Below are 72,089 nucleotides of genomic sequence, written 5' to 3'. Positions count from 1 at the left end.
AGAAGAATGCAGATTGATCCATGTTTATCACCCTGTAGAAAGCTTAAGTCCAAGTGGATCAACGACTTCCACATCATACCTGATACGCTCAAACTAATAGAAGAAAAACTAGGGAACCATCTGGAACACATGGGCACTGGAAAAACTTTCCTGAACAAAACACCAATGGCTTATGCTATAAGATCAAGAATGGACAAATGGGATCTCATAAAACGGCAAAGATTCTGTAAGGCAAAGGACACTGTGGTTAGGACAAATCGGCAACCAACAGATTGGGAAAAGATCTTTACCAATCCTACAACAGATAGAGGCCTTATATCCAAAATATACAAAGAACTCAAGAAGTTAGACCACAGGGAGACAAATAACCCTATTAAAAAATGGGGTTCAGAGCTAAACAAAGAATTCACAGCTGAGGAATGCCGAATGGCTGAGAAACACCTAAAGAAATGTTCAACATCTTTAGTCATAAGGGAAATGCAAATCAAAACAACCCTGAGATTTCACTTCACACCAGTGAGAATAGCTAAGATCAAAAACTCAGGTGACAGCAGATGCTGGCGAAGAAGTGGAGAAAGAGGAACACTCCTCCATTGTTGGTGGGATTGCAGACTGGTACAACCATTCTGGAAATCAATCTGGAGGTTCCTCAGAAAATTGGACATTGAACTGCCTGAGGATCCAGCTATACCTCTCTTGGGCATATACCCAAAAGATGCCCCAACATATAAAAAAGACACGTGCTCTACTATGTTCATTGCAGCCTTATTTATAGTACCCAGAAGCTGGAAAGAACCCAGATGCCCTTCAACAGAGGAATGGATACAGAAAATGTGGTACATCTACACAATGGAATATTACTCAGCTATCAAAAACAACGGCTTTATGAAATTCGTAGGCAAATGGTTGGAACTGGAAAATATCATCCTGAGTGAGCTAACCCAATCACAGAAAGACATACATGGTATGCAGTCACTGATAAGTGGCTATTAGCCCAAATGCTTGAATTACCCTAGATGCCTAGAACAAATGAAACTCAAGACGGATGATCAAAATGTGAATGCTTCACTCCTTCTTTAAATGAGGAAAAAGAATACCCTTGGCAGGGAAGGGAGAGGCAAAGATTAAAACAGAGACTGAAGGAACACCCATTCAGAGCCTGCCCCACATGTGGCCCATACATATACAGCCACCCAATTAGACAAGATGGATGAAGCAAAGAAGTGCAGACCGACAGGAGCCGGATGTAGATCGCTCCTGAGAGACACAGCCAGAATACAGCAAATACAGGTGAATGCCTGCAGCAAACCACTGAACTGAGAATAGAACCCCCGTTGAAGGAATCAGAGAAAGAACTGGAAGAGCTTGAAGGGGCTCGAGACCCCATATGTACAACAATGCCAAGCAACCAGAGCTTACAGGGACTAAGCCACTATCTAAAGACTATACATGGACTGACCCTGGACTCTGACCTCATAGGTAGCAATGAATATCCTAGTAAGAGCACCAGTGGAAGGGGAAGCCCTGGGTCCTGCTAAGACTGAACCCCCTGTGAACTAGACTGTTTGGGGGAGGGCGGCAATGGAGGGAGGGTTGGTAGGGGAACACCCATAAGGAAGGGGAGGGTGGAGGGGGATGTTTGCCCGGAAACCAAAGAATTATTATTAAGTATTAAATAAATAAAAAAATTGAAAAAAATGGGTCACAATGTATACCGACCTTTCCATGCTGCTATGCAAATGGAATATTTTGATAATGTGACAGGTTTATAACTATTTCATCTTAGCTTCTCAGTAGTCTGTACTTTATGCCTCTGAACAATAAATATGTTGCCCTATTATACACACAGAAAAAAAGAAAAGGAAGTTTCTTTAAAAATATTTCAAATTATAAAAGTATTCATTTTCTGTGTTAGGTGTGGGAAGGTTGTTTATTTGTTTTTGTTAATTTGTTTGTTTTAATTGAAAATTGAGAAATATTTACAAAACATCAAAATAAGTGTGAAATCCATCACAATAGAATCCTCTGCATTCCAGTAATTTTTCTACAAAGCAAAGTCCACTGAGAGGTCAACTATGTACAACAAACCTACTGCTTAATAATTGTCAGAGCTTTAAGTCTGTCTCATGTTCTCTACACTTAGATTTTTATAACTTTTGCATGAATGGGTGCAGATCTAATGTAATAGATCTAATAAGCTAGTATACGTGATTATGTCTCCTGCCCCCATGAGAAAGTACGTATTGTTTTGCTCTTTTGTTGTTGATGTTTGGGGAGCTATCTTTTTCATTATCCCCAATAGAAAATTAATCTAGTGATGAATTATTGAATAGAAACGAAAATTATGTATGATGATGATAAGTTCCCCAAAACAGAGTGTACACAAAGTTAAATCTGAAATGTGTGTTGGTAGACATGCACACATGCTCTTGACTCATGTAGCTCACAAGCATTCAACTCCAGATCAACTTAAGTGATTTGGGAAATTAACTTATTTCACATAGAAGCAATCCAATGGGGAATATATTTTTTCTTAGTCGCTTCTTTAAGTGATCTAATGGTGAAATGGGATGTAAACAAATACTGTTACCCTGCATTTTTGTTTATACTAACATTTTAATTCATGTTCAATCTCCATGTGCTCTTTCTCTATTTTGTTTCTCTGTGTCTGTGTTTTGCATGAATATATAGGCACACATGTGTATGTGGCATACATGTGAGTGCATGTGCATGTGCATGTGTATGTGTGTGTGTGTGTGTGTCTTATATGGTATTTGTAAACATAGGTAACATGTGTATATATAATTTGGATATACTGAAACTCACGTTTGATTTGTGGATCAACCATGTGACTGATCTACTCACAAATCTCTGAAATCCCATTATATCAAGTGAATAGAGAGAGAAGCTAATAGGCAGGTGGTATCTCCTATTCTACCCTTGTAAGGAGAAAGTATTTTTTGGCAAGAAAAGCCAAACTTCAGCAAAGACATACACACCCCAAAAAAACAGGTAAGGTTATGTCATTTGAAGAGAAAAGATATCAACTGGGAGAAAAATGAGTTTGACACATCTTCAATGCTTGAGAGACATGAGATTGAACTTCAGAAGATATAATGGGATGGGACCGAAAGAATCTCTAAGGAGCCAAAATAAGCTAAACACTGGAAATTCTCATTACATGAGAGCTCACGGATTGGTAAGTATGGTAAAAATAATGATAAGAACTTTGCAGACCATATTCAATATCCATATAAGGCTACAATTTGAACAAGGTGAAATGTAGTCACCACCACAGTGCTAACAACTACTTTATCAGTTACAGTGTGAAATACAGAGTTTAACTGTAGACAGAAGAGAAGGATGTTATCTGAAAACAGACAAGGCTGTGCTGGAACTGAACAGTTTTCCATGTAAGTAACCAAGCAAGAATACAGCAGCTGCCTGATGCAAAAGTGAGCAAAGAGGAATGAACTGCATAGATACTATGTGTACAGAAATACAGGCAATTTGGTAGAATTTTAAGATGTTGAGATGAAAGAATAGGAAGAAATTTCTATCAAGCAAGGCTCCATGTCTTGCTCTTACAATACCCACATTTAAGAGACCGATGGAGAGGAACTAGGAATTTCAGGTTAGCCTGGAATACATATCAAGACACCACCTCTTTTTTCTCTTTTTTTAAATATAAATCAATAGTCTGATTGATAGAATATCATGAACAATATTAAGAAAACAGTAATTTAAAGCCTACGCAATCATACTCTCTCTAAGAAAACATGTTCTATAAAGAGACTGGAGGGGTTGGGGATTTAGCTCAGTGGTAGAGCGCTTGCCTAGGAAGCACAAGGCCCTGGGTTCGGTCCCCAGCTCCAAAAAAAAAGAACCAAAAAAAAAAAAAGAGACTGGAACTATTAAGTTACAGATAACAGCTGCCATATTGAACGATGCATCATGAAGAATTATGGTGTTGTTTGGTTGATCCTTCTTCTCTTTCATGGCTCATTTTACACTTCTTAAGATTTGTTTCTGTCCACATCATTATTGTGCAGACATCTAGATGTTCACTGCCTTTAAATTTATGTATGTAAACCAGTAATTATTTATTTATCCAATGATTATTTGATTTTAATTCATCTTCAAAAATGATGAGTCTTGAGGAAATGATAACTTTATTGTGTGGGTTTGAATATTCATAATGGCAAACAGAGAAAAATCTGGGCCCAACACACACACACACACACACAAACACACACACACACACACACACACACACATACACACACACACACACATACACACACACACACACAGACACACACACAGGGTGGTTGGAGAGACTATACCTGTGGCATCAGGAAAGCATAGAGATGAGTGGGTGGATCAGTTTTTCTGTATAACATTGATAACTAGTTAATGATAAGAATGTGTAAAAATCGAGATACACTCAAGGTTTTCTTTTCCTTCGTTTGAATGATTGCTTATACAGCCTGTGAAACTGAACTTAAACCGAAGGTAAATCTTCCGCCTGAGCATCATCAGTCCAGGACTACATGTTTCCAAATTCTTTTGTAAATATTTGGACACTTGGCTCAATGCTTAGCACACTTTGAAAAATTCCCTGGTGTTAAGAGAGAAAGTATAAGATATGAAATTATGTGAGAAAAAAATCTTTTCTAAGCTTTGATTTTTGTAACTGCAGACTGACTTTGACTCTGAAGTAACTGAGGCTTTAAAATACTAAAAAATTAATATCTCTCATCTACAATAATCCTAAAAATTGCTTACTGTTCTGTGTTTCTGGAGATGAGTGTCAATTATGTCAATTGCTCTTTGTGGCAGGAGAAGGGCTTGACTGTCAAATGCTTTGCAAATGCCAAGTTCTCTGAGGTCCCTGGAGAATGCTTCCTTCTGTTCACCCACATTCTTCTCTCATTGCCTTAGCTATCTTTACCAGTCCATCTCTACACACCCCCATGTACTTCTTTCTGGTGAACTTATGTATCCTGGAAATTGGTTACATGGGCTTTGTCACACCTAAGGTGTGGAGAGCCTTGTACTTACGACTCTCTCAGGAGGGATGTACCACACAGATGTTTTTCTTCACACTTTTTGGTATAACTGAGTGATGCATATTGGCACCCATGCCTTTGCCCAGCGTATGGCCCAGCTTCACTATGCAACCCAAATGAGTCGTGGTCTGTGTGTCCATTTGGCAATTATTTCATGGAGAATGGGATGCCCTGTAGGTTTGGGACAAAACTACTTGAGGCCCAAATCTAATCACCCATCAGGAGTTGATAATCTCTTGGTCTATACAGCAGTGACATTCATGATGAACACCATCATCTAAAGCCTAAATAAACAAGAAGTCAAGGCTGCATTGAGAAAAACTCTGGGTCTGAAGAAAGTTGTGATAACAAATAGGTAATTGAGGATCACAAAGTGCTTTTTCAAAAAGGTGCATAGTCTGTGAAAGAAAGAAAACAAAACCAGTGTGCTCTTTCTGGCTGTCTTGAAACAAACTTTTAGAAACATAACTTTGTTTTAGAGTGTTCTCTACATTCACCACCATTCTTAATTGCAAACAGTGGTAAAGTACGATTACTATTAAATAAGTTTAGTAGATTAGTCCAGTACTTAAATATTTTGATCTGGGCAGAGTTTAAACCACATGCTAATGTCTCAGGGTCCTTGAAAGTTCTCTGTATCCTTTCTTAGCTATTTGGAGATCTTCCAAGAAATACTTCCAAGTGATCTCAGCTCATTTTGCTACAATTCCATACTCCTCAGTACATGTAAATTCATTTCACTGGACTGGAACTCCTAAGTAGTTCTCAGGGGAGTGAATTGTTAGACTCTGCTTTGTGTACCATTTGGTCAGTCCACATGTCAGATTTGGGCACCCAGCGCCTATGATTTTGGAACAGGAGTAATCATTCTTCCCTTTTATGATTTCTAACAGGGTGTTGGAAAAGAATTTCAGCCAGGTGATTCTCAAAATCAACATCATAGTTTCAGATAAACACAAACACACACACACACACACACACACAAACACATCTGCATGCATGCACACATTATAAAGGAAAATAAGTGAGTTTACAAGTGACAGAAGACTAATATAAAAGGTCAGCTAGTGTTAGAAAATTAGATACTGGTTGTTATTCCCCAATAAAATAAAATTAGAATCTTGGGTCTTTATGTGTATAATGAAAGAAAAATAGAATTCCATTTTGGTGTGCAGACAATATGGAAGATTTTAAAATATAAATTACAGTGATACTAAAACTAGAGTATTGTTTGAGTCATGAGTCACCCAAACATTAAGACATTGATTATATTTTCCTCAGAAGTCTTGTTTTGAGTCTACTTAGAGGTAGGAAGGACCATTAAGGCCAAAGTTTTGGAAAAAAAAATGACCGAGAAACTGAAAACAAAGCCTAAAATTTTGAAGAGACACACAGTCTTTTCATAGTATTTAAGTAATTCTTCTAAAACTTCTATTACTTTAAAAGGAAATCCAATAGAAAAATACATTAAAATATTTTTTAACTATCAAAGGAAAATAATTTAAAATAATTTCATTGCTCCCTAATGGGGCGATATTAAGATGCCAGGTGTCCACCTAGTGCTGAACTGAGACAAAAAATGCAGGAAACAATTTTTGGTATCTGCATCAAGTACATACAATGTCAACCTAAAAAAGAAAAAAAAACGCTAGGCAAATCCAAAATCAGAGACATTCTACCAAAGTAATTATTTCTCTTCAAAGGTCTGGTCATAGAAGATAAAAATAGTAATGAATTATCACAGAATAGAATAACGTACAGTATGTAATAATTGAATGTCAATGGATTTCTGGATTGGATATGGGCATAGAATATAGAAAGTGTACAGTAGTACAAACATTGCTTTTATGATTTGGTCAACCTACTGTGGTACTTGTAATATGTTTTTTTTCAATTATCTAATTTTTGAGAATTAGTTATTAGATGGACTATGTAATATAAAATTCAGGAGTGGGGTACGATACAAAAGAGTATTGTTTCCTATCAATTAAATCTGATATTTTTCTGTATATTTTGACTTCTGCTTATTTTTTGTATTTATTCATTTTATTAATTTCTTTATGTTTCAAATGCTGCCCTCCTTCCTATTTTCCCCCTCAGAGTCCCTTACCTCAACCCCCATCCCTTTCACATTTCTTCTTTTAAAAAGACAAAACAACAGTAACTAAGGCATGTTTACTCCCTGAATAGCCATTCATTTGAACATGTATTAGAAAGTCTACAACATTGATAGTGCAGATATCAGAAATAGTTCCTAAAATGATCTTCAAAAATTATATATTCTCCAGTTAACAGCTATCAGCTATCAGGTATCAGCTTGACAAAACTGGAAGAAATCCAGAACATGAATATCCTTGTTCATATATACATAGAGAAAAATGATCAGACAACAAGAAAAACAGATAGCAGCATTCCTGGATTCAACAGAAGAGGACCTCAGTTCCTGTAATATATTCTGCATGAGTTTAGAGACTCTATGAGCTAATACTTGAAAATAAACACCTACAATATCCAACAAAAACTAACCACAAACTGCAACCTTTATAAAAGTTAAACAAATATGTGGAAAGTATAATTTTTCAGCTATGTATGAGTATACTAAGGTATATTATATGTATATTAATAAAATTTAAATTTTATTACTGCAAATTTTTATTACAATTTTTTAAATAAATAGATTTAAAGTGACTCAGGTGATTGCTAACTTTTTCTGGCTTTGATTATTATGGATCAATACAATTTTTATTTGACTGTGATTATCACTTTGAATATTCACGTAAATCAAATGATTTCAACAAGGAACAGCTTAGTACTTTTTGTTGTACTTATGTAAGTGTATTACCTGCTTGTCTACATGTGAGACATATGCATGCCTTCTGCCCAGGAGGTTGAAGAGCATGTGAGATTCTGTGATGCTGAAATTACAGCCACCTGTAAGCTGTAACATGGGAGCTGGGGATTGGCCCTGGGTCCTCTGCAAGTACAGATAGTGCTATTAATCACCGAATCATTTCTTCATATTCAGCAAACGCCACTTTTTTTTGTAAATATAGTGCCTAAGCTGCCTGTCTTCTGCATAGACCACTGTTGTCTCAAATGTGATAATTTAATATTAAATTCACAGAATTGCTTCTTACCTTCATATATATATATATATATATATTCTCACACAGACAACACATTCACACACACACACACACACACACACACAACTGCATCCTTCCTTCAAGTAGACCTAGTTATTTATATAGTTATTTGTTTATTTATGCACTTTACATACTGCACTCTGCCCCCCTCTAGTTCACACTTCTCACAATCTTTCTCCCAGCCCTTTCTCCTCTAAAGAGTTTCAGACCCCACAGGGTTATTCTTTCATGATGCATGTCCAGTCTCTGTGATGCTAGTCACATCCTCTGCCACAGAGTCCAGACACATCAGTCTAGATGGATAGGGGTGGGGAGGTTGAGGTCATATACAGAAAGAGGCCTAGAGCTGGGGTAAGAATGTTGCCCATGAATCAATGGGTTTTTCCTTATTTGAGACTCACAGCCTCAGTGATATCCACCTGAAGAGCCCTCCTCCTGTAGCCAGAGAGCAACCAAAATGGAGTGATAGAGACACTAACTTTTGACCCAAAATGTATTCTGACCACAGGAAATGCAGGGTCCGTGCATAGAGCAGAGAGTGAGGAATGGTCATCCAATGGTTAGTACAGATTGAGAAGTCCCCCATGGATCAGCACCGATCCTTGACACTATTAATGACACTCTGCTATGCTTGCAGACAGGAGTCTAGTCTCAGAGACTCCACAAATCTGCTCACTCAGTCAGATGCAAAAACCCATTAGTCAAACCACAGTTGGAGCTTGGGGATTCTGATGGAAGAATAGAATGAAAAGGATTATGGCCTCTAAGGACATAGGCACTCCACAGTCTTTGTCTTCATGCGGATACCTAACAACTAGAAATGGAATTTCCCAAAACATATTGTCTGTTGATGGGATATCTGTTTCTTTAAAATTCATTTATTTACTTACTCACTTTACATCCAAAAATCGGTGCTCCGTCTTCATGGGATGGCAACACTCATTTTCGATGGCACCTGTAAAAAGACAAAGCTACACATTTGCTACCTATGTCCTGGGGGCTCAGGTTCTGTCCACTTTCACTCTCTGATTGGTGGTTCAGTCTTTGGCAGATCACAAGAATCACTGTGAGTTGACTCTATTGTTCTTCCTGTGGAGTCCCTCATATCATCTGGGCCTCAATTCTTCACCTGTTTTTCTTTGTTTTTTTTTTAAGATTTCCCAAGCTCCAGCTAGTGTTTGGTCATGAATCTTTACACTTGTTTCTCTCAGCTGTTGGGTGGAGTCACTCAAAGGACAGTTATGCTAGGAATCTGTCTACAATCACAATAGAGTGTCATTAATAGTGTCAGGGATCGGTGCTTGACCACGAGGTAGTTCTCAATCTATGCTAACCATTGGTTGGACGTTCCTTCCATGTCTGTTGTATCTATATTTGTCTCAGAAGATCTTGTAGGCTGTGTTCATTTTGGTTTGAACGTTTTGTGGGTGTGTTTTCTTCCATGTCACATCATTGGGAGTCATGCCTGGCTACAGAAATGGCAAATTAAGGTTCTGTATCTCTATTGCTAGAGTCACCCCAATAGACACCCTGGGGATTCGCCTTTTACCATTCTCTGGCAATTTCTAGAGATGTGCACCCCACACTTGTGATTTCCATTCCCTTTTCCCTGCAATCACTATACCTAATTCTTCCAAACTCACTATACTTAATTCCTCCTACATACTCCCTTCTCTACCTCCCCTTCTATTCAGTTTCCTCCCTCCCTCCATCCGCCTCAATATCTATTCTGCTGAATGCATTTTAAAGTCAATATTTAGGAAAAAACACTAAGTAAGTATAGGAAGTATTCCATAAGTACTTGTGGTGGAAGTTTAGGCAAGACATGAACATATTTAATTTTATAGAGGCCAAAATTACAACATATATTGTTAGAAGAGACACTGTCTACATTATATTCAACATGAAGGAAAAACCATTTATATATTCTTTTAAGTTATACAAGAGAATCTATTAAAAGTGTTACACACATCACACAACTTTATTACTTTGAAAACTCTCTTTATTGCAAATATTTACACAATGAAAAGTACAAAGGTTTAAACTCATGTGAGTATACTTTGTTGTAAAGTTAAAGTTTATATATACGGGTTGATGACAACAGCGATCTCAGATTCACAGGGGATAAATACATCAGGGAGTTCTCTATTACCTTACCTGTCTTCTTTCCTTTATTCCTGATGAAGACTCAACTCATCGGCAGCCCCTGCTGTGAGAGATAGTTCATAAAATGCCTAACGGTCTACAACCCAGAGTACATCGATAGAAAAGATAAAAGACAACATCTCCAAATAGTATATGCAATCGAAACTTTCTTGTAGTTTTAAAAAAAAAATTCAAAGAACAAACCACATCCGAGGTTATAACCACATATTGGAAACGGTAGCTGTAGGATGCATTCAGGGGATTTTAAACATCTGCACCTAAGATCGAAACTGCCTCCGTGAACATGAAGATTTATTCCTTTGGCAAGAAAGTCAGTTTGTCTCTTGACAGTCGTGCAGTCTGTCCTTCACTAGAGTGACGGCCATGCTCTATGAATGTGTACAGATAAACACATACCGGTTTTCACATCTTCAAATAATTTCAAGAAGAACCTGAAAGAGAATATATAATGTTCCAGAGAAAAAAATACAGGTATTTAAATTAGCCAGCATTAATATGTTGTTAAAATTTTCTGCCTACAATATTTTAATAATTTTGACTCTTCCTGCTATGAATGAAAAGATGGTTATGTAATGTCTACCAACCCCCAAAACCTGTAATATTGTGAAAACTGTCTTATTTCTCCATAACTTGGGTCTTTGGTCACCAACCTTCTCTTTGCCTATCTAAATTCTGTTCTTCAAATAGATCAGAAGACTATGTGAGGGTGTCACTATCATGTAGAAGACCAAGGAACTTTCTGTACTTGCATGTATTTGCTCTTGGGAACATGTAAATGAAACTTTCAGTTTCAAGAACTAAAACATGGCTGTCGAATGGGACACACATGGAAAATAATCTTCCTGCCATCAGTGAACATTAGCACACTGGTAACAGCACAGACAATAAAATAATGTAATAATCCTGGAATAGTAATAATAATAATAATAATGATGATAATAATAATAATAAAATGATGATTATTTTAATAATAATAATAATAATAATAGAATAATCAACTCAAGGGATCACAGACTAAGTAAAGTAAATATTGAGACATGTTTTTCAAGGGTTATTTTACCCATGAAAGCTATTTTCACTAGGACAGACTCCTCATACTTGAAAATCACTCAACCTGTCATGACTTCACAGAGAGATTTGAGAATCAGGGTGGTCTTTTCTTAGGACAGGAGAAAGATTTGCCAACTTTCCAAAAAGAAAAGCAAACCAGACAGTCTGTGTGAGGATGGTTAGCTTGTGCATGACTAACACACACACACACACATACACACACACACACACACACACACACACATAAACACACATATCCACACACACACAGACACACACACATACACACAGACACACCAAGAGAGACACAGACAGACAAACAGACAGATACACACACACAGATACACACACATACACACACATAAACACACATACATACACATACACACAGAGAGACATACTCACATACAAACACTCACACGCATAAAAATACACACAGAGAGACACAACACAGGAACACACATACACACACATAAACACACATACACACACATACACAGAGATAGACACACACAGATGCAAACACACACAAACACTCACACACATAAAAATACACACACAGACACACAGACAGACACATAGATACACAGACAGACACACAGATACACAGACACACACACAGACAAATAGACACACACACACACACACACACACACACACACACACAGACATCTCTGATGTATGCTTCTTAGAGTGTCCAGGTGCAAAAGGATGAAGTGGCCTCTGGAACTAGTCGGTCAACAGAATCTTGGTCTGCCTGCAAGTGAGTTGGGGGTTGCTCCAAGGTATTCAGTGTCACAGCTCTGTTAGAAGGTATTCAGGGACGCGCTGTGTGCATATATTTTACTCAGGTTGAACAAGGGCTACACAAACCTTGAAGAGCGGGAAGGGGTTTTCGGGTGGATTTACATCGATGGAGGCTTAAGGTACCAGAAGGGCTCATTTGCTTGAGCTTTTATAATCTTTTTATAATCTCTGTCCCAGCATCGGTCTGTTATTCAGGGATCTCCATTTGACCTTCTCAGAAACCGACTCCACTGAATGTGCCCCATCCCAAAACCTGAGGTTCCACTTGCTTGATTTCAAAAGATTGAAGGTTCGGACTCTGCGTTCTCTATCAGATTAAATACTCGGGAGGTTGTTCTCTAGACACCATGAACTAACAAGTGCATCCATTGAGTTTCTGCATTAACCTATATGTCCCCCAGTTCTGGCCGGTTCTCTCTGCACAGCTCTATCCCTCCTTCTTCCCCACCAACCTTCAGCTCCTGTCTCAGTCGTCAGCACTTCAATCACAGAATCTGTTACAGTTTTCCTTTCAGAGAGGTTGATGCTTTCCCTCTCACCGGCCTTCTCCTTTCCTTTGTCCTCTCTCCATTTGTGGATTGTAGATAGAATATGATTTGCCTCACACCTGATACCATCCATAGGTAAACACGCGCCATGTTTGTGTCTCTAGGTCTCAGCTCGCTCTCGGGCTGTTTTTTTTTTTTTTTTTTCTAGTTTCAACTATTTTCCATGAAGCTTCATGATAGCATGACCCCATCCCCATGAGGATATGCCCCACTCCCATGATGTCATGCCCCACCTACACGATGTCATGAGCCACACCCATGATGTCACGCCACCATCCCCGTGATGTCATGCCTGTGCCCCTTGCAAGAATGGTTGTATATATTCACCAGGTAACATTCTGAATGCTGCACTGTCACCACACTCCTCCAGGCTCCCACCATTTACAGTCCCTCTTTCTATCCTCTCCCCATCTTCTCTGAGAGAGTGGAGTGCCCTTCTGGGTGCACCCTCTCCCCTGGCACATCAAGTCTTTGCAGGGTTAGATTCATCATCTCCCACCAGGTCCTGAAAACGAAGCTCGAGTAGGAGAACAGGATCCAAAGACAGGCGACGGGTTTAGTGAACCCTCGTGAAGACCACTGTGCTCCTCTGCCTCTTTCAGTCCTTTCCTCAGCTCTTTGGTTAGACTCTCTGAGCTCTATCCGATCTTTGGCCGTGCACCTCTGCTTCTGTGTCAGTCGGCTGCTCGGTGGAGCCTTGCAGAGAACAATAATGCTATCCTCCCGTCTGCAAACATGTCAGTGTTTGAGGTTTGCCCGTAGGATAAGTCTCACATCCGGCTACTTATCCTTTGTCCATTCCCTCATTTCTCTTCCATCTCTGTACCTGTGTCTTTTATAGAGAGGGCAATTTCTGTGTCAAAATTTTGGGGGTGGCTTTGTGTCCTTATCCTTCCACTTTTGGTCCTCTGTGGCTATGGAAAGTGACCATTTCAGTATTTGTATCCCCACTGCTCCGAGTCTCAACTAAAGTCACCCTCATACACGCTAGGGTAGCCTCACCAATCCCAGATTGCAGGCAAATCTTAGAGATAGCACCCACCCTGGACAGTCACTGATTTCTCTTTATTCTCTTGGCCCTCTGTCCCTCTTGCTCGTCTCTCTCAAGAAATGATTCTCAAACCCCATTTCCCGTCCCATCCCCTCAGCCACCCATTCCTTTCCTTCCATCTGCCTCCTCTCATTGTTTTATTCCTCCTTCTGAGTGAAATTCAATAATTTTTCTTGGGTCTTTCTTCTTGTTTAGCCTCTTTGGTTCCTTAGATCTTAGTGTTTGAATTCTGTACTTTATGGCTAATACCCTCTTTTAAGTGAGTATGTACATGTTATTTTGGGACTCAGTTACCTCATTCAGAACAATACTTTCTCATTCCATCTACTCCACCGCATCTTCACAATGTCCTTATTTTTCATAACTGTGTAGTATTCCATAGTGTAAATGAACCACATTTTCTGTAGCCATTCTTTGGTTGAGGGGCTTCTGGGTTATTTCTATTTTCTGCTCATTATGAAGAAAGCAGTTAGAACATTATGGAGCACATGTCCTTGCGGTATGGCAGAGGTTTTTTCAGATATAAGGCCAGGAGTAGTATAGCTGGGTCTTTAGGAAGAATATTCCCCATTTTCTCAGAATACACTGGATAGATATGCAAAGTCATTATTCGAATTTGATCTTCCCCCAGCAAATGTTATCTGTATCCTGATATTTATCTGCTTCCTCAAAGGAGGTTGCCCCTGACTAGTCCTCTTTCATGGATTAAGGAGATCGCATATGAACCTTCTGTCCCTTTTAACTGTTCTTTAAATGTTAAAGCCTATGACAGTGAGCCAGAGGGGAAAGTTGATACTGGAGTACTGAGGGTGTGGTTAGGTAGAGAGTCAGAAGAGGGTAAGAGAGGTATAGTTTATTACTATATAATAATTTAATATACTAACATAATATATTAGTATCAATTATATTTTATTATGATATAAATATATAATAATATAATGTATTAATAAAATATGACTATATTATTTATTTTAATAATAATATTCTTTAATATGTTAATATAGTATATTATTAATTATATTATTATAATGATTGTACATATCACTTTAATATATTAATTTATTATAATAATATTTTATATATGTGTATATATATGTATTTATATACAATATAAATATATATGTGTTTATATATATACTGCATGGTATGCAACATCCACAAAGTTAACTCCAGGTGGAGCTCGCACGTTAATGTGAAATGCTGAGGGCAGAATATTTTTTTTTTCAGTTCAGTTTGCTTATATAGTGGATCACTTTGATGGGTTTTCATAGATTGATCCACTCCTGCAGCCTCAGGAGGTAGCCTACATGATGGCACTGAATGGCAGTTTTGATATGCCCTTGGATTTTATTTTCGAGCATTTTACCTAGTATTTTTTCCACCAATGTTGGTAAGGGAAATTCTTCTGAAATTCTTTCTTTGTTGTGTCGTTTGTGATTTATGTGTCAGGGCGACACTGGTGTCATGGAATCATTTTGGCGTTTTCCTCCTGTTTCTGTTTTTTTGGTGTAGGTTGAGAATTCTTTGAAAACCTGGTAGGAGTCTGCACTCAAACAATCTGGCCCTTGGGCTCTTTCAGTAGGGAAACTTAATTACTGTTTGTGTCTCATTAGGTGTTGTAGAGCTATTTACAGAGTTTATCTTACCTAAATTTACCTGTGGTCAGTGCAATCAGTCTACACAATCATCCACTTTAAAGTGAGAACTAATGATTATGTGACTTTCATCATTGTACATTGATACGGCTCCCTGTTCATTTCTGAATTTGTTATTTGGATGCTCTCTCCTCCTATTACATTATCTGTCTGAGGATTTGTCTGTCGGATTGATGTTCCCAAGGAACCAGCTCTTGTTTTTTTGTTTTTTTGTTTTTTTTTTTTTTTTTTTTTGTTTTTTTGATCTTTGTATTCTCTTTGTTTCTGATGGATCACCCTGAGTCTGATCATTTCTTGCTGTCTCCTCCTTTAATATGTATTTGCTTCTTTTTATTTTAGAAATCTAGGGTGTGCTGGGAAGTTGCTAGTGTGGGGTCTCTCTTTATAAAAGCACCCTGTGCTGCATATGCAGGTAAGTTTGGAGAAGTTGTGCCTTCATTTTCATTAAATTCTAGGAGCACTTTTTGTTTTTCATCTCTTCCGTGAACTGGTGGATCTTAAGTTGCCAGCTATTGAATTTCAATGAGTTTATACACTTTTTCTTATTGTTGAAGTCCAGTTTTAATCCATGGTGATCTGAGAAGATCCAATGGTTAGTGCAGTATTTCTGTATCCATTGTGGCTTCTTTAGAGTGGGAGAACATGTTCATTTTAGGATAAGGTTCCATGAGGTACTGAAAAGAGAGTGTGTACTTTTGTGTTTGTGTGAACTATTCTGTAGATATCAGTGAGGTCAATTTTATTGAACCCCGTGTTTGTTAAATCATTTATTTATTTATTTTTTTAATTTCTGTCTCAATGGCCTGCCTTTGGTGAGATGGGACATTGATGTCACCCACTATTAATGTGTGAGGTTCGATGTGATATTTACGCTTTAGCAATATTTCTCTCACCAATATTTCTGCTTTTTGTCTTTGGCCTATAGACATCCAGAATTGAGATGTCATTTTGGTGGATTTTTCCTCTGATGCATATGAAGTATCCTTCCCCGTCTCTTTTGATTACTTTTGGTAGAAAGTCTGATTTGCTGGATGTTAGAATGGCTACACCATCTCGTTTCTTGTGTCTATTAGGTTGGAAATCTTTTCCAACCCCTTGGTCTGAGGTTGTGTCTATCTTGGTTGCTGGATTGTGTTTCTTGAGTGCAACAGAAGGATAGATCCTGATTTTACATCCATTGTGTTAGCCTGTGTCCTTTTACTGTTGAGCAGAGGACATTAATGCTTAAAGGTATTAATGAGATGTTGCGGGAGCAGGTTTTTTTTTTTTTTTTTTTTTTTTTTTTTGCTTGCATGTTTTTTTGGTTTTTGTGTTTTCGATTAGGATGTTTGAGTATGTATGTGAGTATTACATCTGTTCAGTAGGGTGCATGATTTTTTTTGTTTGTATTTTTTTGTTTTTGTTTTTTTGGGGAGCTATTGGAGTATGCATGTGAATGTGAGATCCTTTCTGTAGGTTATGCTGTGTAATTATTAATTTCTAGGGGGAGGCAGAGATGTTTCAATTTTTGAAAATCCATCAATATAATTCACTATATAATGAAACTGAAAGAGAAAAATCACATGATAATCTCATTAGATATTTAAAAAGCTTGCAAAAATATTCCAACCCACCTTCATGTTAAAAGGGTGAGAGCAATCAGGGATACGAGTCCTATGCAGAAACATAATAGAGGCAATGGACAGCAGGCCGGTACCCAGCATCAACCTAAATGGAAAGAAATGTAAAGCAATTCCATTAAAGTCAAGGACAATGTAAGGCTGCACACTCTCCCTAATTAGTATAGTATTTGAAATTATATCTAGGGTAAAAGCATAGTTCAAATTTGGTTCTGAAATGGAGTATTGCCAAGGCCTGTGAAGGAGGAATGGCACAGAGCTTTAGAAATCCTGGGGTATGGCCCACTCTTCAACACAGTCTCGTTGGACCTTGGTGAGTCATGAACCCCACGAGGATTTCAGGCAGAGTGGTGCTCAGTTATTGCACTCATTCTCTCTTAATCTAAGAACTGCATGAAAATCCTCATGGAGCTTTCTACCACTCAGAGGGCAGTGCCATTGGCATTTGCAATAAGAGTGATACAGGTCTTTTAGCAATTGCCTCTGGGGTAGATCATTGCTTCTATCATTGCCCGAGGAAATGTAGAATGATTAGCGAGGACCATAACCCATTAAAAGCATTTGGAAAAATAAAATTGTTTGTGAAGCTGGCTAAGATCTTTTCCCTACTGACTCTGATATAAAAAACAATGTATGGGACAATTTGTAGTTCGGAAAGGCTGGGATCTTTTAAGGTCAGGGATCAAGAACAATGGCGGCACAGGCTAATGGTGTGACTGTCACAAAAGCTGAACTGTTGATGACTGCTTTCTGAACCAGTTTTACCCTCAGCTTCCTGATAGGATTTAGTAAGGTTTGCCAATCACAGATGTGCATTCTGATCATTTAAAGCAGATATAACATTTTTATACAGATGTTTAGATATCTGTTTCTAAAAGATTCTTACAAGTCTCCTTTTAAGGATAAATAATACAATACTTTACCATTTCTCTGTGAATTCAAATTGCTTACTTATGAAGTTACGTTGACCTTGGGAGCAATTTGTTTTCTTTAGGTGTACTATATAATGTTTGTTCTAATACAGTACTGGGTATCACTTTTTTCATCACTAAGCAAGAGAAGAAAACTAGAATATGATCACATTTGTAATACAATATTCAATAAATTAAAGGTCTATAGGGAAAATACTGCCCGTTGCGAAACAGAGAAAACCTAGAAAATTGAACTGTATGTCACAGGAATAATCCTGGGAGTATAAATATTATCTAGAAGAATCACCTCCACTCCATCTTCCTAAATCTTTTCTACCCGTGACATGCCCCTGACTAACTTTCACCATTCAGAGCATGTAACCACTAATGAAGAAAAGAGAAGTATCTAACTTTATAGAGAGATGGAGTACGTAAATGTTTCCACTGTGACACAAGAGACTCTCCTGGAAAAGGCACTCTTGAAACTGGTCAATGTAAGGAAAGCTGTTCAGCATGTAGGCCATGGGCGTTCTAAGAGACATTATCATTAGGCCCTCTCTGAAAAATCTCTTGTAACCTAGAGAGCCCTAGCTACTTTTGTGAGGTCACAAGTGTTGTCCTGATAGCATCTGCCTCTCAGATATTTCTTCAGTACCCCTAGAGCTTACTAATTGGCCTTTAATTCAGAATAAACAGACATTTTTGAAGGGAGAACAAAGAGGATGAAGAAATCAGAGATGTGCAAAGAAAGCTTCCCTTCTGTTTTGGTATCAAAAAGGAAGAATTACCTGGTCCATTTGAGAGCTCAGTGAGTCCGGGGTAGGTGTTTAGTGGGTTTCCTGAAGAGACAGCCTTCATCTCAGCTTTCCACATATGGGAATGAGGACATGGGAGCCTCTCAAAATCATCTGGACTTACCTGTTCTTATGGTTCCTGGAAGTCAGAGAGTTTATATCATTCATTTCTTTATTCCAAAAGCCAAGGGATGGAAAGGGCACAGTTGTTTTCCTGAGAGTGCATGGCCTTTATTCTTTTTGACAAGAAGAAAAGGGACTTAAAGAACACGGGAAGGACAAGTTTTGTAACCCTAGCTCTGTGTAAACTCCTCCATGCTTTAGATTCCTATAGTGCAGTTTGTGCCTGACCCTGATATCTGGGATAGAGAAGAGCTTCTATTTGAAACATCATCATCTCAGTCCTTCAACTATTATTTCTATGACTGTCATTACCTGATAGTGACTCATTAGATTTCTGAGTCAATAGCTGTAATTAGCTGGTAGTTTTCTCTTCTTTTATTTCTTATATCTTTTATTTTTTACAAATTTTATTTCTTTTTTTAAAATGTATATTTATATATTTATATTTAAAATACTGTTTCCTTTTAGAATTTCCTCCCATAAGATCCCTAACAGGTCCCTCTCCACTTCTTCTATAAACCATCCCATTACTGTCCCTTCACATTCCCTTTAAATGCAAGTCAAACCAAGGGAGGACCAAGGGCTTAACCTTCCTTTGGTGCCCAACAAGGCCATCCTCTACTACAAATGCAGTTGGAGCCTTAGGTCTTTCCATTTTCCACCTTTGAATATTGGTCTTGTACCAGAAAGATCTGGTTCATTGGCATTTTTGTTCTTATGGGTTGAAACCCTTTTCAGCTCTTATTATCCTTTCTCAGAATCTACCAACTGGAACTCCATTTCCAGTTTACTGGTTTGCCATTGACATTCACTTTTGTATTTGACATGCTCTAGCTTTGTCTCTTAGGAAATATCTATATCTGTTTCCTGGCAGAATGCATTTCTTAGCTTCATCAATGTTATCCAGTTTTGGTGGTTGAATATATATATATATATATATATATATATATATATATATATATATATATATACTTTAGGTGCTTCCTACACCTATTAGGTTAGGTGGAATGATTACATGGATTCTGCACAACTAGGTCAAGAATGTAGAGTTTGCAAATGAGTATATCAAAGAGACTCCCTCCTGTACTTATGAAGGTATTGAGTTGAGGTTTCACTGTTCCTCAAGTCTTTCTTCCCCCTGCCCATGCTCCTGTTTCTTATATATGACATTAAGGAAGAATCATGGCAACACATCTAAAACCTTCAAGTCTGGCCATGGGAACACAGGAAGTAGATAGTGTAGTACAGATATCAAATGTGAATAGAGAAAAGAATTGTATACTCCATGTGGTCCTTTGCTTTATTGATGTTGGTAATTTTTGAATAACATAAGGATTTGGGAATTTATAATTGAAGTAGGTACACCATAATTACACTGTTATTCTCAGTCTATAGATGGGCCCACTTTATTTCCAAAATCATAGCAGAGAATGGAATTTGAAAACAGAATTTTTGAGTACATATTCAGGAATATTTATAATGTCCCCTATGAAGGAATGTACAATAGGAAAGTGAAATACAATGTTCATTCAACGAAAGGTGTGTAGGTAAAGTACTGGCCTTTATAAAATTAAGAAAACCTAGAAAATTGAACTGTATGTCACAGGAATTGACCTGGGAATAAATATATTATCCAGAAGAATCTCCTCCACTCCAAGTTCCTAAATAATTTCTATCCATGCCATGCCCCTGACTCATTTTCTCCATTCAGAAGTCACTAGCTTTAGAGAGATGGAGAACGAAAGTTTCCACTGTGTCACAGGAGACATACCTAAATTGGCACCCTCAAAACTGGTTAATGTAAGGAAAGCTGTTTAGAGTCAGGCCATGGCAGTTCTCAGTGACAATATCATTAGGCTCTCCCTGAAAAATCTCTTGTATCCTTGAGAGCACTAGCTTCTTCTGTGATGTAATAAGTGTTGTCCTGACTGCAAATGCCTCTCAGATATTACTTCAGTACCTATAGGTTTTACTAATTGGCCTCAAATTCAGGGGAAACAGTCATTAGGGAGGGAGAACAAAGACGATGAAGAAATCAGAGATGGGGAGAACGAAGCTGGTCTTCTGTCTTGGTATAAAAGAAGGAAGAAATACATCATCCCTGAGAAATCTCACTGAAGCCTTGGTAGGAGTGGAATATGTAAGTTGAAGAGATAGAATTGATCTGATCCTTCCACACATGGGATCAGGAGCTGGGAGCCTCTCAGAAGAATCTGGACTTCCCTGCTTCTAATGGTTCCTGGAAGTCAGAGAGTTTATATCATTAATTTCTTTCTCCCAAAAGCCAGGTGTTTGGAAGGACACTGTTCTTTTCCTTAGAGCTCATGGATTTTTGTTCTTATTGCCCAGAAGAAAATGGTCCTAAGGAAGAAGTGAAAAATAAGTATACTTTCCTCAGCTCAGAGTAAACTCCTCAATTATTTGGATACTTATAGAGCAGTAAGTGTCTGATACTGGTATTTGGGAGAGAGAAGTGCTCCAAATTTGATCTTCATCATCTCAATCTTTCCACTAGTATTATTCTGACTATAAATCCCTGACAGGAACCCTTTGGATTACTGACTCAATAGGTCTGATTAGCTGCTAATTATCTTTTGTTTTTTTTTTCCTTTTATTTTTAGCAAATTTTATACCTGTTTTTTTTTTTGGTTCTTTTTTTCGGAGCTGGGGACCGAACCCAGGGCCATGCGCTTCCTAGGTAAGCGCTCTACCACTGATCTAAATCCCCAGCCCCGTATATACCTTTTTTAATTGGATATTTCTATATTTACATTTCATATGTTATTTCCTTTCCCAGTTTCCTGTCCTTAATATTCCTAGCTGGTCCCCTTATCCTTATCTATAACCTTTACTGTGCTTTGACATTCCCTTTAACTAGGGAGAACCAAGGGCTTCTCCTTCCATTGATGATCAACATCGCCATACTCTGCCACATATGCAGTTGGAGCCACAGGTCTGTACATAAACAGTCATGGAATATTGGTTTAATACCAGAAAGCCCTGGTTAATTGAACTTGTTGTTCTTATGGGGGTTGAAAGCCCATTCAGCTCTTGTAATCCTTTCTCAACATCTACAAACAAGGGGTCTGTATTCAGTTCTCTGGTTTGCCACTAGCAATCTCTTCTGTATTTGACATGCTCTAGCTGTGTCTCTCATGAAAGATCTAAAACCATTTATTGGAAGAATGCAATTTTATCTTCATCAATCTTATCTAGTTTTTGTGCCTGATATATATATATATATATATATATATATATATATGTATGTATATGTATATATATACACATATATATATACATACATACATATATATATGAATACATACATATATATATAAGTGAATACATACACACACATATATACATATATATATACATATATACATATATACATATATATACATTTATATACATATATATATATATATATATATATATATATATATATATATATATATATATACAATTTTGGTGGATCCTACAACTAGGAATTTTGGTTTAATATTTGGATGGATTCTGCATAACAAGGTGAAGACTCTAGGATCCACAAGTGACAATTGCAAATAGACTCCCTCCTGTTTTTTATAACCTATTGAATTTGAGGTTTCATTGGACCACAAGCCATTCCTATCACTGCCCATCACTCAGAAACTGATGTGTGGCCTGAAGAAAGAATCATGGTAAAACATCCAAAACCCTCAAGCCTATCCCTGGGAACACAAGAAGGTAGATATTAGAGGACTGATATCTAATAGAACTTCAGAACCACATTCTATACTCCATGTTGTCCTTTGCTTTACTGATGTCTTGTAATTAATGGATAAAATATGGATTTGGGAGTTGATCATTAGAAGTAGGTACACAATATTTCCACTCTTATATTCACTCTATAGCTGAGCCACGTTTGATACCAAATTCATTGCAAAAAATGGAATTTGAAAAATGAAATTTTGAGTACACATGCAGGAACATATATAATGTCCCCTGTAAATGAATTTACAATCAGAAAATATAAAACAATATTCACTCAATTAAAGTTCTGTAGGGAAAATACTGGCACCAGCAAAACAGGGAAAACCTAGGGAATTGAACTTTATGTCACAGGATTTGACCGGAGAATAAAATTAATCTCCAGAAGAATATCTTTCCTTCTGTGTTCCTAGATCTTTTCTACCCATGACAAGCCCCTGACTAACTTTCTTCATTCAGAGCATGTAATCACTAATAAAGCAGAGAGAAGGCTCTAGCTGTACAGAGATGTAGCATGTAAATGTTTCTACTGTGTCACAGGAGACACTACTGGAAAGTGCACAACCAAATCTGGTCAATGCAAGGAAGCTCTTGAGCAGGTAGGCTATGGCAGTTCCATCATCATTAGGCCCTCCTTGAAAATTCAATTGTGTCCTGGAGAGCCGTAGCTTCTTCTGTGATATCACAAGTTTTGTTTTGACAGCAACTACCTCCTTCCATATGTCTATGGTTTAGTAATTGGCATCTAATTCAGAGTACAGAGCGATTTGGGAGAGAGAACAAATAGGAAGAAGGGATCAGAGATGGGGATGAGGAAGCTGGCCTCTTGTCTTGGTATAAAAGTAAAGAAGAAATAAGTGGTTTTTGGAAAACACCCTGAGCAGATGGCTTTAGTTCTTTTGTTCTTCTATGGGTTAACCGAGCTCTTGGAGAAGTTGGTGAACATCCTAAAGACCTTTTTGCAGATGGTAAAGTTTCTAGACACCCCTTTTTGTATTTCAATGATCCTAGGGATTGTATGACTAAAGGTAATTGTTTTCTAGTACGAGTGCTAGAGCAAGATAGATTTTTAGGTGCTTTAAAAGACATGGAATTTTTCTGATATACTTGGACTAATGGCACAAGGTCTAAATGATTTTTTTTCGATGTGGACTTTCCCTCAGACCTTTGGTAATATAAAAAAAAAAGGTTTTATATGTTTGAAGTCTAATTTGCACAATGACAAACCACTTTGAGCATGGAGAACACTTTCTGGAGCCCTAGAGAGGGGTGAAGAAATTCTCTTAAACCCTAGGGTAGACGGTGAACATGCCTTTTTTGTAGAAGGAGGAGTTACTTGAGCATCTTGGGACAATATGGAATGTCCAGCAAGTCCTTTCAAGGAATGGCATCTTTGCAAACTTCCTTCATATTTTTTGGAAATTCCATGGCCCTTTGGACAGATGGAGAAGGTTAGGACTCACCTGAGGAGAAGATGTAGTTTTGCTGTCTCTTTGGCTGCAGAAGATGGCACAAGATCCCTTTTGGCAGAAGGGGGATGTTTGAAACTATCTTCTTTAGAGGAAATTTCTCAAGACTACATCAGAAGGATCAAATCTTAACCTTTTTTTTTTATAGAAACTGGATGCCTGTGGTCCACTTTGGTAGAGGGAGAATGTCGCCTCTTTATCCCCAGAGTGGACATGTTAAATAAATCTACTTAGGTATATGGGGATAGTTCTAAAACATGCTGTTCAGATGCAGTAGATCCTAAGACATCCTTCTCAGATGAGGAAGGTCTTAATGTACCGTGTATACGTGTAGAATCCTTACTGTGATATCAGAATGGAGAGTATGTATTAGAGCTACCTCTGAAAATGTGACCTCTCCCTGAGCATCATAGACATATTCTAGATATTGTTTTGTAACTGTGGAAGTTCCAAGAGAAATTTCTTCTGCTGGAGAAGTGGAAACCGACTTTCCTATAGAAGTGTCAGGTTCCCTAGCCTGCTTGAGAGGCAAAACAGGCTCTAAAGCCCCTTCAGAAGATGAGGTAAAATCCAGAGCTTTTGAGGTATTTGGCAGATGTTCTGGGTCTGCTTGTGGGTATAAAGAAGGAATGGCAATCTTTTCTGAATATTTGGAAGAGTGTGTAGCATCTTCTGTAGTTGGGGAAGATGGCTGATTTTGAGGAGATAAGGAAGTTCCTATAGCCTACTGTGGAATTTGTGGAGGTCGTATTCATTCTTTTACACTAATGGAATACAAGGAATCCCTTTCCTCAGTTGTCGAGGATGCTACAGACTCTGGTGTTCGCATTTCATGGTTCACATATGGTTGGGTCCATAACCTTCTCTACAGATGGAATCTGTCCTAGAATATCTTTTGTATATGTGTCACATCCACAAGACATTTCTAAAGATGTGGCTATGGGTAGACCTCCTTCTGTAGAAGTTTCTTGTCCCACAGTCTCTTTTTGAGATAGAGTAATACTCAGAGAATACTGCTCAGTTTTGGGAAGTTCTAGCATCTCTGATGTATATTTGGAAAATTTTGGCGCCTCTGCTTTCAGTACAGAACGACTTAGAGTCCCCTGAGGAGGTAGGGGATATTTTATCTTCTCTGCACATTGTATAAATATGGAGTCTGCATGGCTCATTGACAGTGTGTTTTGATAAACTTGGCTTTTTTGGGCCTAATGGGATGTCAGGAGGGTCCCTTCAGTGGTAGAGGATATTTGAATAATTCTCTATTATATAGGGACATTTGAAGTACTGGGGGATATGGTGAGGCTGCTAGAACATATTTTTTATGTGCAGAAGGCACAGGAGTTCCATCGGTGGATTCAGAAATTTCTACCACATCTTGCGTGGGTGTGGAACTCTCAAGAGCCCCTTCTGAAACTGTCAATGGTCCTTGATCTAATGGTGTACATGCAGAAAATTTTGTCTCTTCTTGGGCTGGTATGTGTGTTATGAGGTTCACTTGGGTATTTGTAACTGTATTTTGTACGCCTTGGATCATAAGTGATGATTTAAGCGCATTTTTAATAGTGGAGGACTTTGAATGTCCTCTTGGCTTAACAGGGTAGTTCTGCAATCCGCTTTGTCAGCAGAATCAGGTTTCAAACTCATTTTACCCGAAGCAGATTTCATAAGCACGTTGGTGGAGATAGGGCACATCTTTGACTGTCTTTGTGAATGGACAGAGCTCTCTGCCCTGCTTTGGCAGCTGGCAAAGGTATTAAAGTCTCTTCTGGAGAAGGGGCAGGACTTATTCCACTTGTGGAATATGAGAAATCACTGAGATTACCTTTAAGAGAAGAAGATTTCCAGCCCTTTTTTTTTTTCTGATTGGGCCTGTTGTACCTCCCCTTAACCAGAGGCGTCTTCTCCAACAAAATTTGGAGGAGAACTGGAAAGACTGAGGACCTGTAAGATAGGGAGTGAACATTTGAAATCCTTTGGAAAGTCTGTGGGACAAGAGCTGAACACCCAGAAGAGTGTGCAATACTGAGACCTCAGCGAGGAGACCCTGCTACTTCTTCCCACATGTGCTCAGATCCCTAGCCCAAGAAGAAACTGCATAGTGCCACTGGACACATGAATATAGGAGCAGTCAATCTGCAGGAGCCCTGCAGTCCAAACTGCAGCTGAATCTGAACTTGTCCAAACAGTATTCTACACCCAAATGTCATGAGGGGTGGGGAAGTATTACACTGTCAGAGGGGAAGAAACCTATGAGAACTCTGCTCAAATTCCTGACTCAAGAAAAAAACACACAGCTCCATCTGGGCCTCCTGTGCATAGGAACGTAGGAGCAGTAGGGTCAAGACACTTCTGGTTGCAGCCCTTATGGAAAGCTGAAAGTCAGCCCAACAAGTGAGTTCAGGCCTGAGAGAAGAAGTGATTCCAACTTTTCTGCTTGAAGCGAGCTCACTGGTTGACTCAGGACATGCAAAGGCAGAACTCCTCTGGGATCAGGCATTTCCAGTTTCTAGCTGGCTCCTGAACCTTGCTGATTCCAGCACAAAGCTCCCTTCTCCTAGAAACTGTGGGAGAGAGAGCTGATCACCCAGGAGTGTGGGCAATACTGAGCATACAATGCACACAGACTACCACTTCTGCCGACAATTGCCCACATCTCTGGCCCAAGACAAAATTGCATAGTGACTCTGGAATAGAGGAGGAGTAAATCTACTGGAGCACCATGTTCCAGACTGTGCCTGGATCGGAACTGATCTTGTCAAACAGCTCCCTGTACCCAAATCATGATGGTGGGGTAACTAGAGCCTCAGAGAAGCAGACACTCCTGGGAAATCAGAGGAGACTACTCTCTGCCCAGATTCCTGACTCAAGAGGAAAACACCTTGTACCATCTGTGCCCCCTCCCCCCACAGAGGGACCTAGGAGAAGTATGGGAAGTTCCTTCTGGTTCCCGCCCACAGGGACAGCTGAAAGTCAGTGGACAGGAGCAACTACGTGCCTGAGAGCAGAATACTCTGTTCCCTTAACTGGGTAAAAGAAAACAGGAAAACAGGTCTACAGCAGCCCTGACACACGAGCCTACAGGACGGTCAAGCCACTGTCAGAAAGAGCAAGACAAGCTAATTCCAGAGACCACCTGATGGCCACAAGAAAGCACAGGAACACAAACAACAGAAACCAAGACTACTTGGGCTCAACAGAACCCAATTCTCCCATCAAAACAAACACTGGATATCTAAACACACAAGAAAAGGAAGATCTAAATTTAATTTCACATTTATCATGACGATGGAGGATGTTAAGAATAATAACTCCCTTAAGAAAATGCAGGACAATAGAAAAAACTGAAGTAAACAAATATAATGCAAGAAAGAGGGAACACAAAACTACCTTAAAGAACTACTTGAAAAACAGCATAACAGGAGAAGGAAATAAACAAAACCACCCAGGAGTTAAAAATGGAAATAGAAACAATAAAGTAAGCACAATGAAGATAACCCTGGAAATGGAAAACCTAGGACAGAGACCAGGAGTCATAGAAGTGAGAATCACCAACAGGATAAAAGACATAGAAGACATAATCTAAGGAGCAGAAGAATCACACAACTGTCAAACATAATGTAAAACAGAAAAGACCTAGCTCAAAACATAAAGGATATCCAGGACACAATGAGAAGATCAAACATAGTCTTAACAGGTATAGAAGAAAGTGAAGACTGTCAACATCAAGGGACAGTAATATCTTCAACAAAATTATAGAGTAAAACTTCCCTAATCTAAAGAAAGAGATGCCCATAAACATACACAAAGCCTACAGAACTCCAAATAGATTGGACCAGAAAAGGATATCCTCCCATCACATAATAGTCAAAACACCAAATGCACAAAACAAATAAAAATGTTAAAAACTGTAAGGAAAAAGGTCAAGTAATATATAAAGACAAAGCTATCATAATTAAATCAGAATTCTTTCCAGATACTATGAAAGTCAGAAGATCATAGACAGATGTCATACAGACACTAAGAGAATAAAAACACCATCCCAGGGTACTGTATCCATCAAAACTCTCAATTAACAAAGACGGAGAATCCAAGATATCCCATGACAAAACGAAATTTACACAATACCTTTCTACATATCTAGTCTTACAAAGGACACTAACTGGCAAGACCGAACACAAGGATTCAAGTAAAACCATAGATAAAACAAGAAATTAATCTTTTCACAACAACACATAGAGAAGAGAAGCACACAAACATAAACTAACCTCCAATTATGAAAATAACAGAATGTGACCATCACTATTCCTTAATATCTCCAACATCAATAGACTCATTCCTCACTAAAAATACACAGATTGACACACAATATGTAATGAGGACCCAGCATTTTGCACTACAGGAAACACACTTCAGAGACAAAGACAGACACTACCTCAGAGTAAAAGGCTGGAAAACAATTTTCCAAGCAAATGGTCTGAAGAATATATAAAATCGACTTTCAACCAAAAGTCATCAAAAAGCATAAGGAAGGACACTTCATATTCGTCAAGGGAAAAATCCACCAAGATGAACTCAAAATCATAAATGTCTATGCTCCAATTACAAGGGCTCCTACATACACATAAGAAACCTTACTAAAGATCAAAGCATATTGCACCGCAAAAAAATAATAGTATAAGATTACAACACCCCATTCTCATCACTGGACAGATCACAGAATCAGAAATTAAACAGAGATATAGACAGACTAGCAGAAGGTATAAACCAAATGGACTTAACAGATATTTACAGAACATTCTATCCTAAAACAGAAAGATAAACCTTCTTCTCACAGCCTCCTGGCACTTTCTCCAACATTAATCATATAATCAGTCAAAAAGCAGGCCTCAAAGCATACAGAAAGATAGAAATAATCCAACGCATCCTATCAGACCACCATGGGCTAAGGCTGTTCTTCAATAAAAATAAGGAAAGAACGCCCACATATACATGGAAGTTGAACAATTTTTTTACTCAATGATAACTTGGTCAAGGAAGAAATAAAGGAAGAAATTAAAGACTTCTTAGAATTCACTGAAAATGAAGGTACAACACACCCAAACTCTTGGAACACAATGAAAGCTGTGCTAAGAGGAAAACTCATAGCTCTGAGTGCCTGCAGAAAGAAACAGGAGAGAGCATACATCAGCAGCTTGACAGCACACCTAAAATCTCTAGAACAAAAAGAAGCAAATACATGCAGGAGTAGAGGAAGGCAGAAAATAATCAAATTCAGGGCTGTAATCAACCAAGTAGAAAAAAAGGGACCATACAAAGAATCAACAGAACCAATACCTGATTCTCTGAAAAAATCAACAGGATATATTAACCCAAAGCTAGACTAAGCAGAGGATACAGAGAGTGTGTCCAAATTAACAAAATCAAATATTAAAAAGGGAGACAGAACAGCAGAATCAGAGGAAATTAAAAAAAAATTGCTGTACTACAAAAGCCTAGGTTCAAAAAACTTGAAAATCTGGAAAAAAAAACAATTTTCCAGACAAATACAAGATACCAAACCTAAATCAGGAAAAGATAAACCATTTAAACAACCCATAACTCCCAAAGGAATACAAGCAATCATCAAAACTCTCCCACCCAAAAAGAGTCCAGGATTAGATGGGTTTAGTGCAGAAATCCATCCAAAATTCATTGAAAAATTCATAACTATACTGTCCAAACTATTCCATAAAATTGAAACAGATGGAGTACTACCAAACTGCTTTCATGAAGTCACAATTACTCTTATAACTAAAACAAAGAAAGACTCAACAAAGAAAGATAACTCAGACCAATTTCTCTTATCAATATCAACACAAAAATACTCAATGAAATTCTTGCAAACCTATTCATACAACACATTAAACAATCATCTACTATGTTTAAGTAGGATTCATCCCAGGCTTGCAGGGATACTTTAATATACAGAAAACAAACACCATAATTCACTATATAAACTCCAAGATAAAAACCACATGATCCTTTCATTAGATGCTGAGAAAGATTTTGACAAAATTCAACATCACTTCATGAAAAAAGTCCTGGAAAGCACAGGAATTTAAGGCCCACACCTAAACATATACAGCAAATCCGTAACTAACATTAAACTAAGTGGAGAGAAACTTAAAGCAATCACACTGAAATCAGGGACTGAACAAGGGTGCCCACTCTCTCACAACTTATTCAATATAGTTCTAGACATCTTAGTCAGAGCAAGCAGACACTGAAGGAGGTCAAAGGGATATAGATTGGAAAAGAAGAAGTTAAAATAGCACTGTTTGTAGTTGATAGGATTGTATACTTAGTGACCTCAAACATTCCACAAGAGAATTACTAAGCCTGATGAACAATTTCAGCAAAGTGGCTGAGTATAAAAATAACTCTGCACAAAGCTAAACAAGCAGAGAAAGAAAGTAGGGATATGACACCCTTCACAATAGCCCCAAATAATATAAAATGTCTTGGGGTGACATTATCCAAGTAAGTAAAAAATATGAGCATATGAGCAGAACCTCAAGTCTCTGAAGAAAGTGAAGGAGATTTCAGAAGATGGAAAGATCTCCCATGTTCATGGACTGGCAGGATTAATACAGTAAAAATGGCCATTATATTAAACGCAACCTACATATTCATTCCAATCCCCATCAAAATTCCAATCCAATTCGTCAAAGATTTAGACAGAACATTCATTAATTCATCTGTAATAAAAAAAAAACACAGAATAGCTAAAACTGTCCTCAACAATAAAAGGACTTCCATGGGAATCACTATCCCTAAACTCAAGCAGTATTACAGGGCAACAGTGATAAAAAAAAAAAAACAAACAAAAAAAAACTGTATGGCGTTGTGACAGAGGCAGGCAAATAAACCAGTCGAATAGAATTGAAGACCCAGAAATGAACCCCTACAACCATGGTCACTTAATTTTTGAGAAAGAAGTCAAAACCATCCAATGGAAAAAAAGACAGCATTTTCAGCATGTGGTGCTGGTTCAACTGTGGGTCAGTATGTAAAAGATTGCAGATCAATCCATTCTTACTGCCCTGTAGAAAGCATAAGTACAACTGGATCAAGGACCTCCACTTCAAACCAGATACACTCCAACAAAAAGAAGACAAAGTGTGGAAACATGTCAAACACATGCTCACTGGAGAAAATTTTCTGAACAAAACACCAAAGGCTCATGTTCTAAGATGAAGAATCAACAAATGTGATCTTAAAAAAACTGAAAAACTTCTGTAAGGTACAGGACACTGTTGTTAGGATAAAATGGAAACCAATAGATTGGAAAAAGATCTTTACCAATCCTACAACTGATAGACAGCTTATATCCAAAATATACAAAGAACACATGAAGTGAGACTACAGGGAGACAAATAACCATTTGAAAAATGGGGTTCAAAGCAAAACAGAGAATTCACAGCTGAAGAATATCAATTGGCAGAGAAATACCTAAAGAAATATTCAACAACTATAGTCATAAGGGAAATGCAAATCAAAACAACCCTGATATTCCAACTCACACCAATGAGAATGTCTAAGATCAAAAACTCAGGTGAGAGCAAATGCTGGAGAGGATGTGGAGAAAGAGGAACACTCCTCCATTGTTGGTGGGATTGCAGACTGATATAACCATTCTGGAAATCAGTGTAGAGGTTCCTCAGAAAATTGGACATTGAGTTATCTGAAGACACAGCTACACCTATCTTGGGCATATACCCAAAAGATGCCCCAATATATAACAAAGACATGAGCACCACTATGTTCATAGTAGCCTTATTTATAATAGCCAGAAGCTGAAAGAACCCAGATGATCTTCCACAGAGGAATGAATACAGGAAATATGGCACATCTAACCAATGGAGTGTCATTAAGAGATACATTGAAATGCTAGCACTCTATACAACAGGGTTTTAGAGTCCCTTAGTGAGAGAATGGTCTTTTACAGCAAGGTCTTCATTATCAGACTTTGATTTAACCCGTCTACCAATGAAGTGAAATTATCACAGACATAAAATAGTGCCTCTCCAGAAACAGCTTTTATCCACTAATACGCATCTACTTCTATTTCATAATTGTCATGTTTATATGGGTTTAGGATACAATATGTTCTGATTTATTAATGATATTTAAGTGTTATTTGGGGTAATTTTGAAATTTTCAAAGGAACAAACCTATTTTATGATTGTATTCCATACTACTTTTAATTTGATCTTGAAGAATTTCATGAAAACTGAAGTATCAAAAATGTATATCTTCCCATTGAAAATTTGTAACATCCATCATGTGAAACTCCCGCTGAACCTCAGTGTATTGATTTCTCTGAAAGCATTTATAGACTCTCCTACTGCATTATTGCAACTCTACAGAAGCTTCACTCCCATAGTGGCAGTTCCAGATCAGATGTAAACAAACAATTTTCTTTGCCTTGGAAAAGATTTAAAATATTTTCATTAACTTTTTATATGAAACTAGTAAGGATTTTGAGAAAAGGGGGCAGACAGGCCCCAGAAAGTATGTTTTTAAAATTCTTTTCTTAAAATTAGACTTTTTCATGCAATATATTTGAATTATGATTACTCTACCCCCTATTCCCCCCTTCTATTCCTCTCCTATCATCTGTATCTACATCTTTCTGACTCTCAAAACAAACCATCATCTAAGGGATAAAAATAAAATGAAAGTTAATGAATTGGAGTAGAACAAAACAAGCATATAGAAAAGAGCCATAACAAGGGTCAAGAATCAGATACAGACACGGAGACCCAGACTTCCATTCACACACTCTGGAATTCCATGGAAACATAAAACCAGGAAAAATATATACACAAAACATACAGAGCAAAAATTAATAGATAAATAAACATAAAACAAAATGAAAAAGACATTCTGAAGAAAAAGTCCTGACCCATTATGAGACAAGGATCCTCCAAAGATGATGTTCAGTTCCCTTAGTGCTTTATACGCAGTCTACCCTTAAAATTAGTTTGTGTACCCAGTGATATTCCCTTGGAGAAAACTAAGTTTTCATTTTCACATGATTATCCAATGGAGATAACTTCCAAATTAGAGATAAGGTGATGTGCAGGCCTTGGGTTCTTTCAAGGGCTTATTAATAGGTAAGGAGATCTGTGAGGTGCTGTCCACTGAGCATGATACAATTGTGGCCCTCCAGAACTCAAAATACTTACATCTATCTGAACAGACCCTATATAATATTGACACTGCCTATTCAAAGGAACTAAGCGAAGTGCTGGAGAATAGAGAATGATGTAGCCATGGGTGTCTTACTTCATTGAAGAAGATTTTAAGAGACTAAAATTTACTATGAATTGGTGTCTCAAAGTAACACCAGAAATTACACTGTTAACGTCTCACTAACACAACTGCCTAAACAACAGCTGAGGAAGAGAGGGAATGGGGAAGAATGGAAGTTTAGTTCTCTTTCTGTTTAAATTCGTTCTTCCTCTTCTTCTTCTTCTTCTTCTTCTTCTTCTTCTTCTTCTTCTTCTTCTTCTTCTTCTTCTTCTTCTTCTTCTTCTTCTTCTTCTTCTTCTTCTCCTTCTTCTCCGTCTTCTCCGTCTTCTTCATCTTCATCTCCTCCTCCTCCGTCTCCTCATCCTTGTCTTCCTCCTGTTCCTCCTCCTTCTTCTTCCTCTTCTGCTTCTTCCTGCTCTTCTTCCTCCTCCTCAATCTCTTCTTCTTCCTGTTCTCCTTCCTCCTCCTCTTCTCCTTCTTCTTCTTCTTCTTCTTCTTCTTCTTCTTCTTCTTCTTCTTCTTCTTCTTCTTCTTCTTCTTCTTCTTCTTCTTCTTCTTCTTCTTCTTCTTCTTCTCCTTCTCCTCTCCCTCTGGTTTGATGTGTAGGTCCTTGATTCACTTTGACTTAGGCTTTGTACATGGTTATAAAAATGAGATAATTTGCATTCTTCTTCATGCTGATTTCCAGTTGAACCAGAATTATTTTTGGAAAATGCTATGTTTCTGCCTTTGAATGGTTTTTATCTACTTTTCCAAATATCAAATGATAGGTGTGTGGGTTCATTTCTGTGTCTTCACTTCTAATCCACTGGTCTATCCATCTGTGTCTTTACCAATACCATGCAGTATTTATCACTATTGCTCTGTAATACTGCTTGAGTTCAAGGGTGATGATTCCCCCAGAAGTTCTTTTCTTGTGGAGGATAGTTTAATCTCTTCTAGTTTTTTCTTATTCTAAATAAATTTGGAAATTTCTCTTTTTATCTCTATTAAAGAAGTGAGTAGGAATTTTGATGGAGATTGCATTGAATGTGTAAAATTAAATTGAATGGCAAAATGGTCATCTTTACTATATTAATCCTGTCAATCCATGAGCATGTAAGCTCTTTCTATCTTCTGAGATAGTACTCAATTTCTTTCTTCAGATACTTGACGTTTTGTCATACAGATCATTCACTTGCTTGAATAAACTTAAACCAAGATATTTTATATTATTTGGGACTATTGTGAAGTGTGTGATTTCAATATTTTCTTTCTCAGCCTGTTTATCCATTGAGGAGAGGAAGGCTACTGGTATGTTTGAGTTAATTTTATACCCTGACACTTTGATGAAGTTATTTATCAGGTTAAGAAGTTCTCTGGTGGTACTTTTGGGTCACTTAAGTATATACTATCATATCATCTGCAAATGGTGATATTTTGATATCTTCCCTTCCAATTTGTGTCAGTTTGACCCCCTTGTGGTCTGGTTTCTCTGACTATAACATGGAGTCCTGTTTTGAATGAGTAGGGAGAGAGTGGGCAGCCTTGTCTAGTCCCTGATTTTAGTGGGATTGCTTCAAGTTTCTTTCCATTTAGTTTGATGTTAGCTACAGGTTTCCTGTATATTTCTTACACTCTATTTTGATATGAGCCTTCAGTTCGTGATTTTGCCAGGACTTTTATTCGCATGGGTTGTTGAATTTTGTCAAATGCTTTCTCACCATCTAATGAAATGACCTTGTGCTCCTTATCTTTGAGTTTGTTTACATGATGGATTACATTTATGAATTTTCCTATATTAAACCATCCTTCCATCCCTTGGTTCAAGTCTACTTGATCATGATGGATGATTTTTTTGATGTGTTGTAATATTCGGATTGCAAGAATTTTATTGAGAATTTTTTCATCAATATCCCTAAGGGAAATTGGTCTGAAGTCCTCTTTCTGTGCTGAGTCTTTGTGTGGGCTAGGTATAAGAGTATTTGTGGATTCATATAAGGAATGTGGTTGTGCTCCATCTGTTTCAATTTTGTGGAAGAGTTTGGACAGTATTAGTATGAGGTTATCTTCCATTCTCATTTCCCTGCTTTCCCTATACCTAATTCCTGCAAAGGCCACTCCCTTCCCAACCTCCCCTCTCATTCAGTTTCCTCTCTCCCTCCATCCTCCTCAATATCAATTCTGCTAACTGCATTTTAAAGTCAATATTTAGGAAAAAACACTGAGTAAGTATAGGAAGTATCCCATAAGCAATTGTGGTTGGTGTTTTGTCAAGATATGAACATATTTAATTTAATAGTTGTCAAAATTCCTACATATACTTTTAGAAGAGACACTGTCTTCATTACCTTCAACATGAAGGAAAAGCATTTATATATTCTTTTAAGTTATACAAGGGCATCTGTTAAATGAGTAACACACATCACACAACTTTATTACTTTGAAAGCTCTCTTTATTGCATATATTTACACAATGAAAAGTACAAAGGCTTAAACTCATGTGAGTGTACTTTGTTTCAAAGTTAAAGTTTAGATATACAGGTTGATGACAACAGCCATCTCAGACTCAGAGGGGTTAAATACATAAAGGCATCATCTATTACCTTACCTTTCTTCTTTCCTTTATTCCTGATGAAGACTCATCTCATTTGCAGCCCCTGCTGTGAGAGATGGATCAGAAAATGCCTGAAAGTCCACAAACCAGAATCCATCTATAGGAAAGAAAAAAGACTACATCTACAAATAGTACATGCACTCAAAACTTGTTTGTAGATCTTAACACTTGAAATAAAATGCAAAAAGAAACCCATTTTCTAGGATATTACAATATACAGGAAATGGTACCTGTAGGAAGCATTCTCAGGGGATTTTAAACTTCTGCACCTAAGAATGAAACTGCCTCCATGAAGGTGAAGATTTTTTTCTTTGGCAAGAAAGTCAGTCTGTCTCTTGACAGTTGTGCAGTCTGTTCATCACTAGAGCAACGGTGATGCTTTATGAATGTGAACAGATAAACACATACCAGTTTTCACTTCTTCAAATAATTTCAAGAAGAACCTGAAAGAGAATATATAATGTTCCACAGATGAAATATGGGAATTTAAATTAGCCAGCATAAATATGTTGTTATAATTTCTGCCTTTATTAATTTTGACTATTTCTGCTATGAATAATAAGATGGTTATGTAATGTCTACCAATCCCCAAAGCCTGAAACATTGTGGAAAACTGTCTTATTTCTCCCGAACTTGGTTTTTGATCACCATACTTTTCATTGCCCATCTAAATTCTCTGTTTCTCATGTAGATCTGAGGACTATGTGAGGATGTCACTCTCATGTAGAAGACCAAGGAACTTTCTGTACTTGCATGTATTTACTCATGGGAGCATGCAAATAAATCTTTCAGTTCCAAGAACAAAATCGTGGCTGTCCATGACCCACATGAAACAAAATCTTTCTTTCTGCCATCAATGAACTTTAGCACACTGGTAACAACACAGATAACAATATAATGGAATAATCCTGTAATAATAATATTAGTGATGATGATGATGATGATGATGATGATGATGATGGAAAAATCCCCTCGAGGGATCACGTTATAAGGAAAATAAATATTGAGATGTGTTTTTTTTTAAGTGATATTGTATCCAGGAAAGCAATTTTCAATAGGACAGACTCCTCTCACATGAAAATCACTCAAACTGTCATGGCTTCACAGAGAGAGTTGAGAACCAGAGTGGTCTTTTAGGACAAGAGAAAGATTCGCCAACATTCTATAAAGAAAAGCAATCCAGACATTCTGTGTGAGGATGGTTAGCTTATGCATGGCTAACACACACAACATATACACAAACACACAAACACACACACAGACACATATGCATGTACACACACACAGATACACAGAGACACACAGAAAGAGACATAGACAGTTAGACAAACAGACATTCACACAGAGAGACTGACAGTCACAGACAAACACACAGACACAGACACACATACACAGACACAAACACACAGACACACACACATATACAGAAGCACAGACACAGAGACGATAACCAATATACAGATACACACACAGACACAGACAGACACACACACACACACACAAACACACTTATGTACACACACACACACACACACACACACACACTCATCTCTTGTCTCCTACCTAGAGTGTCCAGGTGCATAAAACGTGTGAAAGGATGAAGTGGACCCAGGAAACAGTTAGTCAGCAGAATATTGGTCTGCGTGCAAGTGAATTTTGGTGTCTTCCAAGGATTTCAGTGTCACAGCTCTGTTAGAAGGTATTCAGGGACACGCTATGGTTGTGTGCATATAATTTACTCAGGGTCAAGAGGGCTAAACGAACCTTGGAGAGCAGGAAGGGGTTTTTGTGTGCACTTACATCAGTTGCAGGCTTAAGGTACCAGGAAGTCCTCTATTGCTATATCTTTATAATCTCTGACCCAGCATCGGTCTGTTGTTCAGTGATCTCCATTTTACCTACTCAGAAATCGACTCCACTGAATGTGCCCCATACCCAACCCTGAGGTCCTACTTGCTCGATTTCAAAGGATTGCAGGTTCATGTTATGCATTCTCTGTCAGAATAAATCCTCAGGAACGTGGCCCTCTAGACATCATGAATTAACCAGTGCTTCCATCGAGTTTCTGCATTAACCCGTATGTCCTCTATTTCTGGCCGGTTCTCTCTACACCCCGCTATCCCTCCATCTTCCCCTCTGAACTTCTGCTCCTGTCCTCAGTCGCACTCACTCACTCACAGAACCTGTTCCAGTTTTTCCTTTCAGATAGGTCGATGCTTTTCTTCTCAAGGTGCCTTCTCCTTTCCTTTGTCCTCTCTGCATTTGTGGATTGTAGATGGAATATGATTTATCTCACAGCCGATACCATGCATAGGTAAACGCCTGCCATGTTTGTGTCTCTAGGTCTCATTTCCCTCTTGGGCTGATTTTTTTTTCTAGTTTCATCTATTTTCTCTTTGGCTTCAGGATATCATGCCTCGACCACTATGATGTCATTCCCCCACCCCTATGATGTCATGCCCCACCCCCATGATGTCATGCCTTGGCCCCTTGTTAGAATGGTTGTATATATTCACCAGGTAACATTCTGAATTCTGCCCTGTCACCAGACTCCTCCAGGCACCCACCATTTACAGTTCTTCCTCCTATCCTCTCCCCTTCTACTCTTATTGAGTAGAGGACCCCTCTGGGTACACCCCGTCTCCTGGCACATAAAGTCTCTGCAGGACTAGACTCATCGTCTCCCACTAGGTCCTGAAAACGCAGCCCGGGTAGGAGAACAGGATCCACAGACAGGCGACGGGTTTACTGAACTCATGTGAGAACCATTGTGCTCCTCTACCTCTCTCAGTCCTTCCCTCAGCTCTTTAGTGAGACTCACTGAGCACTGTCTGATATCAAGCCCTGTGCCTGTGCATCTGTATCAGTCGGCTGCTCGTTGGAGCCTTGCAGAGGACAATAATGCTACACTGCCGTCTGCAAACATAAGAAAGGACCATTAATAATGTCAGTGTTTGCCGTCTGCCCATAGGATAAGTCTCACATCCGGCCACTTTTCCTTTGGCCATTTCCTCATTTCCTCTTCCATCTCTCTCCGTGTGTCTCTTATAGAGGGGGCAATTTCTGGGTCAAAATTTTGGGGATGTGTTTGGTTCCTTATCCTTCCACCTTGGGTCCTCTGTGGCTACAGAAATTGACCATTTCGGTGTCCGTATCCCCACTGTTATGAGTCTCAGCTAAAGTCACCCTCATGGACGCCAGGGTATCCTCACCCATCCCAGATTGCTGGCAAATCATAGAGATAGTACCAACCCTGGACAGTCACTGATTTCAGTTTATTCTCTTGGCCCTCTGTCCCTCTTGCTCATCTCTCCCAAGAAATGATTCTCAAACCCTATTTACCTTCCCATCCCCTCAGTCACCCAATCCTTTCCTTCCAACTGCCTCTTCTCATTACTTTGTTCCTCCTTCTGAGTGAAATTCAAACATTTTTCTTGGCCCTTTCTTATTGTTTATCCTCTTTGGTTCCATAGAACTTAGTGTGTGAATTCTGTACTTAATGGCTAATACCCTCTTTTAATGAATATATACATGTTATTTTGGGTCTCAATTACTTCATTCAGGACAATACTTTCTCACTCCATCTTCTTGACCGCAGCTTCTCAATGTCCTTATTTTTCTTTCTTTTTTTTTCTTTTTTTCAGAGCTGGGGTCCTTATTTTTCATATGTGTATAGTATTTCATAGTGTAAATGAACTAAATTATCTGTAGCCACTGTTTGGTTGAGGGACATCTGGCTTATTTCTATTTTCTGTTCATTATGAAGAAATCCACTAGGAACATGATGGAGCACATGTACTCTCTGCATGGCAGAGGTCTTTTCAGATATAAGACCAGGTGTAGTATAGCTGGGTCTTTAGGAAGAATATTCCCCATTTTCTCACAATCCACTGGACAGATATTGATAGCATTATACAGATTTGCTCTTCCCAAGCAAATGCAATTTGTATCCTGATATTTATTTGCTTCCTCAAAGGAGGTCTCCCCCCACCAACTAGCCCTCTATCATGGACACTGGTGATCACATATGAAACTTCTTCCCATTTTAACCGGTCAGTAAATGCTAGAGCCTATTACTGATAGCCGGAGGGGAAAGTTGGTACCGGAGGTATGACAGTGGGGTTAGGTAGAGAGGCAGAAGAGGGTAAGAGGGGAAGGGAGAGGACTGAAGAAAAAGAGGAGGAAGTAATGATGGAAACAATCCATGTGGCCTGAAGAATGCACATGTAGCAGGGGTTTTATGGTTGGAGTATAAGTTATGATAACGTTAGATCTACCCAATACACGTTTATAGATTATAATTATAATAACCAAGTTGTGTGTTTTCTTTATGGGTCATTGGGTTTGGAAATTCCAACAAGCTTTCCTCAACAGTATTTCTGAATCAAATTTTCTGTTAATAGAGATCACCCCTTGTAGGGGCTCTAACCATTGCTCCATAGTCCAGTAGATACAGCTGTTTCTTCCTCAGTCATGTCTCTTGTATTTTCTGTGGATATCTGTTTCTTCAGTGATCCATGCCCAGTGTTCCTTTTTCTCAAGGTTTTCAATGATCTCACCCAGAGGAGTTTCAGGTTTCTCAACTTGTTCCACTTAGTTAACCGCAGCTTCACAATGTCCTTATTGCTCATACCTGCATATTATTCCACTTTAAAAATTTTCTGATAACAGTGAACCGTCCTGAGTAGGCTAAAATTTCCCAAGAAAACATTAAACATTCAGTCTCTAAATCTAGATCTCCTCATCCCATTATGCTTGCTTTGCCTGAATGGCCATGGCATGAGCAGTTTTTTCTTAGGGACATCAAAGCCATTTCCTTCTCCAGTAATGGCTGCCATCCCTCTGTCACAGGTTTTTACCCTGGTTATTTTTGGTGATTGATGTGATTTAGAAATTGTAACACCATCTGCATGGTAGAAAGCCAGAGATGTTTCAGGTTGACCCTGCTTCCACAGCCAATGATGTCACATGTGCACAATGAGCAACCATGTGACACCCAAACAGCAAGATGATGTCATCTTTGACTCCACATGTGACTGCAAAATTGCCTCTTCTCCTGCATGCACCTTGGCAACCATGTCATCCTGACTGCAAGATAGGAACTTTGAATCTACACCCAAAATTAAGATGGCCTCTTTAACTCTCTTAATCCTACCCGTCTGTGAGCATGGGAGGTCTTTCTGTCTTCTGCTACCTTCCTCAGTGTCTCTTTTCAGAGACTTGGAGTTCACACCAGATATGCTTCTGATGTGCTAGGTTAGAGTTAATTTATATTTCATAATATATATATATATATATATATATATATATATATATCCATTGTGATTGGCATGTCTTCCATAATTTCTTCTCAGCCTCTCTGTCATTTGCATGGCATGTTATTTTCATTTAATTTTTCATCCATCCACTTGGCTGAAGGTGTTTTTCATATGTAGGTCATTTCTGGTAAAACTTTTGGATCACATATGTTCACTATTATATGATGTGTGAATGGTGATACACTGAGTTCTCCTTTTGCGATATCATCCCCTTGACCTCCTTTGGTTGTCTTATTGCTCTAGCTGGGAATTTAAGGACTTTACTGAAAGGATGCTGCGAGGTGTGCAGTCTGTTCTCATTCTCCAATTTAGTAGAATTGCCTTTTGCTTCCCTACCCCTTATTTGGATATTAACTGTTGGCTTGCTATATTGCATTTTATGTAATATTTTTTGTATTTATTTTAGTATTTTATTACATTAGGTATGTGCCTGACATCCCTGGTCTCCCTGAGACCTTAAATATGGAACGACGATGGATTTTGTCAAAAGCATTTTCAGCATTTAAGAGATAGTCTTTCATTTTTTCCTTCTTTCTTTAATTCTGCTCCTTCACACCATTGAGTAATAGTGAATATTAATAAATCATATTAAATATGTTAATAATTAATATATTATTTTTGATATATTAATGTAATATATCAGTTACATTATTATATCAATATATATTAATTTAATATAGTAAAAATATATTAATATTAATTATATTTACCTTATTAATATAATAATTTAATGTATAAATACATGTTAATATTTTCATAGTATATTAATATTAGTTATATATTATGATGTTAGGATATAACAATTTAATGTTACTTTATTAAAATATATATGTATTTTATTAAAAAATATATATATTATGATATGCAACTACCAAAAAGTTAAATCCAAGGGGAGCTCCCACGTTAATTTGAAGTGCAGAGGGCACAATTTTTTTTTCAGTTAAGTTTGTTAATATGGTGGATCACTTTAATGGGTTTTCATAGATTGATCCACTCCTGCATCCTCAGGAGAAAGCTTACATGATTGCACTGAATGGCAGTTTGAAATGCTTTTCATTTTGTTTTTGAGCATTTTACCTAGTATTTTTTCCACCATTGTCTGTAAAGAAAATTCGTCTGAAATTCTTTCTTTGTTGAGTCATTTTGTGATTTCGATGTCAAGGCGACAGTGGTGTCGTGGAATCTGTTTGGTGATTTTCCTTCTGTTTCTGTGTTTTGGAGTAGGTTGAGAATTCTTTGAAAATCTGGTAGAAGCCTGCGCTCAATGAAACTGGCCCTGAGAATTTTTCAGTGGTTAAACTTTCAATTACTGTTTGTGTCTTTTTAGGGGTTGTACAGCTATTTACATAGTTTATCTTACCTTAGTTTACCTGTGGTCAGTGTTATCCATCTACACAAACATCCATTTAATTCAGAGATTCTAATTTTGTAGAAAGCAGGTTTTTGAAGTGAGACCTAAGGATTCTGTGACTTTCATCTTTGTCTATCGATGTGTCTCCCTGTTCATTTCTGATTTTGTTATTTGGATGCTGTCTTACCTCGTATTACATTATCTATTTAAGGGTTTGTCTGTCTGGTTGATTTTCCCAAGGAACTAGCTCTTGTTTTTGTTAATATTAGTATTCTTTTTGTTTCTGGTGGATCATTCTCACCCTGAGTCTGATCATTTCTTTCTATGCCCTCCTTTAATATGTGTTTGCTTCTTTTTATTCTAGAGATTTCATGTGTGCTGGGAAGCTGCTAGTATGGGGTCTCTCCAGTTTCTTTATAAAATTGCTCTGTGCTGCATGTGCACGTTCCTCTTACACTGCTTTCCTTATGTACCTTAAGTTTGGAGACAATATGCCATCATTATCATTGAATTCTAGGAACTTTTTTTTTTCAAGTCTTCTCTGAACTTGTGGTTCTTCAGTTGCAAGCTATTGAATATCCATGAGTTTATAGACTTTTTGTTATTGTTGAAGTCCAGTTTAAATCCATGGTGATCTGAGAAGATCCAATGGTTAGCACAGTCTTTCTGTGTCTGTTGTGACTTGTTTATTGAGGGTGAACATGATCAGTTCAGGATAATGTTCCATGAGGTACAGAAAAGATAGTGTGTACTTTTGTGTTCATGTGAAATATTCTGTAGATATGAGTGAGGTCAGATTAATTGAAACCCCTGGCAGTTATATATTCTATTTTTATTGTTTTATTTTTAGTTTCTGTCTCAATGACCTGCCCTTGGTGAGATGGGACATTGATGCCTCCCACTATTAATGTGTGAGGTTCGATGTGATATTTGAGCTTCAGCAATATTTCTCTCACCAATGTTGCTACTTTTGTCTTTGGGATATAGACATCCAGAATTGAGATGCCATTTTGGTGGGTTTTTCCTCTAATAAATATGAAGTGTCCTTCCCCTTCTCTTTTGATTACTTTTGTTTGGAAGTCTGATTGCTGGATGTCAGAGTGGCTACACCATCTTGTTTCTTGTTTTATTTCTTGGAAAATATGTTCCAACACCTTAGTCTAAGGTTATGTCTATCTCAATTGCTGGAGTGTGCTTCTTGAATGCAACAGAATGACAGATCCTGTTTTTACATCCATTATTTTAACCTCTGTCCTTTTGTTGTTGAATAGAGGCCACTAATGCTTAACGGTATTAATGACCAGTGATATTAACTTCATGCTATTTTGATGTTGTGGGTGCAGGGTTTTCTTGCTTGCATGTATTTTGGTTTTTTGTTTTTTTTTGGGTGGGATGTTTGAGTGTGTATGTTAGTATAAAATCTGTTCTGTAGGGTGAATGATTTTTTTTTTGTTTGCATGTTGTTTTTGTTTTTTTCGGGGGGGGGGGTTGTTAGAGCATGCAGGCGAGTACTTCCGTAGGTTATGCTGTGTAATTTTTAATTTCTAGTCGGAGGTTGGGATGGTTCAAATTCTGAAAATCCATCAGTATAATCCACTATAAGTGAAACTGAAGGAAAAATATTACATGATAATCTCATTAGATGCAGAAAAAGCAATTCCAGCCCCGCTTCATGATAAAAGAGTGTGAGTGATAAGGGAGACAAGTCCTATGGAGAAACATGGTAAAAGCAAGGGAGAGGAAACCTGTAATGACCATCAAGCTAAATATAAAGAAACTTAAAACAATTCATTAAAGTGAAGGACAAGGTAAGGCTGCCCACTCTCCCTATTCAGTATAGTATTTGAAATTCTATCCAGGGTAAAAGCATGGTTCAAATTTGGTTCTGACATGGAGTATTGCCAAGTGCTGTGAAGGAGGAATGGCACAACATTTTAAAAATCCTGGGGTATGGCCCACTCTTTAGAACAGCCTCATTGCTCTTTGGTGAGTCATAGCCCCAAGGACCAACTGTACTGAGAACTTCATGCAGCATTTCGCTCGGTTGTTCCCCTCATATCTCTCTAATTCTAAGAAGTACAAAAAAAATCCTCCTGGAGCTTACCACCACTCAGGGAGCAACATCATTGGCATTTGCAATAATAGTGGTCGAGGTCTTTTAGGAATTTCCTCTGTGGAAGACCAGTGCTTCCACCATCACCAAAGGAAATGTAGAATAATTAGTGACGACCAGCACCCTTAAAAAGCATTTGGAAAAATAAAATTGTTTGTTAAGCTGGCTAACATGTTTTAACTACTGCCTCTGATGTAAAAAAAAATTAGGTAACAATTTGAAGTTCGAAAAGACAGGGACTTTTTAAGGCCAGGGATCAAGAACAATGGTGGCACAGGCTAATGGTGTGACTGTAACACATGCTGGACTGTTGAGGACTGATTTCTGTCCCAGTTGTACCCTCAGCTCCCTGATAGGATTTAATAAGGATTGACAATCACAGGTGTGCATTCTGATCATTTAAAGTAGATATGACATTTTTATACACATATTTAGATTTGTGCTTTTTAAAAGATTCTTATTAGAGTACTTTTAAAGATAAATGATACAATATCAACCATTTCTCTGTAAATTCAAAATGCTGCCTACAGTGAATGGAAACCGAATGAGAAAACTACTTTGCTTACTCTTTGTTACTCTATAACAAATTGCTTACTTATGAGCCTTGTTGGCCTTGGGAGTAATTTGTTTATTTTACGTGTACTATGTAATATTTCTTCTCATACACTATCACTCTTTTCAGCATCAAGCATGAGAAGAAACTAGAACATTATCACATTTGCAGTTTTACTTGGCTTGAAAGATTTCACTAGGATATCAAAGTTATTTGCTGTGGTTTGCCCTGAAGTTATCTGTATTTTGATGCTAATTCCACTGCCCCAAGGACAGCTGCCTACTCATGTACTCAGAACTCAGGTGACTTCACCAAAACCACCTCCCCATTGAATTTGTAAAGTACAGGTGTGGGGCAGGTACATGATAGAAGGAGGCTTTGGGAGTAATTTGTTTTCTTTACTTGTACTATGTAAAGAACTTTTCTTTACCATGTAAAGAAGGAGGTCATTGGAGGAGAAGGAAGAATGGGTGATAGAGATGTTTGAAGAAAGAGGAGGAGACTGGAGGAAAAAGGGGAGATAGGAAGAGGAGAGGGTGAGAAGTCATGGCAGGTGAGGTTACGATTATGGTCTGTGTATTTACAGGTTATTATTAATGTTCCTAAGGGATGGATGGTAAAGGGCTTTGTATATTTAAGTGCGCAATTATATCTTAGCAATTGGGTCAAAATTTTTGTGATGTGTGTTTTCTATGTGAGGGATTGAGTATAGGAAAGTGTGTGGCGGCAAGGGACACTGGGCTGACAGGGAGTAGGGATGTGTTTTCACCAAGATATCTACCTATTATATTAGGACACTACGGTGCTAGTGATAGCATGGTAAAAGACAAGTTTTCTTTTTTTTTTACAACAACAGATGGCAAAACAAGGTGATGGGCAAGAATCCACTAGTAATCAAAAAGTTGAGAACCTTTTTATTTTCTAAGTAAGAGGACACCTGTGCCATATTAATTCTTGATAACTTAAGAGCAGAATATAAAACAAAAATGGGGAAGCAGCAAGGGCTGACAGGCTGTTGGTCCCCTGCTGTGTGATAAGTAATGGCAGTTCAGAGAGTTAAAAGATTAAAGCTGCTTTTTAATGAGAGTTGTTTAGTAAGTCTTTCAGGATACACATTTTCTTTTTAACATAGGCTCCACAGGGGAATTTTGTGTGGAAATCCTAGTTACACAAGATACTTCTTCTATTAAGGTATTTTTAACAAGTGATTAAGTTTTATTTAAGAAAGAAGAGAGTAGAGAGATTACCTGAATCAGGTGGGGATTTTCATCTACTGCTCAGAACTTAGGGAAAAATTAGGCACTACCAAGTAGAGAGTTTTGATGAAATCTGTAACAACAGGGAAAGTGAATGCAGACATATATTGTAGAAGTTATTAACGATAAAGAAAAATCTGTGGCTTCAGGTAGAGAGCTTAACAGACTGAGATATTTTGGGCAAAAGTCCTGGTTTGAAGTTTTCTTATTGATATTAGAATTGATAGAAGGTATTTGATTAGTTTTATGAATTATCCCACTATATGGCTCGTTGATGACGCCTAGCGATGATTTGTGGTTACTTTTGATATTTACGACAATAGCAAGTTCAAATTCTCTTAACATGGGCTCCATGGGAACTTTGGGTTTATTTCCTGATATCACCAAGTACTGAGTTATATCAGGCTCATTTTATATATAAATTCCTTTTTTAAAAATTGTTTAATCTTCAGGATGGGTGTGACTTTGAGTTTTATGCTTATATTATTACTCTGGGAGAGAGTGCAAGATACAAGCTTCTCTGGTTTCAGATTAAGAAACAGACGATTTTGGAAGAAAGATTTTGTCCTTGTGTTTTTAAAAATTGTGATTAGGATTCTGGAAACCTCACAGAGTCATACTGATCAGGTTTGATATCAGTAGACGGCTATCAAATATATATTCGGGAGAATCAAACAAAAGATATATCGATTCTTAACCTTTTTCCTGAGAGTTGTATTTTGTAGAGTGTACCTACTTGGAATCCTGGTTTCAGTGAATTTCAGCTGGGTCCAGTCAGGACATATCGGCTATCGCATTTGTTTCATTTTTCCTACCCCCTACACCTAAGGATATCTCAACGCCCATGTACAACTTGAAGAAGTTATGGTGGATCCGTTGTCTCAATTACCTGGAATTTGTGGGGTGGGGCTGGAAGTGGTTATTTTAAAGATGTTTTTATAAAGAATTGAAAATTGGTTGAAATTTAGCAGGGAGGAATAAGCTAGATTTAGTTACAGTCATAATCGTATTTGGTAACTAAGCTTAATCTTATCTTTGTTTGGGTATAGAAATAATTTGAAAAAATTTTAAAATTACAAGAGCCAGTTCTATTATTTTTGTCATTACACACTTCTGAGTTGATTAAACCTGTGAGTTAAGATTGAAATATTAAAGTCATGCATCTGACTTTGTAAGAGTACTATCAAGAAAAAATTAAGATATAAAGACAACAGTCCAGATTGTCTTAGATAGATAGATGCTTTTCAAAAATGTAAGAAATCCACAAAATTTGAGATTTAAAGTTATTACTTATCTTTTGTTGAGTCATATCTTCTCCTAACTGTTCCCCTTTGGCAAATTTAATGAAGAATTTGAACATCTCTACCTCCAAATGAGGCAATACTTTGTGGCTAGGCAGTCACTGGAAAAAAATGCCTGTTTCATATGCAGATTAATACTATCCAGAAAAGGACAAATTATGCAGAGGATTTGAGGGATAAACCCTGCCAATACAGGGTAATCAGCCCTTCCAAGTCCGCCTTTCAATAGGCTGTCAGTTGATCTTGTGTCAGAAGGCTGAAGACTTAAGCTCACATGTTGCTAACAGGGGATTGTGCTATTGGAGATTTGTCTCTACAACCTCTCAGTTCTAGAAGCCCTCTAAGACATCCTATGTGTATAGATATTTGGTCACTTTCAGATTTCTGACGGGGTAGGAGACTGATTATAGCCTCATTGCTTATCAGGCTGTATAACTCTGAATATACATATTTTACTGGATAGTTATCAGATAGTATACAAGCTAGCCAAGACATTATATAGATTTTAAGCCTTTCTGAAGCTGGAATGAAGAACTAAATGCTCTTTCTAACTGATATAGTGACAGACTGGGTTTTGAGTATATCAAATGCTTTATAAATTGTAGAATAGTAATAATCTTACTCAATTGATATATATATAAATGAAAAGTCTGTTTAACTGGACAAAAAGGGGGAAACGTTGTTTACACTAAAGTTATCTGTATTTTGATGCTAATCTACTGCTCCAAGGACAGCTGCCTTGTCCTGTACTCAGAACTCAGGTGAATTCTACAGAACAGCTTTCACATTAAATTTGTGAAGTAGAGGTGAGGGGCAGGTACAGGATAGAAGCAGGCCTATCATTGGAAGAGAAGGAAGTATGGGCAGGAATGAAGTTTGAAGGAAGTAGAAGAGACTAGAGGAAAAAGGAGAGACAGGAAGAGGAGAGGGTGAGAAGCCATGGCAGGTGAATTTAAGATACTGCTCTGTGTATTTACTGGTTGTTATTATTGTCCCTAAGGTATGGATCGTACCAGGCTTTGTATGCTTATGTGGGCTACTATATCTTATCAATTGGGTCAAAGATTATTGTGTTGTGTGTTCTTTCATGTGAGGTTTTGAGTGTAAAAACATGTGTGGCAATAAGAGACACTGGGCAGCTGAGGAGTGGTGATGTATTCAACCAAGATATCTAGCAGAGACTTGGGAAACTACAGTGCCAGAGATAGCGGGATATAAGACAACTTTTTTATTTTTATATTTTTGCAACAACACATTCACTTCTGTATTTGACATGCTCTTTTTGTGTCACTTAGGGAAGATCTATATCTGGTTCCTGACAGAATGTGCTTCTTAGGTTCATCAATCTTATCTAGTTATCTAGTTTTGGTGGCTGATTATATATATATATATATATATCGGTGGTTCCTACAACTATGAGATTACGTGCAATTTTAACATGGATTCTGGGCAGGTATGTCAAGAAGGTAGAATCCACAAACGGCAATGCCAAATAGACTCGCTCCTATTCTTATGACCCTAATGAAGTTGAGGTTTCATTGGACCTCTAGTTCTTCCCTCCCTGCCAATCCTCCTGTATCTTATCTTTGGCGTGAAGAAAGAATCATTTTAAAACATCCAAAACCCTGAAATCTCACCCTTGGAACACGACAAGGTTGATATTACAGAGATCATATCTAATGGGACTACATAGTCCACGCTGTCCTTTGATTTACTCAGGCAGTTATTTCTTTGCATAAAATAAAAATTTGGGAGTTTATCATTTTAAGTAGGTACACAATATTTACACTGTTAAATTCACTTCATAGCTTAGCCACATTTGTTGCCAAAATCATTGCCAAAAAACTGGAATTTGAAAACAGAATACTTGAGTACACATTCAGGAATATCTATAAAGACCCCTTTCAAGGAATGAACAATTAGAAAATGAAATACAATATTCACTCAATTAAACATCTGTAAAGAAAAAATGGCCTGTGGGAAACAGGGAAAAAATAGGAAATTGATCTGTTTGTCAGAGGAATGGAACTGGGAATAGAATTATTATCCAAAAGAATCTCCTACATCCCATGTTCCTAGATCTTTTCTACTCAATACAAGCCCCTAACTGAGTTTCTCCATGTAGAGCCTGTAACCACTGATGAAGCAAAGAGAAGTTTCCAGCTGTAGAGAGATGTAGTACATAAATGTTACCAATGTGTCACAGTAGACATTCCTGGAAAAGGCAAACTCGAATCTGGTCAATGTAAGGAAAGCTATTTAGGAGGTAGGCCATGGCAGTTCTCACTGACATCATCATTTGACCCTCCCTGAAAAATTTCTTGTACCCTGGAGAGCCCTAATTTTGTGATGTCACAAAAAACTGCATCACATATATTCCTGCAGTACCTCTAGGAATTACTAAGTGGCCTCTATTTCACTGCAAACAGCCATTTGGGAAAGAGAACAAAGAGGATGTATATAACAAAAATGAGTAGAAGAAAGTTGGCTTTCTGTTTTAGTTTGAAAAAAATGAAAAAAATATGTGGTACATGGGAAAGTGCAGTGAGTGCCGTGTAGGGTTTGTGAGGGTTCACTGAACACATGAGCCTTCCACATATGGGATTCAGGAAGTGGGAGCCTCTTAGTAGCAACTGGATTTCCTTGCTTGTTATGGTTCCTGAAAGTCAGAGGTTTTTTTTTTTATCATTAATTTCATTATTCCAAAAGTCAGGTGTTGGGATGGGTACAGCTTTTTTTTTTTTTTTTTTTTTGAGAGCACATGGCTTCTATTTTTTCTTCCAGAAGGAAAACGTCCTGAGGAGGAAGGGAAAGACAAGTATTGTATCCTCAGCTCAGTGTAAACTCCTTCGTGTACATGATTTCTACACTGTAGTTTGTGTCTGACACTGATATCTGGGAGGGAGAAATGCTTCTAGTTCAGACTTAATCATATCAGTCTTTCCACTAGTGTTATGCTGACTACCATTCCCTAACAGTGTCCCTCTAGATTTCTGAATCAATATGTGTGATTACCTTGCAGTTTTATTTACTTTTATCTCTTTCATAATTTTTTTTAATTTAAGCTAATTTTAATATTTTTTGGATATTTCTATATCTACATTTAAATGTTATTTCCTTTTCCAGTTTCCTCTCCATAAGAGACCTAAATGTTTCCATTCCTTGACATTTAAACCACCCTTACTCTCCCTTGACATATCCTTGAACTGGGAGTCAAACCTAGGGAGGACCAAGGTCCTCTCCTTCCTTTGGTGTCCACCAATGCCATCCTCTGCTACATATGCAGATGGAGCAATAGGTCTGTCCATGTACAGTCTTTGATTATCTGTATAGTACCAGAAAGTTCTTGTTCATTGTTCTGATGGGGTTGATAGCCTCTTCAGCTCTTGTAATCCTTTCTGAAAATTTATCAACAAGAGGTCCATTTACAATTCTCTGGTTTGCCACTAGCATTCACTTCGGTAACTGACATGCTCTAGTTGTGTCTCTCAGGAAGATCTATAACCTGTTACTGGCAGCATGCACTTCTTAGCTTTATTAATCTGAATCGTATCTAGTTTTGGTGTCTGATCTATTTATCTATCTATCTATCTATCTATCTATCTATCTATCTATCTATCTATCTATCTATGCATATATTTATCTATCTATCTCTGCCTCTGTCTCTAGCTCTATCTCTTCTCTATCTCTATATATCTATATCTATCTATATCTATTTTTATATATATGTACATATATTTGATGGCTTATACATCTATGAAATTAGTTGAAATTTTAACATGGATTCTGAGGTCCTAGGTCAAGAATGGAGAATCCACAAATGCCAATACCAAATATACTCCCTCCTGTTCTTATGCGCCTATCGAAGTTGAGCTTTTACTGGACCTCAAGGCATTCCTCTCCCTTCCCATCATCCTGTATCTTTTGTATGGCCTGAATAAAGAATCATGGTAAAGTATCTAAAAGCCTGAAGTCTCACCCTTGGAACAGAGGAAGGTAGATATTCCAAAAATGATACCTAATGGGACTACAGAACCGCATGCTATAGTCCATGCTGTCCTTTGATTTACTGATGTCAGGTAATTTTTGCATAAAATAAAAATTTGGGAGTTTATCACTTGAAGTAGGAACACAATATTTACACTATTACATTCACTCTTTAGCTTGAGCAGCTTTGTTGCGAAAATCATTGCAAAAAACTAGAATTGCAAAACAGAATTTTTGAGTACATATTCAGGAATATCTATAATGTGCCCTATCAAGGAATGAACAATTAGTAAATGAAATACAAAATCCACTCAATTAAATATCTGTAGGGAAACAATGGCCTTTGGGAAACAGATAGAACTTAGGAAATTGAACTGTTTGTCACAGGAATGGAACTGGGAATAAAATTATAATCCAGAAGATTGTCCTACATCCCATGTTCCTAGAACTTTTCTACACATGCGAAACCCGTAATAACTTTCTCCATTCAGAGCATGTAACCACTAATAAAGCAAAGAGAACTGTCTAGCTTTAGAGTGATGTTCTACATAAATGTGTCCACTGTGTCAAAGGAGACACACCTGGAAAGGTCACCTTAGAATCTGGTCAATATAAAGAAAGATCTTTAGCAGGTAGGCCATGGCAGTTCTCAGTGACATCATCATTAGGCTGGCCCTGAAAAATCTCTTGTATACTGGAGATCCCTAGCTTCTCCTGTGATGTCACAGTGTTTTCCAGACTGCAACTGCCTCTCAGACATTCATTCAGTACCTCTAGGGTTTATTAATTGGCCTTTATTTCAGTGTAAACAGCTATTTGTGAGGAAGATCAAAGAAGATGTAGATATCAGAGATGGGGAGAAGGAAGTTGGCCTAGGAAGTTTTAGTTTAAAAAACGAAGAAATATGTGGTACATGGGAAAGCACAAGGAGTGCTGTGTAGGGGTTGTGAGGGTTCACTGAACACATAGCTTTGATCTGAGCCTTCCCCATATGGGATTCAGGAGGTGGGAGCCTCTCGGTAGCATCTGGATTTCATTGCTTGTTATGGTTCCTGGAAGTCAGAGGTTGTTTATCATTAATTTCTTTATTCCAAAAGTCAGGTATTCGGAAGTTTACAGTTGTTTTTCTGAGAGCTAATGGCTTTCATTCTTTTTCCCCAGGAAAAATAGTCCTGAGGAAGGAGGGACAACAAGTATTGTATCGTCATGTCATCTCAAGGTAAACTCCTCCTTGATTTGGATTCCTATAGTGCACTTTGTTTCTGACACAGATATCTGGGACAGAGATGTGCATCTAGTTCAGACATCATCATCTCAGTCTTTCCACTAGTATTTCTCTGATTACCATTCCCTGACAGTTACCCTTTAGATTTCTGTATCAATATGTGTGATTCATTGACAGTTTTCTTTTCTTTTAACTCTATCATTTCTTTAGGAATTTTTATTGCGTTTCTAATTGGATACTTCTATATTTACATTTCAAATGTAATTTCCTTTCTCAGTTTCCTGTCCATAAGAGCCCTAACCTGTCCCCCTCCCCTTTTTCAATAACCCCCCTTACTGCCTCTTGACAGTCCATTGAACTGGGAATCAAATCTAGGGAGGACCAAGGGCCTCTTTTTTCATTGGTGTCACGAAGGCCATCTTCTGCTACATTTGCAGTTGGAGACATTGGTCTGCCCATGAGCAGTCTTTGAATATTGATTTAGTACCAGAATGGTTTCGTGTATTGGCATTGTCCTTGTGGGGATTAAAGCCCCATTCAGATCTTGTAATCCTTTCTCAACATTTACCAACAAGAAGTCCATTTTCAGTTCATGGGTTTGCCACTATCATTTACCTCTGTATTTCACATACTCTAGCAGTGTCTCTCAGGAAATGTCTATATATGATTCCTGGCCGATTGCAGTTCTTAGGTTCATCAATTTTATATCATTTTGGTGCCAGATGTGTGTGTTTGTGTGTATTTATATATACACACTTTTGGTGGCTCCTACAGCTAGGTGGTTCAGTGGAATATTAACATAGAATCTGCCAAACTAGGTCAAGAATGTAGAATTCAGAAATGACAATGTCAAATAGACTCCCTCCTGTATTATGAACATATTGAGTTTGAGGTTTGACTGATAAACATGTCATTCTTCTCCCTGCCTATCCTCCTGTATCTAAGGTTGCTACTTAAGGACGAATAATGATAAAATATCCAAAACCCTTAATTCTGGCCATGGGAACACAGGAAGATAGGTAGTGCAGGTTTGATATCAAATGGGACTAGAGAACCGAATTCTGTAGTCCATGTTGCCCTTTGCTTTTCTGATGCCTGGTAATTTTTACATAAAAGAAGCTTTTAGGAGTTTATTAATTGAAGTGAGTACACAGTACTCACACTGTTATTCTCACTCTATAGCTGGGCACACTTTGTTGCCAAAATCACTTTGTTGCAGATAATGGAATAGGAAAAAAGAATTTTTCAGTAAACATTCAGGAATATTTATGAAGTCCCCTGTCAAGGAAAGTACAATAAGAAAGTGATATACAATATTCATTTAATTAAAGGTCTGTAGGGAAAATACTGGCCTTTGTGATACATAGATAACCAAGAAAATTGAACTCTATATCTCAGGAATGAATCTGAGAATAAAAATATTATCTAGAAGAATCTTCTACACTAGATGTTCTAAAATCTTTTCTACCCATGCCAAGCCACTGACTACCTTTCTCCATCCCAAGTTTGTAACTGCTAATAAAGCAAGGAGAAGTCTCTAGCTTTAGAGAGATGGAGTACATAAAGGTTTCTACTGTGTCACATGAGACATACGTGGAATGGGCACCCTTGAATCTGGTCAATGTAAGGAAAGATGTTTAACAGGTAAGCCATGGCACATCACAATGACATAATCAGTAGGCCCTCCCTGAAACATCTATTGAAACCTGGAGAGGACTAGCTTCTTCTGTGATGTCACAAGTGTTGTTGTGACTGCAACTCCCTTCAGATATCCCTTCAGTACATCTAGTGTTTACTAATTTAACTCTAATCGAGAGTAAACAGTCATTTTGGAGTGAGAAGGAGGAGGATGATGAGATCAGAGATGGGAAGAAGGAAGGTGGTCTTCTGTCTTGTTATAAAAAAAGGATGAAATACATGGTACTTCGGAAAGCTCAGTGAGTCCTTGTAGGAGTTGAGTAGGATCACTGAAGAGATAGACTTGTTCTGAGCCTTCTGCATATGGGAATCTAGAGCTGCGAGCCTCTCACAAACATCTGGACTTCGCAGTTCTTATGGCTCCTGGAAGTCAGAGATTTTATATCATTCATTTCTTTATTCCAAATGCCAAGAATTTTGAAGGTAACAGATGTTTTACTGAGAGCTCATTGCATTTATTCTTTTTGTCAATTATAAAAAGGTCCTAAGTAAGAAATAAAAGGCAAGTATTGTGTCCTCTGCTCAGAGTAAACTTCTCCATGCTTTGGATACCAATAGTGCAGTTTCTCTCTTACACTAATACCTTGGAGAGAGAAGCGCTTCTAGTTGAGACTTCATGATCTCAGACTTTCCACTAGTATTTCCACTGACTAACACTTTAGATTTCTGAGTCAATTGGTGAGATATACTTGCCGGATTCCTTTCTTTCATTTCTTCCATTTTTTCTTTATTTTTTTAGAAAAACTCTCAAAACTCATCCTGGCTGACAATGTAGATTAGACGCATCAGATGAAATGAATTGAAAAACTCTCCTGGGAATGAAAGTGGTAAGGAAATCACATTGATGTATCCTAAATACAGTGCTAAGAGCAATATTCAGACTAGTCTGTGGATATGCTGCTGTCATCAGAGACCACAGACAATTAGTGGAGAATGATTAAGCATTAAACTGGGAATGGAAGATGATGGTTGATATTGTTCTAGTAGATCTCACTACATTAAAAAGTGTTTCTTCCAGATAACTGAATGATTATTGTAAAGCAAATCCCGGAATGAACTTATGAGACCCACCATCAGCCTGTCAAATAATGTGCGAAAGAAGAAATCTGTGTCTCTCCAGGGACAAATTGTTGCTTTCAAACCAACAGTAAAGTGTCCATTCTATGAATGATACATTGATATATACACATTATAGAAGGATGGATACAGAGTTTCTTAAGGTCCATGAATGAGGTATTCAGCAGTTGACCTGGATCAGAAATGAAGGTAATTTTTGCCAACTCTTCAGACTTGAGCTCATTCACTAGGATCCCCATGATTGAAGAAAAGAACAAACTTCAGACAACTTGTCTCAGATTTTTATATAGTTAAGATTTCCTGGTCTTGGTCCTAGGAAGGAAGGATATCTTGCTTTCCAATTCTTGTTTATCCTATAATCCTCTCTGCTGCATTCATGCAAATAGATTACTGTGCATTTCTTTAATAGGTTACAATTGCTATTTTAATTATGTTGCCAAGAACTATAGAAAAAAAGAAGGACTGTATCAAAGCATCATATGAAAATCCGACTAAGGTAATGTGGCCATTGGAAATTTGTAACTGACCTGAAACTCTTACTAGAGACAAAATGCCATAAAAGGTCTTCTCTCGATATCTGGTGTAGTAGTTGGTGTTCCCCAACAGACAGTAAAGGATGAATCTCTCTGTACAGAGAAATCGGAGTAGTCACAATGATCACAGACTATGGAACACATAATTTAACAATGACTGACTATTTTTAAAGTCCTAGAATCCATTAGTTTATTAGTCCAAAAGGCAAGATGTCTTATCTGGTCATTGACATATGGATAAATATTCAGTATGCAGGTTCTAATGTCTATGAGGATTTGGTATCACTGTGAGTGCAAAAATGAAAAAGTAAAGGCTTCTTTCTTCCATGTTTTCTATGGGGATTCAAATAGAATGCATGGTTTAGAATACATTGGGTTTGCCATTCTCAAACAGACCAATATCTTCAACTAAACATTCTTTTCTTGGAAGCTGCACCCTGTCAGCATGGCTCACGTGTATGTGAACTGCAAGATCTAGTCTGGGAAGGCGGTCCTGTTCATCGATCCAACCTGCCCCTAATACTGAAATACCCAAGACTTCCTCAATCAACTCCTTTGCAAACATGGTCTTCTGGGATTTGAAGACATTACATCTACTAACAACACCAATGCAATTCAAGATTACTTTCAACAGCTCCCTGGAGTGAGAATTGTTCCTTGGGTCCTTATATGTAGAGAAAGACTGCTTAGGCAGACACAGTGATCTAATCTACCTGCAACAGAATGAAGAGATGATGATGTGGCTGAAGCAGATTGGAGCTCTGCATTTATTAAAGGGATGGCAGTAAAAGCCCATGCTGACAGCAGACATTCAGACATGCTGAAGCCATGCTGAGACTTGATGTTTGTCACAGATGATGTCAGTATTTTCTTATGACTGGGATTTTCAACAAATTGGCTTTCATTCTATTCCTCATTCCAAAAAATCTGTTGCTGTAGGCCTCAAACCATGGGGCAGGGAAACTTAAGAGACAACAGAGGATTGATAATCCAGTCTTCATTCACTGACTTGTCTCTACCTCTAAGTCCATGTTTCACAATCCAGTGCATTTAAATCTCCAGGGAATCAGTTACTGTTTCTCTACCATGCTGGTCTGCTGAAGTCATTTTACAGAAGTCCACTTCCAAGTAATTATTAAAGCAATGAATATTTTGAAGTTGTTTATGATCTACACATAGGCTTTTTATGCCCCAAGCATGTACCATCCCACTTCTGCGTTTGTAGCTCTCAGCCAGTGTTCTCGACCTATCCATCCAGCAACCCTTAGATTCCACACTTTGTATGAGGATAATATTTGAAAAAACAGAAGAATAGCTGTAGCATAGTTGTTCTTCACTGAAGCCATATTAACACAGACGGCAGAGCATATCATGCATTCATCTCTGTTTGTAGTGTTTAATTCCCCGTAAAGTCCCAAACAATTGAGAGTTGATTCTGTCAGAGTACCAGCAAAGTCAAATAGGAAATGCAAAATTTCAGAATTCTCCTGCCAAAGATGTTTGTGAAAGAAGTTGTTTGCAAAACACTGTCTTAATAAATTTATTCCATTCTCACTTTGATATTTTGCTTTGATGTCTTGAAGTGACGTTTAATTATCACTGAAATGCAGGTCCCCTCTATAGTCTCCAGTAAGAAGAATTCATTCCTCAAAAGGATGTATCTGCAGATGCCTGAAAAAATAATAGAAAGAATATTTCTTGATAAAGATCTAGGTTAAAGTTGAAACATCCTGCCACAAAGATACATATAAGAAGTTCATTTGACATTGACCTTATATTATGCAGAAATTCTTCACATATTCCCTCTATCGTTGGGGTTTAATTAATCTCCAATGAATAGTTGACAATGAAGAGTAGCCTTTAGAATCATTTTACCCTTTTCAGTAATAGTTTTAAGCAAATGGAACACTAAATGATCACAAAGAAGAAATGGTTATAATCAAAAGATACATGTGGGACAGTCTAACTCTCATGGTCAAGATAACTTTGCACATGCTCCTTATGGTCATGGATTGCTCTCATAATACTCTGCAGAAGGTTGTTCCTACTGCCTCACTTTAAGGTCCAGGAATTCCAAGCTACCAGAGCTGTTCAAGTTCCCTTACAATGCACTTGAAAGCCACATATGCTTAGGAACTTTTGATGTGCTTTAGCTCTATTGTCAGGTTTTTTTAAGCCTCTACCAAATAGCAAGCTGACCTTTTTACCCCCTTCTCAAAACCTCTAAATCTGCCCTAACTCAATTTGTCAATTGACATTAGTCATAGCTCAGCACCCCAAATATGCACTCATCTTACTGTGTTTTTAACATCTTGCCTGCTACACCAATGGCCACTCCATACTAGATCTCACATGACTGGTAGCTCTTGCTCCACCCTAAATCCTTTCTCCACCCTTGTGTCTACTAGCCTGTTGGTAGAAATCCACACAACTGATTGGCCAAGAGCATCTTTTTGAACTATACAGAATCAATTTGGGAACAGGACCTTCAGTGTTCGCAGGATGATTCCCGATCTAAGAATCAAAACGATAGCAAACAAGACTCAATCCATGTCTCTGGTTTTGGGACGGAGATAGAGCACTTAGATTCAGAGTTGAAATTCAAATAATTATAATATACATGTAGTATTAATTATGCCAGGATAAAAGGATCCAAAAAGTGGAAATGGGCAACATTAAAGGCAAGAGAAAAATCCCTAGTACAGCAAACAATGTGGACCTGTTAGAAAAACTGGTCTCTTTCCAGCCATCTGAATTTGTACTTGAAATTCTTCTAACCACTCTTGATCTCTGCATGTAGAAAAGAACAAAAAGAAAAAGAAAACAAAATAAAACAAAAAATCACCAAAATGAAACCAAAAGCAAAAGCAATAGCTAATCAACCCAATCCTAAAAGAAGAGGACTGAGTGAAGATTGCTTGAGGTCCTCATTTTTAACTACAACTACAAGTCACCAATAGCTTTCAATGCAAAAGTTTGTCATTATTTTATTTGAAAGTTCTCTGTGGGTCAAAGAAACAAGGTTTATAAGCTGCAACATCAGGAAAGAGAAAAAAAATCATACTGTAGAGCTCAACACTGATATTACTATGGTGACTGTGGGCAATGCAGAGAATATTGGTGTTTGACAATGGGTCTTGTGGTTTTCTATATGCTGGCAATATCTATGACTCTGAAATGAATTAGAGTCATCACCAAATCATCACTAAATGAACTGCTCCTTTCTTTGGAGCACAAGATGTGGCAAACTGTTGACTGACTATGATTTTTAACTTGGATCTAGCCTCTGTGGTAAAGCTAAGGCTTCTGATGCAAAATCCTCCACCAAAATATTGGACTATCAATTGAGCTGCCAGCCAAAAACCAAGTCCTGACTCTACCCTGCAATCCAGAAGAGGTTTCAAAGTGTCAAACATAACAATATTTTAATTGTGGCTTTGTCTTTTTTTCACTTTTTATTTTAAATAAAGTGTGATATCTGGCATAATTCCTTCTAATTTCTTCCTCACATAGAACTTCACTTTGACCTCAAATTCCATTCATGAAGGGGTACTCTTATCTTTCGTTGGCTAAGTTTTCTATTTTGCTTTTATGGCTTGCTGTGATTGCTTATTGTGACTGTCTAAATAATGCATTATTGAGCAACTGACTCCATAAGAATGGCTTGCGGGCATCAGTATTTTGCATTTTCTTGATGGTTAGTTTATGTAAGGTGACTTAGCCCACTGTGGATGGTAACAGCACTAGTAAGCTGAGGAGGTTACAGAGAAAAGGTAGCTGAGCAGATTAGTAAGCAGAGTTCCTCTTTATTTTCATGCTGCTGCCTTGTGTTCTTTTCTTGGATTCCATTGATTATGAACTGGAACTTGTGAGGTGAATTAAACCTTCAATTTCCCACACTGGCATTTTTATGTTTACTATAACATAGTCATACTAACTGGAACATTTGGCATTTTCTTGAGATCTGATCTGATAGTCCATCCTCCTGCTGGCATGTAACCTACCCTTTTAAATTAATAAATAAATCCAAGTCACTCCAAACTTTTGACATATTCACTCTGCCAACAAAATCACACTGTGTATGTAACTTACTTTTTTAATCTCATATTTTTCCTCCCACATTTTTCTCTTTAAAATTATCTCCCTAAACATGTTAGCACTTTGTCGTTTTAAGTTATCTTATGTCCCATAGAAATAGTATAGTCAAATTTTTGATTTTCATAAAAGTGGGTGATTTGTAGTAGTAAAATATTCTAATCAATATTTATTGCATTAACTTTATTAATTAATCAAAAATTGACATTATTATACTATCTAGTTATCCTTAAAACTATAAAAGATTTGATTCATTCAAGGCTTTAAGGTCCTTCAGAACATCAGCTGGAACGTTCTTATGTATAATCTGGATGTATCATGATTACTTCATATGTCTTCTAACTCACTGTGTTCTTTCTAACAATGCGAATTCAGGGTATTTGATATATATTTTAAGAGTGTTTAAGTGGAATATTTCCCTGATGACTCGCCCATAGTTTGAAATTGGAAAACAAAAAGATAACGTGTTTTGAGTGTTCACTTTGAATTCAACTATTTCATGAATGCATTTTCAGCTTTAAGAAACTTAATCTTTTAAAGAAAAATTGTCTCTATTCAGGATCACATCTAGCTAATTCATAGTGCTCTTTGCATTTTAAATACTTTCGTCCACAATATTTTGTTTTGTATTTTCAGAGTATTGTGAGGGAAATTTCACCCATATTTCCTCACAGTATGGTTTGGATTGGCATAAAGGAGGCTAAGGAATGTTGTGTGTTCGTATGATATTCTGCTATTATGACTGTATTTTTCAGTCTTAAGAGACTGACATATTTTTAGAGTTTTTAAAATGGTATCATGACATCTGCAAATGAGAACACTTTCATTTCTTCATTTTTCATTTGTATTCCCTGGATCTTCTTCGGTTGTCATATTGCTCTAGCTAAAATTACACATACTGTAATACATAGTTGTGAAACCAGTGTATATTCTTGTCTTCTTCCTGCTTGTAGTGGAACTGCTTTGAATTTTTCTCTCTTTAGCACGATGCTTGTGCTGGGCTTCTTGTACCTTGCCTTTATTATGTTGAACTATATCCTCCATATCTACAGCTTCCCCAGGACGAATCAAACTTTTATGTTGGGATTTGAAGAAAGCTTATCTGGTAGAAGATTATTTTTAATGTTGACTTGAATCTGTTCACAAGTATTTTATTGAGAATATGTGTGTATATGTGTAAATTAGTGTGTAATTCTCTCTCTTCCTCTCTTTGTGTCAGTCGTTTGTAACTCTTTCTCCCTCTCTCATTACCTTCCCTTTTGCCTCATTGTCCCCATGTCTCATTCTCTCTCTCCTTATTTTGTCTGTCATTGTTAGATAATACCAGATTCAAAATACAATTTTAATGTATTCAATCCTTTTGTCTACTTTATTGAATAGTCTTAGACACTTTAAATGCTATTTAAATGTATATTCATTTCTTTTCAACTGAATACATGTGGTCCTATGATATTTCAGGTGGGAGAAATTAAAAACCTGATTCTTTGTAATTGTTTAGTATAGAGCTTTTTAAATTATGCAAAATGAGCTGATTTAATATTGGTATATAAATACATCTAGTATTTACTGTCACTTCCAACCCCGACCAGCAGGAAAGGAGAGACACCACACATTCTTCTCAAAGCAGTTTTTTCAGGAACCCTTTTGTCTGCAAGCAGGAACAATGCCTCCATCCAGCCCCCGAGCCCACTCCCTTATATCCTCCCTCAACCACCTCAACCGTCCAGTCTGCGTGACCTCCATTCATAGGTCCACGTCACATGGCCTGATATATCGTCATGGTGCGCCTGCGCAGCTCTCACGATGGGGAATGGCTTAATTTCAGGTGTTATTCATGAGACGTGGCAGCAGTCCCGGGCTCCATTTTGGGATTGCCGCTATACCCGCTCCCCACAGTAAATCCGAATGCTTTTAAAAAATTCTAGATTTTGGACTGTAAATATAAATAATCTGTGTTTTCTCCATGTTTCCGATTTTCTCTTTCATTTTATTAATTCAAACCTTTCATTACCTAACATGGCCAAAGGTTATGACGATCCTGTTAATACTTTCCAAGAGTGACCCCTTCCTTTCATTCATTATATTGTCTACATTTGTCTACATTTTATTGATTTCAGCCATGATGAGTTGGATATACATGCTATACCCCTTCCCCAAGGCTAAAAAGCCATCCTGAAACAAGATGCAAAGAGACTATAGGTCCCCAAAATTGTGGATGGGATCAGACATAAAGCGTCTTCTTGATACAAGAGGTGCTGCCCTCATGTCACATAGCAGCTGTGGTTTCCTGCAAAGCTTCAAGCCAGTCAACAGTCACGAATGCAGTGAAAAGGCCTAAAAACTGCTGTACATAAAAAATTATTTGTAAGGGTTTATAATAGAGTTATTAAACAGTACTTTAATGTAGAAGATATACAAATTTAGGATTCAAAGAAATAGAGTGAGTGGGTAAAATAAATTGAAAGATTATCATCAAAATTCATTGGCGAAAATTCTCAAAGAATAAAATATATGAACTCTATTCCTCAACATTATGTACATAGAAAATATTTTATTATATAGGGATACTTCATGAAGCGACCTTATGATTTCGCTTGGTTAAAACAGATCTGCCAATTCTGTGAGTTGAATATGTGCATTATGTAATTTGATCTTAATAAGTTTAAAGTGGCTATTTTCAAAAATAGTAAGCATTATTTCCATGTACATGTTCAAAAACGGGCTTCTATAAATAATAATAATAGAAAAAACTAAAACACTATATATCAAGAAAACATAATTAAATTTGGCTACATGTCTAAGCAAAATATTCAAAAGTGAAGAAACTCAAGTGACTAAGAATCGAAAGTGAAATATTTATCATCCTTATACAATACAGAAATGCAAAACAAAATTATTCTGATATTTTTTTCCTCCCTTTCAGAAATTTTAGTTTTATAACACATGAGTCAACTTATGTTTGCTGTGTTATGGGGAGAGGGGAACAATGATATTCTTCTGGTGGGAATGCAAACTTCAACAGCAACTTTGGAAATCAGTATGATGTTTCTTCAGGAACATGGAAATGTATGCACCTAAAGATATAACGCGAGGAAAATATATCCAAGTGTTGATTCATGCTAGTATAGAGACTCTTGAATATTTAGAAATATTCACGTTGTTTTTTAACAAATGAATGCATAAAGAAAATGTGGTGCTTTTACAGATTGGAAAAGGAAAGCATGTAATTTTCAGGATAATGAATGGATCATGTGAAAGTCATCATAGATGAGATAATCCGGACCTAAGAGAAAAATGGGATATATTTTCACTTTAATCTGAATATTAATTCTCCACACTGTATCAGTTTGATTAGTTTAGTGTAAAAGTCAAGGGATGTGGTCCAGACTATCCTCACTTTGTGATGTACAAATGTACTTATGGATTGCAGAGGAACACTGTCAGGTACAGGAATGTCAAATGTGAAAAGAGTGGGAAGAGTATGACAATGGAGGGAATGCAGAGATGTACAGTTAAATTGGGAGACGTTTGAGGCATTGAATGAAAACCATATGCAACAGAAATAAAAACTATTTTTTTATTTAATTATGTTTTTTGTCAAACTAAAGATTTAAAGCTATAAGGACAGAAGATAAAACATTGATTGGGTGTTTCTATGTGAAATTTCAATAATAAGAAACTCACAGTACTTATGGATTTCAACTATCAATAAAGCTATAGTACAGATAATGCAATATACAGTCCTTAAGGAGACAGATGGGAATATCTCTGCTGTTAAAAAATATTAATTATATACATTATATATGTAAAATAATCTATTTATTTGCTTACATTTCAAATGTCATTTCCCAAACTGGTCTTTCTTTCTTGAATCCCCTAAGCTATTCTGTTCCTCATTTTTCTAATATGGTGCTCCCCATCTACATGCGCACTTCCGCTTTAGTCCTCTAACATCCCCCTTCTCTGGGATATGAAGTCTCCACAGGACCAATTGCCTCCCTTCACACATATGGCAGATGAGGCAGTTGTCTTCACCATATACTCTGCTATTTGTGTAGCAGAAGTCTTCGACTGGGCAAAGCATACTCTAGGATGTGGAAAATTTCCTGAGGCTCTGAAGGTTATATTTAGTTGATACTGTTATTCTTCAAATTGGGTTGCAATCCCCTCCAGATACTTAAGGCATTCCCCTAACTCTTCTTTTGTGGCTGTCAGGTGCTCTCAAATGCTTAGGTGTTTCTGCATCTGTCACAGTCAGGTGATGGCAGAGCCCCTCAGAGGGCAAACATATTAGGGTCTTATCTGTAAGCACATTTGAAATCAGGAATAGGGCCAGGATTTAGAGTCTGTGGAAGAAATGTTTCTTATGGTGGTGTGTTTCTGAAGGGCCTTTCCTTCAGTTTTTGCTCTGTTTTTGTATTTGTCTTTTTTTAGACCTTGGATGTATATAGGATAAAGATTTTGAATTGTGTGGGAAGCACCATTCCTTCACTGGTGGGCACGTCTAGCTACAGGAGGCAGTCTCTAATGGTTCTATCTCTTTGCTGCTTGGTATTTCAACTACCATCATCCCATTAGGTTTATCAGAACCTCTTGCATCCCTGGCACCTGGGACTTTCCTGGGGAAACCCAAGTTCACCACCAACCACTGATGTTTATTGTCATTTATTACACTTTTCCTCTGGAATTCTCTCCTGTCTCTTTTCATTGTTGCAACTCCCCCCACTTTGTCCATCATTCTCTACCTCTAAATAAGTCCCTCCGTCCCTCTGCCTTCCATGATTATTTTGTTCTCCCTTCTAAGTTGTTTGCAAGGATTCGCAATCTGGCCTCCTAACATGTTACCTTTCATGTGATAAATGCTCTCAATAATGGGAGTTCTGAGCTTTATGGCTAACATCCATTTGTCACTAAGTTCATCCCATGTTATGTCCTTTTTGATCTCTGTTACTTCACTAATTTCCAGCACCATCCCTTTGCCTACAAAGTTCTTGGTGTCCTCATTTTTAATACCTTAGTAGTGTTCCTTTGTTTAAATATAGCACACTTTCTCTATTTATTCCTCAGTGGAGTTGAGGTAAATCACGCTTGCACCCAGCATTCGACTATTGTAAGTAAGGCTGTTGTGAACCTGTTCAACCTCATGTCCTTTTTGTATGTGGATCAAGGTTGAGTATATGTGTTGAAGTGAGTGGTAAAGCTGGGTCTTCAGGTAAAGCTATTTGCAATTTTCTCTGAACGTCCATATTGCTATCCAAAGTGGCTCTACAGGTACTAATAACACCAGCAGTGAGGGAGTGTTCCATTTGTCTACATCCTAGCTTACTCTGCTACTGCATCAGTTTTTTATCTTAGTCATTGAGATTGGTGTAATGTAGAATCTCTGGTTCATTTTGATTTGCCTTTTTCAGATAAGTATGGATGCTGAACATTTCTTGATGTTTTTCTCAGCTATTGAGGTACCTCAGTTGAGAATTCTTGGTTTAGCACTCTAACCAATTTTAAAAGTTAGGATATTTATTTGTCTGGGACATTAAGTAAGGGGATATCAATGTGGAGGGGACAATCACTATAAAAGGTGAGGGGTAGAGGTTAGCGGTGATGGACAGGAAAGTAGACAATATCATCTGTTATCTTTAATCAGTGTAAATATGCATGTATGTATGTATGTATGTATGTATGAATGTATGTATGTATGTATGTATCTATCTATCACTCTGATCTATCACATATTGCAGTACTTTGATATATTTTCTCCCTCACATATGTCTAGTATTATCCTCTAATTATATCACATGCTGGAAAAGCTAATTAGTTATGTTTCATGCTAAAACGTATACAGTCACATAACTAAAGTAAATATTTGTGTTTTTATGAAATAGTTGAGAAATTTGATAGCATAAATATTAATTATCTTTATTGAATCTGTTTTCTGAACTGAAATTTAACCTGAATCAAAATTTATAAAGCAGCTTTTAAAATTCTTGAGTACTAATGTATACATCAGAATTGTTTCATAAAATTAGAAAATAGAGTGCATTTGTATGTTACATATATACACGTACAGACACATATATATATATTTGTACACACATTTATAAACATATATATATACACACACACACACACACACACACACATATACATGTGGCCACATACACATATATACAAATATATACATATATACATATACAAATATAAATATATGTACAATATATAAACATATGTCCTTATGTACTCATACACATATAGACATACACATACATACATACATACATACATACATACATACATGCATGCATGCATACATACATACATACATGCTTTTAAAAAGCAAAATCCTTGCTTTAAAAGAATTTCCCTAGGCATGATGTATATGGTTTAGCCAAATAAGAGAAAAATGATGTTATTGCTAAATGGCTCTCTCTTAGTACTCATTTCTGCTTGTTTAACATGATGATGGTTCTACCAATCCGACTTCTATGTACTTGGGGATTGAAATGATGTCCTTTACTTCTCTAACTCACTCATACACTTTCTCCAAAAATAAGTGATTCCTTATCCCTACAACTAGATGCCATGTGCCTTTAGCCAAACATAATAGGAATAATAAAATAGGAGCTTCACATCTTGCAAACATTAGTTTATAAACTTGCTTGAAATCATAGTTTTGATAATTATCATTTTGATCAAAGGCACCATCAGGCTTACACATTCAAAAACACCTTGTTTTCACCTTTTTTAACTAACTTTATTTTATTACATACAAGGGTAAGAATAAGTAACTGCTATTGAGGTGGTTTTAAGAGTTTGCAGTACCATTAAAGCTCACAGGTTTTTAAACTTCTTATTTTGGAAACATGGTCAAAGCATCTCCTCTGATCACATATTGGATTACCCATTTCACCATTAGCGGCAATAGCTCTAAAGGATTGGAATAGTCTCTATCCCTCTGAGGAGAAAATGTTGTACAGGATTACTCAGCAACAGTAATATATTTGTAGCAGCAAACGTTTCAAACACCTTATATATTTCCAAGGGAAATCTGGCAATACAGACTATGACAAACAAATAAAGCAGCAGGAACAATGTTTTGCATCTTGAGTCTCTGTTGATCTTCAATTCCCTGAGAGAACCACAACATAGAATGTCTCTCTGTCCAGGTTACTGACAGAAGCCTGGCTGTTATACTAGATTGTGCCACTGCTGCTCTTTCCTGTTTGTTATGACAAGTCTACAGACCAGAACTACTAGTGTATTCATGAAATGTATGCTAATGGAACAAGCTGCCTATTCCAACTTGAGAACTGAAATTCTGGTTTCCAGAGAACACAGATGGGAGTTGCTCCAATGAACCTTTCTAAAGAGGGACACCACCCCCACTCCACAATGCCCCCATCCTTTCTTTTACCGCTAGTGCCTGGAGGGCTACAGGGAGGTTAAAGATTTTAAGAGTCATCAACAAATAGTGATATTTGGAAAAAAATAAAGTTTTAGTTTGTAGAGTTATCAGCTTTAGGCTCTCCTTGGGGTGTAATATCACTCAGGCATTTGACATATGCTGCATGGAAAGAGCCTGAGGATGCCAAGTTAATAGCAAAAAAAACAGGTATTTTCTGGTCCTGCATATATCAGTGTATATAAAGTATTTATCAACAGTGGTAAGAAGCAGGAGATTTGGGGTCTGGGAGGAGAGAGAAGGAAGATGGTTACTATGTGTAAAATGCATGGCATCTCAGCTCCATAAATTCAAAAAGATCTGGGTCAGAGAGGGTGTGACAGGCACACACCAGAGATGCTGAGTACTGTACAAAAATGATAGAGTGCTAAGTTTTGTGCTCTATATATATTGATACAAAACCAAACCAAAGAAAACAAAAAACAAATAAAGAACCATGCGTGTGTGTAAAGATCTGCTGGAAGAAATTTGTCTGAGGCTCTCAATAGTCAACACTAAATAAATAATCTCAAATAAATGATGACCCACTCACTCATGGAGATGGCCACCAAGTAATACTGGCAATAGTATTTTGAAACAGCATTGAACCCCACGGCAAGTGTTCATTACACAACATTTGGAAAATATTTGCATGCTTTTTTTTAGTGGGAACCAAGCTCTGGTTACATGTGTTCATGCATTTGTCTGAACATTCAGCTTACTGAGGTCCAGGATCACTGACCATTGTTTTCCCTACTGCAAGGACAGCACTGACAGCAGTGAATCATAATAAGCTTTTGTCCAGTGAATGAAGAAGGAAGTGAGGGATTAAATACCAATCAAAGAGTACACATGGAGGTATCCATGGCTTCAGCCTCATATATAGAAGAGCATGGCATTTTCTGGAATGAATAGGATGAAAGGACTTGGTCCTATGAAGTCTGGTTTCTCTAGTGTAGGGAATGCCAGAGTGTTGAGGTGTGAGTGGGCAGGCAGTAATCGTAGAAAACTCACAGAAACATGGAAAGGGTCGATGGGAGAGAGGGGAAACAGGAAAGGGTATAACATTTGAAATGTAAATACAAACAATTTCCAATAAGAAAAGAAGGAAATGAGTGAGAAAGGAGCAGGAGGCTTACCTCAAAGAAATGAGAGAGCTTCTAGATGCTGGTTTAACTTAAAAGATTCAAGAATCTTTGTTATATATGAAAGGCAAGGGTCAGCAGACTGTAGTATTTCATGTTTTTAAAGAAATGCAATTGAAATAATAGTTCCATTTTCTTATATGAACACACAGAATCATTGGAAAGAAAAATAGACAGCTGTTTTTATTAGATTTATTGGTTGAAGAATCATTGGCATATTTTTCAACATAGCTTGATATACTCTCAAAAAGGTTTTTATGGGATAAGACAGCAATAGAGAGTATTGGGTCAGTGTTGGGATACAGGTATCTTCCATGTATTTTCAGACACATACAAACATCCTTTTAAACTGTGAAAATATAAAGTTATTAATTGATTGAATGCAATATTATGAATATAATTCTTTATATGAAGCAGTACTATCTGTGTGTATGACTTTCACACTTAGTATAAAATTAGGAAATGAATTCATTTAAAAATTGTTAAACGTGCTGTGGTATAGTGGAGGGATGGAATCCAGGCTCTCCACTCTCTAATCATAAAGCAAACAAGAATGTAAAGAGACAAGTGCCTCTAAGAAAAGACTCACTATAAAACTTAAAATAACCTTATACACTAAAAGAATAATATAAATATTTTAGATATTCTAATAGGATATAAGGATTATCATTTTAGAACGGGTTCATATTTCCATAAAATATATTTTACTTAAAATTTAAAGCTCATACGTGTGCAGTTTTGTTGGTCCGTACTGTTTGCCAGCTAGCATGCATTGATCTTCTTCATTATTTACCCCTTTAATTCTAATTGACTGGTTTTTATTGCAACCTTCTTAGTTGCCAACATTTTTGTCTGTTCTGTGATAACGACAACCATTTTTGTGCGGCTGAATCTGTCAAACATGTAGAGCCAGAATAAATCTGATGTATCATGGTGAATGGAATTGCGAAAATAGCTAAAATTTACAGGATATATTTTGATATTAAGTACAGGCATAAAGGAAACTCTGTAGTACATTTATTTTTCCTAATTTGTTTCTAAATATTTTGAGATAAAAATGTAAAAATATGTTATTTGAGAAATGAGAATATCCTATTGCTAAAGCGCCAGAAAATATAAGATACTTATTTTGAATTGCAATGGAATGCAAAATCAAATATAACAAGAATAATTTGATGGGATGGCTATTGTGTATGCAAAATTTCTATGTCAAAGAATTATATCCTTACATTATTACTCCTTGGTACATTAATAAGCAAAATGACCAAACTACAGTTTATTTCCTATAGGACAGTTAAAAAAATAAAACAAAACTTTCCTTTTAAGTTCTTTTAAAACTAATATTGCATTTAATAAATACATCCTTCAGTAAGAGTAGAATGACTCATAGTGCTAAGTGCCTGCAGAACGAAAGAGGAAAGAGCATATGTCACCTGCTTGACAACACACCTAAAACTCTAGAACAAAAAGAACAAAATACAACCAGGAGGAGTAGAAGGCAGGAAATAATAAAAGTCAGAGCTGAAATCAACCAAATAGAAACAAAAAGGACCATAGAAAGAATCAAAAGAACAAAAAGTTGATTCTTTGAGAAAATCAACAACATAGATAAACCCTTAGCCAGACGAATGAGAGGACACAGAGTGTGTGTCCAAATTAATAAAATCAGAAATGAAAAGGGAGACATAACTACAGATTCAGAGGAAATTCAAAAAATCATAAGATCTTTCTATAAAAGTCTATATTCAACAAAACTTGAAAATCTGCAGGAAATGGACAATTTACTAGACAGATATAGGTAACGAAGGTAAATCAGGAACAGATAAACTAGTTAAACAACCCCATAACTACTATGGAAATAGAAGCAGTCATTAAAGGTCTTCCAACCAAAAAGAACCCAGGTCCAGACGGGTTTAGTGCAGAATTCTATTAGACCTTCATAAAAGACTCATATCACTATTATCCAAACTATTCCACAAAATTGAAAAAGATGGAGCACTACCGAATTCTTTCTATGAAGCCACAATTACTCTCATACCTAAACCACACAAGGACCCAACAAAGAAAGAGAACTTCAGACCAAATTCCCTTATGAATATCGACGCAAAAATACTCAATAAAATACTGGCAAACGGAATCCAAGAGCACATAAAAACAATCATCCACCATGATCAAGTAGGCTTCATCCCAGGCATGCAGGGATGGTTTAATATACGGAAAACCATCGACGTGATCATTATATAAAGAAACTGAAAGAACAGAACCACATGATCATTTCATTAGGTGCTGAGAACGCATTTGACACAATTCAACACCCCTTCATGATAAAAGTCCTGGAAAGAATAGGAATTCAAGGCCCATACCTAAACATGGTAAAAGTCATATACAGCAAACCAGTTGCTAAAAATTAAACTAAATGGAAAAAACTTGAAGCAATCCCACTAAAATCAGGGACTAGACAAGGCTGCCCACTCTCTCCCTACTTATTCAATATAGATCTCAAAGTTCTATCCAGAGCAATCAGACAACAAAAGGAGGTCAAGGGGATACAGTTTGGAAAAAAGAAGTCAAAATATAACTATTTGCAGAAGATATGATAGTATATTTAAGTGATCCCAAAATTTCCACCAGAGAACTACTAAAGCTGATAGACAACTTCAGCAAAGTGGCTGGGTATGAAATTTACTCAAATAAATCAGTAGCCTTCCTCTACACAAAAGAGAAAAAAGCTGAGAAAGAAATTAGGGAAACGACACCCTTCATAATAGACCCAAATAATATAAGGTACCTCGGTGTGACTTTAACCAAGCAAGTAAAAGATCTGTACAATAAGAACTTCAAGACTCTGAAGAAAGAAATTGAAGAAGACCTCAGAAGATGGAAAGATCTTCCATGCTCATGGATTGGCAGGATTAATATAGTAAAAATGGCCATTCTACCAAAAG

General features: G+C 37.3%; 1 long non-coding RNA gene across 3 annotated transcripts; it reads left to right on the top strand.

The window, feature by feature from the left end:
- Window positions 1-18,405: 18,405 nt before the first annotated feature.
- Window positions 18,406-56,020, top strand: LOC134484611 (uncharacterized). 3 transcript variants are annotated; one of them, XR_010062118.1, is made up of 4 exons: window positions 18,406-18,844; window positions 53,095-53,152; window positions 55,596-55,683; window positions 55,875-56,020. It is a non-coding gene; the product is annotated as an uncharacterized LOC134484611 (long non-coding RNA). The 3 variants fall into 3 exon arrangements; XR_010062117.1 differs by lacking the exon at window positions 18,406-18,844 and adding an exon at window positions 20,597-21,082; XR_010062119.1 differs by lacking the exons at window positions 18,406-18,844; window positions 53,095-53,152 and adding an exon at window positions 55,005-55,095.
- The last annotated feature ends 16,069 nt before the right edge of the window (window positions 56,021-72,089 follow it).

The sequence above is a fragment of the Rattus norvegicus genome, assembly GCF_036323735.1.
Source record: "Rattus norvegicus strain BN/NHsdMcwi chromosome Y unlocalized genomic scaffold, GRCr8 chrY_unlocalized_19, whole genome shotgun sequence".
In the NCBI taxonomy this organism is placed as follows: domain Eukaryota; kingdom Metazoa; phylum Chordata; class Mammalia; order Rodentia; family Muridae; genus Rattus; species Rattus norvegicus.
The sequence above is the reverse complement of the archived record's forward strand: the minus strand, read 5'-3'. Positions and strand labels throughout refer to the sequence as shown.